Source organism: Dendropsophus ebraccatus, chromosome 14 (assembly GCF_027789765.1).
Source record: "Dendropsophus ebraccatus isolate aDenEbr1 chromosome 14, aDenEbr1.pat, whole genome shotgun sequence".
Lineage (NCBI taxonomy): Eukaryota > Metazoa > Chordata > Amphibia > Anura > Hylidae > Dendropsophus > Dendropsophus ebraccatus.
The window spans coordinates 61,793,234-61,853,511 of record NC_091467.1 but is presented as its reverse complement, the minus strand read 5'-3'; the positions used below and the strand labels follow the sequence as shown (position 1 = coordinate 61,853,511).

The window sequence follows — 60,278 nt, the reverse complement described above, 5'->3', positions numbered from 1 at the left end:
TGGCGGGGCTATGTTAAGGGGAGTGGAGATTGAACTAGGTAATACTGGAGGGATAATAGGAATCACAGGTGGAGAAGGAGTTACTACTGTCGGGGTGGAAATCTGCATGGATGTTTTTATTTCATCCTTCATCATCTTCCTAATTTCATCCAGAAATGAAGATCTGTCCTCCTTAACAATGTCTCCAATGCATGTGGAACAAATGTTCTTTTTATATGAAGATGATAGGCAGTTGTTACAAGTAACACATCTCCTTGTAGGGGCCGCTTTTGATTTCTCCTTCGATTCCTTATCCTTATCTTTATCCTAAAAGGAATAAGGATATTAATACACTAAGGGCAACACCCAGTGCAAAATATAAGGAGTAGGAGAGGGTGTGATACAATAGTACAGAATCCCCCTAAAGAGTAGTCAAAGATATATATATATATATATATATAATATGAGCACTTACCGCATGGGACACCTTGGGAGACTTATCAGGTGCAGCAGCGGCTGCTGAGGAGGAAGAGGACTCCATCCTGACTGATCAGACTCATCAGATCGGACGACCCGCTACTCTTATGTACCTTGTCCCAGCGGTTTGAATTTCGCGCTTCCGGAGTACTACTTCCGGGTGTGACATCAGTACGTCCCCACGTAACGTGAGGACGTCACTGTGACCCGCCGCCCCACTTCCGGTGTGACCGCGTGACCGGAAGAGCGTCAGAAACGCCAGGCCGCACCGGAAGTAGGCCCTGAACTCGCCTCAAGGCAAGCCCGTAGTTACTTACCTGGCGGCGGGTCAATCTTGAGTCTGCCTGCACCTGGAGAGCCGACCACGGAGGGCGGGACCCCTGCAGACTCCGCACACCAGGACGGCCAGATGACTGGACCATCCCGCTACCCCGGATCCGAAGATCCACAGCTGCTCCCGGGAGGAAGGAGGACGAACCTCGATCGACCCAGCTGAGGGGTAATGCTTGTCTTCTTGCTTCATGGGGGCTTCTCATCTTTCCGACGGATCCCCCACCTCTCGTGCCTGCCCTGTTAGGGACAGGAAAAAGCACTGGTGATTGTGGGAAGGGGAGGGGCTTTTTCCTGTCCCTAGGGGGTAGAGTTAACTCCTGTGGTGCCGTCGTGAAGATGAGGAAAGTTATGTTTGAGTAGAATACCCCTTTAATGGAACTGAACTGCAAAACGCACACCCAAACTGAGGGTAAGAGGGGCAATGTTTTTCTAAGCCTGCATAACTCCCTTTAAGGGTCTGGAGGGAGGAGTAATCTCACAGCACAGCCCGTCACATACCATACAGCCAATAGGATAGTTACTGTTGCCCAGAGCAACCGATCACAACTCCGGTTACCCTCTGCTAGGGCCCGTTCACACTATGGTTTCAGCGCCAAATCCCGCCTGCTATCCCTGTCAATGGGAGGTCTAGTGCGCCTCTCCGCTGTAATAATTCACATGTCAATTCTTTGAGCTGAGGCACGCGAGACCTCCCATTAAAAGAGAGAGCAGGCGGGGGTTCCAAGTGGAATTTCTGCGCTGATTCAGTAGTGTGAACGGGCCCTAAACCTGTAAAGTCAAAGCCGCATTGTGATTGGTTGCTGTGCTTGGCTTCTCAGGTTTAGCCAGTGTTGATTGTAGAGGTCAGAGGTCATCAGTGAAGCTGCCCCTTATGGTGTCATCCACTCGGTGTCATCTGGCCTTTTCTGTCCTCCATCCTCCATTTTCTTCTCAGCAGTCATCAGAGCACTCCTCCACTTGGACACCTCCATGATACATGCACATACACATTCACAGGCTCTCCATGTCCAGGTCACAGATTTTGGGCCAAGCAGTGTTATATATGATCCCAGAATTGTTCCCATCTGAATCAATCAATGTTTATGCAGTAGCCCCCTGGGAACAATCCTCATCATGGCCCACACCAAGATAGACAATCCTCTGTGAGCTACAGGGGGTGCTTGGCAGATGTGGGATGTACACTCATTTGAGCGTGCATGCGCGTGCCTACAGACTGTAATACCAGTCACCACCATGAGGGGCTGTCACACACTCACTGATGTTATGACTTCTCAAAGTTGGATTGAGCAGTACTGGTCAAAGGGGCATGATCGGAGCATTTTGTGGTGGGACTTGTGTTTGTGCACAGGAACTCTTTTACTATAATGTTCAGGGACTGTTATTTTCATCTCATGTACTGTATCCCTGAAGTCATGTGTTACTCACTCCAAGCTGCAATTCTCCACTCTGACCAGCAGATGTCCCACTTGTCCACAGTACATAGAAACATAGAAGCTTGTCGGCAGAAATAGACCACTGGGTCCACTTATAGCCCTATTTCACGGAACGATTATCGTTCATAGACTCGCTCCAACGACCGCTCGTTAACCAGCACGTAATGATTTTTTTAAGCGAACGATAACACATAATACGTGTGGGAACGTGAACGATATCTGTAGTGTAACGATTTTTTTGCGGTCGTTACATCGTTACATGGTCGTTTAAAACGTGGGAAAATGTAGGTAGATTTTTTATTCAACGAAAAGATTAGCGAATTATTGTTGAAAGACCAACGATTTTTTTTCGACATGTTGAAAAAAAATAGTGAACGACTCAACGACGATTTCGCTGTTATCGTTCGCTCGTTTACAACTATTCCACAGAACGAATATCGTTAACGAGCGTTTGAACGATTTTATGAACGATAATCGTTCGAAAAAGTTCAGTGGAATAGTCTGCCCTGTTAGTATTTCCAGTACAATGTGTAACATAATACTCAGCTTAGACTGTATAAATGATGGGCTATTACAGGCAAGCAACCAGCACTCTCATCAGTCCGGGGTCTGGCATGAAACCACTATGAGAGAAAAACAACTCCTAGAGTTATGTCCCAGCCAGGCACATCAAGGGTTAACTTAAGCATTATAATGAGTGATGGAAGTGGTTATAACGTGCAGAACAGAGGACAACAGGAATTTAGGACTCAGGCGAACAATTTGTAGAACCTGCGTGGGTACATGACAATGGGTGGCTACAGAACGGGAACAGTTTGGGGAGTGTGGGGGATTATGGGGGGCTGTGGTGTTGAGCACAGGACTGTTATACAGCTATAATGTACAGAGACATGTACACTGTTGTAATGTACAGGGACTGTTATACTGATACAGCACAGGGACAGGGGGGCTGTGGTGCTGAGCACAGGACTTTTATACTGATATAATGTACCTGAACTGATATATACTGTACAGACTGATATAATGTAGAGAATGTTATAATGTACAGTTATTCTGATAAAATACACATGGACTGTTACATTGTACAGACATTCGTACTGATATATAATTTACAGTTATACCGATAGAACAGACACTGTTTTATTGATATAATACAAAGGGACTGTTGTATTAAAGTAATGTACAGAGTCTGTTATACTGACAGGCTATGTTTCCACTTCAGGAACATATTAAGCAAAGGTGGTCATCTTTAAATAGACAGCCCCTTATAATGCTCGTAATTAATATTAGTGCGTCTATTTAACAAGATGACCCCATTTGTCCAACATGTTCCCGAAGTGGAAACATAGTCCTGTACAGAGACTGTAACGTAAGCGTCAGGGAGCAGCACGCTGTTATAATCTACAGGGACCGTTGGGGTACTATTACACAGAATGATAATCGGCCGAAACGGCCCTATCCGGCCGATTATCGTTCTGTATAATAAACACAACGATCAGCCGCTGTTCATTGATTATAGGTTCTGACCTATAATTGTCGGCCACCGACCGCGCACCACTACGAGTAATAGCTCCTCTTACCCCTCTTCTCCCTGGGTCCCGCGTGCTGCAGCTTCAGAGCGGCCTGTCATAGCTGACAGGCCGCTCAGCCAATCACAGGCCGGGACCGCCGCGGCCAATGATTGGCTGAGCGGCCAGTTAAGACATTGTCCCAAGATGGGGTCAACACGAATGTGGTGAGTATAATGCACCACACTTCCAGGGAACATGGGGAAGGGGGCCATTCACATACATAACACACATTACAAAGTTTTATAACTTTGTAATGTGTGTTATTTTGTGAATAAATGTTTAGAGCCGCACTACTCCTTTAAAGGGGTTATCCAGTGCTACAAAAACATGGCCACTTTCTTTCAGAGACAACACAACTCTTGTCTCCAGTTCAGGTGCGGTTTACAATTAAGCTCCATTCACTTCAATAAAACTGAGCTGCAAAACCTGCACCCAAACTGGAGACGAGAGTCTCTGGAAGAAAGTGGCCATGTTTTTGTAGCACTGGATAACCCCTTTAACCTGCTTTCTTGGCCTCTCACAGCTAACCAACTCTCCCACACACAAGGGTTGGTCTTCCCTGGATCTGATCTTCTCCCGAAACTGTTTAATTTCTAACTTTACAGATGAGTTATCTGACCACAACATTCTCTCTCTCTCAATCACTAACATCCGTCCCTCTCCTGACACTTGTTCCTCATACATATACAGAAATTTGTGTGGCATCAACACTCACCAACTCATAGACTCCCTACAATCCTCACTGTCCCCAATCTCATCTCTCTCCCCACACACACACAGACGCCAGCAGCCCTGGCACACTCAGACAACTTCCTTTCTTCGGAGGACTCAAGGACTGCTCAACATCTGCAGAGGAAATCTAGAACCTCAGCAGATTTCCTAAACTATAAATTAGTTCTCAAAACCTGTTACTCTGCCCTTCACCACACCAAACAAGCCCACTTCACCTCCCTCATCTCCTCACTGTACAACAATCCACAACGCCTCACAACAATCTTTTTAAGCCCAAAGTTTAGAAACCCATCACTGACCTCTGTGCTGAAAACCTGGCCTCCTACTAATACCTATTAATCTAAAATTGACACTATGGGCTCTGACATCAGCTCCTAGCCCCAAAGTCCCACAGATCACATTCTCTAAACTCCTGGAACATTTGGTCTCTTCTTGCCTAACTCGCTATCTCTCTTCTTCACCCCCTACAGTCCGGCTTCCGTCCCCTTCACTCCACTGAAACCACTCTCACCAAGGTGTCAAAAGACCTCTCTCTGACCAACCAAAAGCAGACATCTCACTATCGGTCTGCGCAACAGGAGTGCACGGCAGCAGACCGCCACTATCTATGGGCTGCCCAGATGATCCAGTGATCACCCGGGCAGGCCCCCCCCCTTACCTGCTCGCTGTCTGTGCATGTAATAGCGCCAGCAGTGAGTGGGTAGCGAGGCTCAAGCTTGGTCCTCTGAATTGCCCCATGTAATAGGGACTTTACTGTTGCCCATATCCATTCTCAACTTGACTATTGTAACTCCCAACTAAACGTACTTTCTTTCTCTAAACTCTCTTGTCTCCAGTCTATCCTGAACGCAGCAGCCAGACTCATCCTCCTCTCCCTTGTGCCAGTCACTGCACTGGTTGCCTATTAAATCCAAAATCCAGTTCAAACTCCTCACCCATAAAGCTCTCCACAATTGTGCCCCTCCATACATCTCCTCCTACCACCCTACCCGTGCTCTACGTTCTGCTAATGATCTTACACTAACATCTTCCATAATCAGAACCTTTCACTCCCGCCTTCAAGACTTCTCTCGTGCTGCACCAGTTCCCTGGATGCTTTACCCAAAGACCTCAGACTCATTTCCAACACTTGCAGTTTTAAGTGTGCCCTAGACCCATCTCTTGACACTAAACAAATAGGGGTCTTTTTTATATATTTGTGGTCTCTGGTATATAGGGGTCCTCTACTGTAGATTGTGTATCTTCTCATATATTTGGGGTCCCCTCCTGTATATTTGAGGTCTCTGGTATATAGGGATCTCCTCTGTATATTCAGGGTCTTCTCTTGTACATTTGGGGTCTCCTCCTGTATATTTGGGGTTTCCTGCATTATCGGGATCTCCCCCTGTATGTGGGGGGTCTACGGTATATAGGGATCTCCTCCTGTATATTCAGAATCTCTTCCTGTATATTCGGGATCTCCTCATGTATATTCAGGGTCCCCTCCTCTATATATGGGGTTCCTCCTGTATATGCGGGGACTCCTCCTGTATATTTTTCTTCTGTATATTCAGGATCAAAACAAAAATTTTGCTTGTCTATTTTTCATTGCTCCTGTTAACCAGAATCCTGCTATACACTGACGAGGGGCAAATACCCCGAAACAGCTGTCTGTGGATGGATGCCTGGCTTTGGTATTTTCCTTATGTCGCAATACTCGCAACAGACTTTGACACAAAAGGGGCCGCCCTGGTATTTCCCTATCTGTGTCCCGATACTTGCAGCCAAGTGGGACTTAAGGGGCTATGTAGCAGGGTGCTTTGGTCATCTCCCCACTGGGAGGCACCCCTTAGCAACAGGTTTCCTTCACTGGAGGGATATCTGGCTATTTTCGTGTTTTGAGACTCACAACTGAGGCTCCATGGACCCCTTTTTTGTATATTCGGGATCACCTCCTGCATATTTAGGGTCTCCAGTATAGTTGGTGTCCCCTTCTGTATATTTATTTTCTACTGTATGTTCAGCATCACCTCTTGTATATTCGGGGTCTCCGGTATAGTTGGTGCCCCCTCTTGTATGTGGGGGTCTCCTACTGTATATTTAGAGTCTCTGGTGTAGTTGGGGTCTACTCCTGTATATTCGGGCTCTTTGCTACATGGGGGGGGGGGTCTCCTCCTGTATAGTTGGAGTCTCAGGTAAATGTGAGCAATTCCCCCACTCTTTATTTTCTACTGTATATTTAGCATCACCTCTTGTATATTCGGGGTCTTCGGGGCACTCCGCTTCTTCTTCTTGTTTTATCTGTGGATGACCTGCGCCTGTTTCACCTGGAATTTTTTCTTGGAATGGAGGAATTGATCTCACATTTACCCTGGCGTGGGTGTCCTAGGAAGGCTGCAGGCTTCTGTCCATCTCACCCATCTAGGTTTCTGAAGAGTTGTGCTTTATATCATGCACACCACCACCTGGTGAGAGTTTTTGTACCAAAGAGTCTACACCATAGAGCGCTGTTCACATTCTCTTTTAGCTTCTGGTATATCTGGGGCTCCCGTTGTGTATATTTGGGGTCTCTGGTATACAGAGGTCTTCTCTTGTACATTCATGGTGTCCTGTACATGGGAGCTCCCCTTCTATATATTTGGGATCTCTGGTATATAGGGGGTCCTCCTGTACACGGGGGCATCTCTGGTGTATGTGGGTCCCCTCCTGTATATGGGGGCTCCTTTCCTGTATATTTGGGTGTCTCTGGTGTATGTGGGTCCCCTCCTGTATATGGGGGCTCCTTTCCTGTATATTTGGGCGTGTCTGCTGTGTGTGGGTCCCCTCCTGTATATGGGGGCTCCTTTCCTGTATATTTGGGTGTCTCTGGTGTATGTGGGTCCCCTCCTGTATATGGGGGCTCCTTTCCTGTATATTTGGGCGTGTCTGCTGTGTGTGGGTCCCCTCCTGTATATGGGGGCTCCTTTCCTGTATATTTGGGTGTCTCTGGTGTATGTGGGTCCCCTCCTGTATATGGGGGCTCCTTTCCTGTATATTTGGGTGTCTCGTGTATATGGGGGCTCTTTTCTTGTATATTTGGGTGTCTCTGGTTTATGTGGGTCCCCTTCTGTATATGGGGGCTCCTTTCCTGTATATTTGGGTGTCTCTGGTGTATGTGGGTCCCCTCCTGTATATGGGGGCTCCGTTCCTGTATATTTGGGTGTCTCGTGTATATGGGGGCTCTTTTCTTGTATATTTGGGTGTCTCTGGTTTATGTGGGTCCCCTTCTGTATATGGGGGCTCCTTTCCTGTATATTTGGGTGTCCCTGGTGTAAGTGGGGGCTCCTTTCCTGTATATTTGGGTGTCTCTGGTGTACGTGGGGGCTCCTTTCCTGTATATTTGGGTGTCTCTGGTTTATGTGGGTCCCCTTCTGTATATGGGGGCTCCTTTCCTGTATATTTGGGTGTCCCTGGTGTAAGTGGGGGCTCCTTTCCTGTATATTTGGGTGTCTCTGGTGTATATGGGGGCTCCTTTCCTGTATATTTGGGTATCTCTGGTGTCTGTGGGTCCCCTCCTGTATATGGGGGCTCCTTTCCTGTATATTTGGGCATCTCTGGTGTCTGTGGGTCCCCTCCTGTATATGGGGGCTCCTTTCCTGTATATTTGGGCATCTCTGGTGTCTGTGGGTCCCCTCCTGTATATGGGGGCTCCTTTCCTGTATATTTGGGTGTCTCTGGTGTATGTGGGTCCCCTCCTGTATATGGGGGCTCCTTTCCTGTATATTTGGGCGTGTCTGCTGTGTGTGGGTCCCCTCCTGTATATGGGGGCTCCTTTCCTGTATATTTGGGTGTCTCTGGTGTATGTGGGTCCCCTCCTGTATATGGGGGCTCCTTTCCTGTATATTTGGGTGTCTCGTGTATATGGGGGCTCTTTTCTTGTATATTTGGGTGTCTCTGGTTTATGTGGGTCCCCTTCTGTATATGGGGGCTCCTTTCCTGTATATTTGTGTGTCTCTGGTGTATGTGGGTCCCCTCCTGTATATGGGGGCTCCTTTCCTGTATATTTGGGTGTCTCGTGTATATGGGGGCTCTTTTCTTGTATATTTGGGTGTCTCTGGTTTATGTGGGTCCCCTTCTGTATATGGGGGCTCCTTTCCTGTATATTTGGGTGTCCCTGGTGTAAGTGGGGGCTCCTTTCCTGTATATTTGGGTGTCTCTGGTGTACGTGGGGGCTCCTTTCCTGTATATTTGGGTGTCTCTGGTTTATGTGGGTCCCCTTCTGTATATGGGGGCTCCTTTCCTGTATATTTGGGTGTCCCTGGTGTAAGTGGGGGCTCCTTTCCTGTATATTTGGGTGTCCCTGGTGTAAGTGGGGGCTCCTTTCCTGTATATTTGGGTGTCCCTGGTGTATATGGGGGCTCCTTTCCTGTATATTTGGGTATCTCTGGTGTCTGTGGGTCCCCTCCTGTATATGGGGGCTCCTTTCCTGTATATTTGGGCATCTCTGGTGTCTGTGGGTCCCCTCCTGTATATGGGGGCTCCTTTCCTGTATATTTGGGCATCTCTGGTGTCTGTGGGTCCCCTCCTGTATATGGGGGCTCCTTTCCTGTATATTTGGGCATCTCTGGTGTCTGTGGGTCCCCTCCTGTATATGGGGGCTCCTTTCCTGTATATTTGGGCGTGTCTGCTGTGTGTGGGTCCCCTTCTGTATATGGGGGCTCCTTTCCTTTACGAGTGGGGGTCTCCTCCTGTACATTCGGGGTCCCCCTTGGCTATTACAGTGTGGCGCTGCAGTTCCTTAGACGCCGCCAGCAGGTGGAGCCCGCCGCCGCCTCCTCCTCGCCGTCACGTGACCCCGGCCTGGCTCTTCCAGTCGAGGGAGAGGGTAAGATGGCGGCCGCGGTGGATCCGAAGCCCGGCGCCGCCACCTGTGACTGAGTACACGGCGTCCTCCGGCCCGGGCACCGCCTCCCATCTCCGGGACGTCTCCGCCAACAGCGGCCGCTCCCCAGCTCTCCCCGCCCGTCCTCCGCACAGCGTCCCGGCTCCAGAGGCCTCAGCATGAGGGGGCGGCGGGGCAGGCCGCCCAAGACCCCCACACTGCCACCCGCCGACCCCTCCCCGGGCCCCACGGCCGGGCTCCGCTCCAGGCTCCGGGGCGTTAGCAGCCGGGGCCGATGGGCGCTGCATGGAGACACCATCGGTTCGTCCCCTCCCCGGGGGCGCAGGAGGAAGGCCGGGCCGGGCGGCAGGGGCAGGAGAGGCCGAGGAGGAGGCCGAGGAGGCCGTACCCCCAGCAAGGTGGTCTACGACGACCACGAGAGCGACGACAATGAGGACGAGCCGGACGAACGACGCGGCGACGACGACGTAGAGGAGCCTGAGGACATGGACGACGACGACTACCGCCACGACATGGACGAAGAGATCGACGATGACGACGACGCCAGTTACTGCACGGACAGCAGCTTCAGGAGCCACAGCACGTACAGCAGCAGCACCCCGGGTGAGCGCCCCCTAGCGGCCGGGACACTCAGCGGGGAGGGGGAGAGAGAGCAGCGCCCCCAGCGGCCGGGAGCGGGACTGCAGCCCGACAATTACATAGTAACACCTCTGGGGAGAAGACAAGGAGTAGTATAACCCCCCGAGGATAATAATGTAATATCGTAACCCTCCCCCAGCATCATACCTGTGCCCTTACCACAGGATAATAATGTTATATCATATCCCTCCCCCAGGATAATACCTGTGCCCTTACCACAGGATAATAATGTAATATCCCTCCCCCAGCATCATACCTGTGCCCTTACCGCAGGATTATAATGTTATATCATAACCCTCCCACAGCATCATACCTGTGCCCTTACCGCAGGATAATAATGTTATATCCTAACCCTCCCCCAGGATAATACCTGTGCCCTTACCAAAGGATTATAATGTTATATCATATCCCTCCCCCAGCATCATACCTGTGCCCTTACCAAAGGATTATAATGTTATATCATAACCCTCCCACAGCATCATACCCGTGCCCCTACCACAGGATAATAATGTAATATCATAACCCTCCCCCAGCATCATACCCGTGCCCTTATCACAGGATAATAATGTTATATCATATCCCTCCCCCAGGATAATACCGGTGACCTTACCACAGGATAATAATGTAATATCATAACCCTCCCCCAGCATCATACCTGTGCCCTTACCACAGGATTATAATGTTATATCCTAACCCCCCCCCCTGCATCATACCTGTGCCCTTACCGCAGGATTATAATGTTATATCATATCCCTCCCCCAGGATAATACCGGTGACCTTACCACAGGATAATAATGTAATATCATAACCCTCCCCCAGCATCATACCTGTGCCCCTACCACAGGATTATGATGTTATATCCTACCCCCCCCCCCCCTGCATCATACCTGTGCCCTTACCGCAGGATTATAATGTTATATCATATCCCTCCCCCAGGATAATACCTGTGCCCTTACCACAGGATAATAATGTTATATCATAACCCTCCCCCAGCATCATACCCGTGCCCCTACCACAGGATAATAATGTTATATCATAACCCTCCCACAGCATCATACCCGTGCCCCTACCACAGGATAATAATGTTATATCATAATACTCCCCCAGGATAATACCGGTGCCCTTACCACAGGATAATAATGTTATATCATAATACTCCCCCAGGATAATACCGGTGCCCTTACCACAGGATAATAATGTTATATCATAACCCTCCCACAGGATAATACCTGTGCCCTTAGCGCAGGAATATAATTTTATATCCCTCCCCCATGATAATACCCGTGCCCTTACCGCGCAGGGTTATAATATTATCCCTTCCACAGGATCGTACCCGTGCCCTTACTGCAGGATTATAATGTTAGATTAGAGACCCCTCCCCCAAAGGATAATAACGTTACAACATCTCTCTTGCTCCCTCAAGGGTTATAATGTTATATTATTACTCACCCACCCCTCAAGGGGAACATAATCGAAATGCCCCCCCCCCCATCCCCGAAGGTAATAATAAGCTTATAACCTAACACCCCCCGGGAGATAATATATCATAACAATCCCCAAGGGATTATAATCTTAAATTACCCCTGCTACCCCTCCCCCTTTCCTGGGAGAGAATAAATATAATAATCATTAGAGATGAGCGAACCAGTTTCGGGTTTGAGTCGATCCGAACCCGAACAATTGGCATTTGATTAGCGGGGGCTGCTGAACTTTTATAAAGCTCTAAGGTTGTCTGGAAAACATGGATACAGCCAATGACTATATCCATGATTTCCACATAGCCTTAGGGCTTTATCCAAGTTCAGCAGCCACCGCTAATCAAATGCCGAACGTTCGGGTTCGGATGGACTCCAGCATGCTCCAGGTTCGCTCATCTCTAATAATCATATATCATAATCATCACATATCAACTTATATGACCCCCACCCCCCTCTCCTACATGATATATCAGAACCATCCCCAGAGGATGATAATTATGATCATAGCCTTCTCCCCTCCTGGGTGTCTTGTTTATTTTTGTTGTTTTTTTTGTTTTATTTTTCATCTTCTTCCTCCTTGACTTACTCTTCTTTGTTTTTAACTCCTTATTCTTATTTTTCTTACCTCTTCCTACCTATCCTCTCTGGTGTCTCCTCTCATAATCTCTATTCTGATTCTATTTTCTGCTGCCTCCTAATGCGCATTCACCCTCCTCATGCGCGTTCACACCCCCCTGCCCTCCCCATGAGCTTTCATCCTCCCTATCCGCCTTCAGCCTCCTGGCCCGAGTTCATCCTACCTTTGCCTCCCCTTCGGCATTCATCCTCTCTATCCACATTCACTCTCCCCTGCCTCCCCATCCGTGTTTACCCTCCCCTGCCTCCCCTATCAGTATTTATCCTCCCTGTTTGCGTTTACCCTCCCTCTTTTTTCCTGGTCTTCTCTTTCTTGCTTCCTCTTCATCTACTTCTTCCTCCCTGTCTTTCCTTCCTCGTCCTCTTATTAATCCCTGGTCTTCCTGGGTCACTGGCTTGGGGGAGCTCTATAACTGCAAAAAGTCTGCAGATCGGCAGAACTGTTAAAAAGAAAATATTGAGCTCTTTTTGTGACTTTTGTTTTTATTTCTCCACAGGAAGGAGGAAACCTCGTGTTCACCGCCCGCGCTCTCCAATCTTTGAGGAGAAGGATGTCCCTCCGCTGGAGTTTCCTAAGTCCTCAGAGGACTTGCTGCTGCCGAGTGAGCACTTGCTGAATGTCATTGCCATCTACGAGGTGCTAAGGACCTTTGGTACGGTGCTGCGACTTTCTCCTTTCCGCTTCGAGGACTTCTGTGCAGCACTGGTGAGTCAGGAGCAGTGCACCTTAATGGCCGAAACGCACATCGCTCTCCTGAAAGCCATCCTGCGGGAGGAGGACACCTCTAATACCACCTTTGGACCAGCGGACCTAAAGGACAGCGTCAACTCCACCTTGTACTTTATAGATGGGATGACGTGGCCAGAGGTGCTGCGCGTCTACTGTGAGAGCGACAAGGAATACCACCATGTGCTTCCCTACCAGGAGATCGACGATTATCCTTATGGACCCATTGAGAGCAAGGTTCAGGTGCTGCTCTTCCTGGTGGATCAGTTTCTAACCACAAACATGGCCCGTGAGGAGTTAATGGCAGAAGGGGTGATCCAGTACGATGACCACTGTCGCGTGTGCCATAAACTGGGTGACTTGCTCTGCTGCGAGACGTGTTCTGCAGTCTACCACTTGGAGTGCGTAAAGCCGCCTCTGGAGGAGGTCCCTGAGGACGAGTGGCAGTGCGAAGTGTGTGTGGCGCACAAGGTGTCAGGCGTCAGTGACTGCATCGCTGAAATTCAAAAAAATAAACCCTACATACGGCACGAGCCGATTGGATATGACCGACATCGCAGGAAGTACTGGTTTCTCAACAGGCGGGTCATTATGTGAGTGTCAGACTGCTTTCTCTTGGGAAGTTGCAGAACTTCTATTAACGTTAGGATCGTCCAACGTGGTTGCCTACACATAAGGGCTGATGCTTCTCTCACAGCAAATCGTTATTTTCCAGTCCAGATGATGATCCAAACTGGTGCCCATGTGACAGCATACTACAGCTCCTGCAGGGTGGACTGGACGTTGCGGTTTTCTGTGTCTGGACGCTTGCTGTGAGTCCCCTAGAGATGCGCAGAAGACATTGATGTCCCCTCTTTCCTGCATTAGCTGTAGAGAAAGGCTCTCACATGGGCACACGGTGGGACCAGCTCATGGTATGACTTCTGTTATCCCCTGTGAATTACAAAAATTGCTTTCTGCTGTTTCCATCCACCTCTGGCAGCTGCAGGCAGGGCCCTCGAGATCCGTGACCCAGAGCAGGATGTGGCCAAATGTCCTGCATAGGGGTACTACTGGGCGGGTGATAGAACAGTCTGATCATCAGGGTTCCCAGTGATCTCAAGAATGGTGATCCATCCAGAGTGTCCCATGTGAATAGAGCGGTAATGTATTGGTGTGACTAGTGCTCCATTTACTTCTCTACACAGAGTTGTTACCGCTGCTGTCACTGTGTGGGAGGGGGTATTCTGTGGGGGTGGGAGGGCACTACCGCTCCAGTTACTGCTCTATGCGGGGGTGCTACCACTCCACTGCTCCACAAGAGTGGGGGTCCTGTACATGGATGATAGATGCTTTTAGTAGCCAATACACTTTAGCCTCTTTTTTTATACTCTTATGTGTCATCTATCTGCAGAGAGGAAGACACAGATAATGAGAAGAAAATTTGGTACTACAGCTCCCGGCCGCAGCTGGAAGAGTTACTGGACGTCCTGGACAAGACGCACTATGAGACCGACCTGTGCAAGACCCTGGAGGACCTGCGGGAGGAGATCTACCGGCACATGGACATTACAGAGGAGCTGACCAACAAAGCCAAGGGAAACAACCGCTCCTACCTGTCTGTGGTCAATGGTGAGGGATCACTCCATATAGGACGCTGGGCGGATAGAGATCTGTGATAGCTGGGGTCCACTGACCAGTAGTGTAGGAGCTACAGTCTTTTATGAGAGCTGGTGTTTGTGAATCTATGGTGTGAATTATTTTTTTCTATTTAGAGGAAATCATGGAGCGCCTTAAAGCTAAACGGGATGAAGCAGAGCCGAACAAGCTGACAGCAGAGGGAGAGAAGTCACAAAGCCTAGCCGAAGGGGAGAACAAGGAATCCAGCTCCACCATCAAACCAGAGGACAGCGGGTCTGGAGAGGGGGCAGAGAAGGGCCGGTCTGGAGGTAAGTGTGTGATAGTGGGGGTCTGCATCACTGCCGCATCTCTAAATACAGTAGAGGCATTAAAGGTTTTGTGTCACTCTTATTGCAGTGAACAACGAGGCTGAGAAAAGAAGCACAGAGGACTCTCTGGCCACTGGTGACTCCAAACCCTCTGATGCCCCGGCTAAGGAATCAGAGAAGCCTGTGGCAGAGGACAGCAGTAGGGTCACAGATGACAGGACCCCACAGTCGGCAGCTCCTGCCACCTTAGGTACTTGATGATGTCTTGGTTCTTACAACATTCGCTGTTTTTTTGCCATCGCTATTCTTGTGTTGTGCGTCTTTATTCTGCTTCATAACAGACAATAAGTCAGTTAGAGTTCTGTCATAGTGTTTGGTGGTTTATACTAGGCATGGGGAACCTGCAGCCTGTCGGAAATTGTAGTTTTGCAGCAGCTTACAGGTGCAGCTTCCCCGTCCCTGGTATAAAATAATGCTGCACACTGAGCTATTTTATCTGTGACTGGAGCTGTAGTGATACATGAGATGACTGTGAGCCAAACACTTGTACAGCTGACAGCTATCTCTTCCGATCCTTTTGTATATGTGCACGTTCAGCTTAGCGAGCGGAGGGTTTGGCCTAATATTTTGGGGTCTTTAGAATGCAGATGTGAAACCGTCCCTACGGGCATTCTTCAGCTGAGATGTCAGTGTGTCTCATAGTTTTCCTGAATTGACAGAATCATCAGAAGAGGTCGGTTCCATTGCCCCCTCTGCTTCACAGTCAGAAGACAGCACTGCACCCGAACAGCAGGAAGACAGCACCAGTAAAGACCCTTTGCAGCCCACCACGAGGCCAGAAGAGACCAGTAAGTGTGTGCACCACCGTAGTATGAACCTGCCTGCTATCGGTTGTATAAAGCTACATGTTCGCTCTTTTCTTACTAGGTTTTGGAGATGGGAAGTTGGAGAAGTGCTCGCTGGATACAGTGGATCTTCCAGGGAAGACCCCCTCTAGGATGGTGACGCGGTTGCGGAACCCCGACAGCAAGTTAAGTCTGCTGAAGAGTCACCAGTTCAGTGCCGCAGTCCAGGAAGCAAATAAGATTTATAAGGAAGGCAGAGAGGTTTGTGTTCTGCATCGGCCATCTATGGATCAGCTGCACTCGGTGGGACACCTAACATGTGGCCCTTTCTGTCCACCTTCTGCTTTGTGGTGTCTGTACCCTGCCAGCCTTGTATATGTGGTGATGGAATCTAATCAGGGAGGTTTGGCACCTCCTTGTGCTCCATTTTCTTGTGTTCAGGACTTTTAGTTAGGAATCAATACTCAGTAATCTAATTTTTTTCTACTTTTTAAGGTGTCCCTGAGTCTGAGTGCTGTGATAAGTCACAAACCTCTTAGAAGATGGGTGCTTTTAGTTACAAGATACCTAGCTGAGTGCTATCTGCTCTATTGCATGGACCCTACCACTTTGATTCACGGGTGGGGTCTAGTGCCAGACCATCTTGTTTACTTTTATTAACTTGTTTTTATTCTGTTCGTACAGGTCTTGGTGGTTAATTCTCAAGGTGAGATCTCCCGGCTGAGCACCAGGAAGGACTTGGTCATGAGGGGCGCCTTGATCAATTACTTTAAGCTCGGGCAGGAGGGCAAGTATCGGCTGTACCACAACCAGTACTCCACCAACTCATATGCCCTGAACAAACACCAGCATCGAGAGGACCACGACAAGAGGCGGCATCTCTCTCATAAGTTTTGCGTGTCCCCCACGGGGGAGTTCCGGTGGAATGGCTCTGTGCATGGGTCTAAGGTTCTGACTATATCTACGCTGAGGCTTACCATCGTCCAGCTGGAGAACAACATCCCCGCACCCTTCCTCCACCCCAACTGGGCCTCACATAGGTAAGCGGCCTCCTTCTGGGAACAGTTTTCTGCTTGCTGTAAAACTACAGATTGGTTCATGGCCATTTCTCTGCCACAGGTCAAACTGGATCAAAGCGGTTCAGATGTGCAGCAAGCCACGGGAGTTTGCACTAGCGCTAGCAATACTGGAGTGTGCCATCAAACCTGTCGTGGTGCTGCCGATATGGAAGGATTGTCTGGGTCACACAAGGTATGACAGGTGTCTGGCTGCCTTGTATAACACTAGAGAGGTGTTCCTATAGGACACGTCATGAGCACGTAGCTGGTTGCAGTGGTCAATGTTGTCACTCTGAACTTGCTTTCAGGTTGCGGCGGATGACCTCCATGGAGAGAGAAGAAAAAGACAAAGTGAAAAAGAAGGAGAGGAAGCAGGAGGAAGAGGAGAGCATGCAGCAGGCCACCTGGGTCAAGTACACATTCCCCATAAAACATCAGGTATACCCGTCAGACTGCTCTTCCTCTGGTGCTCTGTGATCTTATGTCATCCCAGTGACGTAACCACCTGCTTGTTCCCAGGTATGGAAGCAGAAAGGGGAGGAGTACCGTGTGACTGGATATGGAGGGTGGTGCTGGACCAGTAAAACGCATGTTCATCGCTTCATGCCACGATTTCCCGGAAACACAAATGTCAACTACAGGAAAACATTGGGTGAGTGGCCACCTGCTGCCATTTGGTTGAGCTTTACGTTATACCTGGTTAATGTAGTGACAGTCAAATATTCTTCATCTCTGTGCAGCAGATAAAGCAGAAAGTGAAGTGGAAACTAGTAACAAGGAAGAAAAGGAAGAGCAGAAACCAGTTCCTGAAAGAGACAAGACAGTGAAGAAGGAGGAAGATGACAAGGACCAAATTAAAGATCTGAATAAGATGATGAATATGGAAGATGATGAGGATTCCTTCTCTACAGAGAAAGGTAAGGTCTATAGTGTGTGGATGGGGTTCTCTCTTAGGGTCCTATTAGATTAAGCAAATTTTTTTTTTTTTCTCTGAACAACCTGACATAATTCACCATAATACACAGAATGATAGACGTTCGTTACGATCGCTCATATACCCTAGTATACAAACTATCATAATAACGATTGACGTGTAAATACACCGGAAGATTTGCTAATGATCAGCAATGATTTTATGGTTGGCTAAAAAGATGCCATAAACGTCATATGAATGTTTGATCGTTGCTTGCATACACAAGGAAAGATTATCTCTTAAATGCAAACGATCTAACCATTTTTTGTACGATCATTTTTCTGTGTAAAAGGGCTTTAATTCACTTTTACTTTCTCAAACTGATTAGCTAAAGCAAGTGAGGTTTGTTGTGATCACCAGCAGCTCGAGGTCCCACCATCCCAAAGCGGCAAGAATAAGCCCTTAAGACTCTATATACAGTGTAACGGAGCTGGAGTTCGCAATGGAATTATTGAGTAATTCAGAATCTGTATAGGGTTGCTGAAAGCAGTATTATCCCTTAGAACATTTGTTCCAGTCTGTGTCCACCCTTCCGTCTATGTTGCTAGACACCCGAACCACAAGATCGCACAGTAGCTTCTTATGTTTGGTGTCCTGACTTTCTGCACACATTGATCCTTCTGTTTTATATCCCCAGGGCCTGAAGACCTCGAACCCGTGAAAGACGAGCCCATGGAGGTGGAAGCCAAAGATGAGGGACCTTATCCAGATGCAGATTTAATCAATGTCAGCCTGGGCTTTCAGAAGAGAACTTGGTATAAGAAGAAGGTGAAGCCTTCCCGGCTGGATGTTTTACTGGAGCGTAGAGAGAGGCAATTTACTTACGAAGAAAAGCAGCGACTCGAGAGACTAAAACAAGGTGCCTCACAGCAGCACAGAGGTTTACCTGACAGCAGTAAGTCTGGGAGTGACAGCGAGATAGCTGCTGATATCATAGCTGTGGCCCGGAAACTAAACATGGACGGTGCTGATGATGTCATCACAGGAAATACTGATAAGAAAGAGGACATGAAGTCCAGCAGCTCGGGTCCTGAGGAGGACCTCAGCGTCCAGACCACCAACACAGACACTGCACAGAGGAAATGTAGCATTACAGATAGTAAAGGTTTATCCTCTGAGAGCAGTGACAGGTCTGTAGAGACTAAAGAGGAGACCCCCAATAGTGCAGACGCGCTGCAGGACACCAGTTGTGATAGCCGAGCAGAGGAGAAGCCAGATGAATCTGCTCCGGAGTTACCCAGTGCAAAACTGCTGAATGATAAATCTGTGCTCCCAAAAGATCAAGAGGAAGGGTCTGATCCTGCAACAGAGGGTGGAAACATGGCTGACCAAGGCAGCAACATCCAAGAGGATTGTACAAAGCAATCTACCAATGGGGACCAAAAGGAGATCCCCTCCAATAACTGCACAGACAGGAAGAAGGCAGAAGTCCTCGCACCCCAAGTCAACGGTAAGGACGTGTTTCTTAAGAAAGGCCACAACCTGTGTGACGACCGAACAGAGCCGAAGGTGAACAACGTCACAAAGTCAGTGTGTGAACATGGAGCTAAACTGAAAGAGACTGTAGTCAGACCATTCATGAATGGAGACGTCAACATGGAGGAAGAGGAGGATAAGAACAGGTGCTCAGCGCTTCATGATAAAGTTCCCCAGATGGCTGCAGAGGAAGGAGCAGCCCAGAACTGCTTGGAGCAGAAAAAACTGGAAGCTTCTGGTGAGTCTCCATCACTGTGTAGCAGGACAGACTCCCCTGCTGGAGCAGAGGAGCCTCAGAAGAGTGCCTCCTCCCCGGTGTCCTCTGCCGAGGAGTCCAGCCTCAGTAATGATTCCATAGAGCAGAATGGTTTACCCCGGGACACCATGAATGGAGACACTAAAAATCAAACGGTTGTCACAGAAGTTACCACTACAACGACCACTGTATCTACATCCAGGACGGTTGTTGCTGTTTGCGGTGATTCCTCTGCACAGACTGTGTCCTCCTCGGAGAAAACATCACTGTCAAGTTCCACAACCACCACAGTGACCAAAATTACTGCACAAAATCCAAGTGAAGACGGTACGGTGTCAATCACTAAGCAAAACAAAACTGTGGTGACTGCGACTGTATCCGGCTCCATGACCACCCCGTCCGGTACGGTCTCATCATTGATGACTGTTAGCAAAGAGTACTCCACCAAGGACCGCGTGCGGCTCATGAAGTTCTCCAAAACTAAGAAGTCCCGATCAGGAACAGCTCTCCCATCATACAGGAAATTCGTCACCAAAAGCAACAAGAAGAGCATCTTTGTCCTGCCGAACGACGACCTGAAGAAGCTGTCGAGGAGAGGAGGAATACGGGAGGTGCCGTTCTTTAGTTATAACGCCAAAGCCGTGCATGATATTTGGCCTTATCCTTCACCACGTCCCACGTTTGGAATAACTTGGAGGTATGTAAGTTATCTGCTGACACCGCATTAAAGGCATTGGCACAAATTGGGAAGTGTCATGGGGACACGTGAGGCACGTGTCTGTGAATGATTTATAACCCTGACTGCATCTCTTACAGATATCGTCTGCAAACTGTCAAATCTTTGGCGGGTGTGAGTCTGATGCTGCGTCTCCTGTGGGCGAGTATACGGTGGGATGACATGGCCGCCAAACCCCCACCTGGTGGGGGGATAACCCGCACAGGTATCCTGCTCTCTGCTCCCTCACATGAATATAATGCACAGTCACATTGCTTTTTATGATTAAATGACGAGCTGTGTATTTCATAGAGTCCTCCGAAACAGAGATAATCACCACCGAAATCATTAAGAGGAGGGATGTCGGCCCCTACGGAATCCGCTCAGAGTATTGCATTAGGAAAATCATCTGCCCCATTGGTGTTCCTGAGGCACCGAAAGGTAAGAAGCTGACCCGGAGAGCTGTCCTGGTGATTTATCTGTCTGTGTGGAGGCATAAGGTGATGCTTCTCTGTTACAGAAACACCAACACCTCAGAGGAAGGGGCTCCGATCAAGCGCACTGCGCCCCAAGAGACCAGAGACACCTAAACAGACGGGTCCTATTATTCTGGAGACCTGGGTGGCGGAGGATGAGCTGGAACTGTGGGAGATCAAGTGTTTCTCTGAAAGGTAAGTGTTACCTGGCCCTGTTGCTCCTTCATAGCACAACAAGAGCGGTCAGGCCTGTTCATCTACCGCCTTAGTGATATTCGATGCATACAAGCCTTACTATAGCCCCTATTGGCTCCCTCCAGGGTGGAGAAGGAGAAGAACCAGTCTGGAGATAGTAAAGGTACCGACCTGAAGAAGGGAGAAGATGTTAAATCTCAGGTGGATGCACAGCTGAAACAGCGTCTGACGGCCCAGCAGGTAGGTGAATCGCATCCATGAATGGAGTAGCCTGACTTCTATTAGTGCGCTCGCCCTATACAATCCATCATAACCTAGATCGATCTCTCCTTACAGAAACGGTTGGAACAGCAGAAGCAGTTACCGATGACGGGCAGCACAGCCACCACCAGTGCCACCCTGACTACTCTCACCACCCCGCACAAAGTGGTGATGGGTTCCTTAACCGGCTCTGTAACCCCGGGGACAAAAGTGATGCTGGCCACTAAGGTCGGGTCTCCAGCCACTGTATCGTTCCAGCAGAATAAGAACTTCCACCAGACCTTTGCTACGTGGGTCAAGCAAGGCCAGACAACCACCGGTAACTGCAGAGCGGTCCCCAGCACTTGATATTGGGGGTGTACATGAAGTGGTAGCACAGAGGAAGACCACATAGTTTATTAGGCGTATCAGGGCTTTAGGTCCTTGTGGCCCTCATCATCCTGACAACACAACGTTGTGTTTTGTAGCCTCCAACACAGATGTGTCGTCTGCCACATCTATCACCACCGCAGGCCAAACCTTCCAGATAAGTGGAAGTCCGGTGTCTGTGGCCGGGAAGGTCCTCACTAAGCTGCCTCTTCCAGCCAATAGCAAGATATTAGCAGTGAACGTCCCTTCTTCACAGGGAGGTAGGGCAAAGGAAGCCTCCGCTACCGCCTTGTCTCCCGCCATGAGTCTGTGTGGTTTTAATGTCTTTCTCTGTCCACTTAGGTGTTGTCCAGGTGCAACAGAAGGTGTTGGGTATTATACCATCCACCACAGGGGGGCAGCAGACCTTCACCACGTTCCAGCCGCGGGCGGCGACAGTCTCCATCCGGCCCAATAACATGGGAACCACTGGTACCACCACCACCTCCCACCAGGTGCGTCCGGCTTTCATAACTGTGTGAATAGAGCCTTGTGTGTTTCATAAGATCACAGCCATCACATTACTGACCGGCTGCTCCTTTGTCCACGTGTAGGTGATCACTGCCGGAACTCAGATCCGCCCAGCTATGACTGTGATCAGGACACCATCTGTGCAGCAAAAGTCCATTATGCGGACCCCACTTATGGTGCAGCAGGGCGTCCTACAGTCTGGTAAGTGTCTGTGGTGTTGTAGATTGTGCTCTGATCACCAGGACTGTGCAGGATTGTATCATTTCTCGTGCGTCTTATTGGGGGACACAGACACCGTGGGTATAGGCTGCTGCCACTAGGAGGCTGACACTAAGAAAAAAACAAAACAAGTCGGCCCCTCCCAGCAGGCTATACCCGCCCACTGGCACTGAGCTAATTCAGTTTAGCTTAGTGTCAGTAGGAGGCAGACGCAGGTCTGGTTACTCCAGACCAGTTTCTGCTTGTTTAATTTTGAGATGTTTAATCCTTTTCCTCTACAGGTCAGGGGCACGGTGGGTCACTAAAGACTCGCCCTGATCCCCCCTTATGCAACCAGGGCACAGACCCTAACTGGAAAGGGGCTGTTTACCCTAGGTTGCCACCGGCCGGACACAGCGCCCAGGACACAGACTAGCCCTGCTGTCTGTTTGTTCCTCTATGCGGACTTGCTCCGCCAGCCCCTGCCCGCCCAGCCTTCCAAAGTTGCGCGCGGCAGCGCGGCATAGTGCCGGCAGAAGACTCATGGGACAGGTCAGTTCTACATCAGGGGTAAGTAAAGCTCCCCTGCTCTCCTTCCCTTCTGGGGTCCCCCGGTTTCCCTTCCGCGGTCTGTCCGGGCCCTAGTCCCCGTTCCCCCCCTTCCCAGGCACCTCCAGCTCCGTTCCCTGCACCTTTTCCCTTCCCCGCTGCGTTCCGGACCTCCTGCCGTCTCCGCATGCGGGGGGGTCGGGAACTGGGATGCTGCTTTAGGTGCCGGTTGGGGGCCTCCCCCCCCCTTCTCTCTCTCCATCTTGGCCGCGACTTCCGGGTCCGGCCGTAACTTCCGGTCCTCGCGGCCTCTCCTTCCCGCGCGCGCGCGCGCCGCCTCTTCTTCTCTGGTCCGTTTGAATTTCCCGCGCGCGGTCTTTCTCCCGCGCGGGCCGACGTCTGACGTCACTCCGCACGTGACGCGTCACTACGCTCGTGACGCGGTCTCCTGGTCAGCCCGTTCGGTGCGGCAGCCTGCGCAGCTCCATAGTCGTCAGGAGTCTTCAGTCCCGTGACTACAACCCCCAGTCTGCTCTTCCTGGCCAGTCTTCTGCTGTCCATCCTGCCTCTGCAGCCGTCCTGTGCCCTGCCGGACCTCTGCCTTTTTTTCACAGATTGATGCCTGGTAAGGTCTCTATGGGATTTTATGCCAGGTTTTTTTCTGTCTTTCTAGTTTTCTCATGGTGTGTATTCTGTCATTCTGCAGGTGTCTGGTTTCTTCTCAGCTCCAGCATTTATCTACCTGTAGGATTACACTAGCTGGCTGTGTTTTTTCTTACTAATATATGTATATATATATTTAGTTTTTTTCATTATGTCTGACTCAAGATCTGAATCCACACGCCGCCAGCATCCTCCTCCTTCCTCTGTTACCTACTATTTCTGTACGTCTTGTAACACTAAATCTGCTTCCGGCCACTCTCAGCCTATCTGCGCTGCTTGTTCCATGCAGTCCTGTTCGTCTATGTCCCCTACTCAGGACCCCCCTCCGGAGTCTGAGGAGTCTGCCCCGGCCTGGGCGCGCTCTCTCTGCCAGTCAGTATCGCAGATGGCTCAGTTGTCTCAGTCTGTGGCGGCCGCCCTTGACCGCCTGTCTGCTTCTTCTTCAGCGCCCGCCCTATCACGCCCGGCAGCCGGTGGCGTACGGCCCGGCAGGAGCCGCTCCCACAAGCGTCCTCGCCGTGCCTCTTCTCGCTCTTCCTCTGGCTCCCCTGGAACTAGTTTGGCCCCTACTCATATCTCCCCTAACAGGCGATCCCATTCGCCTGGAGATCTGTCGGATTCTGAGTCGGTTTCCAACTCGGATCCTGAGGATGTTTCTCCCGCGGCTTCCACTGTGGACAGCCTGGTGGCCGCAGTCCGCGATACCTTCCAGTTGAAGGATTCTCCGGACCCCTCACCTGCTGATGAGGTGTTTTTCCATAGAAGCGGTCACCGTGTCCGCAGCACTTTTCCCAGTCACAAAGAGTTTGATGACCTGTTTTCCAAATTTTGGAAGTCCCCAGACAAGCGTTTCTCAAAGCCTAAACACTTGTCGGTCCTTTACCCTTTCCCCGAGGACCTCGTGTCTCGCTGGTCAGGTCCACCTTCTGTGGATCCTCCGATCTCTCGGTTGACCAAGGTCACGACTCTTCCGCTGGACAATGCGTCGTCCCTTAAGGATTCCACTGACAGACGCACCGAGTCCTTAGCTAAGTCAGCTTTTGAGGCCTCTGGCTCATCTCTCCTTCCCACCCTTGCTTCCACTTGGGTGTCTAAGTCCATTTCAATGTGGGCTAAGCAACTGAAGGACGGCATTACTTCTGGCGTATCGGCTGAGGACTTGGCCGACCTCGCCCAACAGATTCAGGACGCAGCTCAGTACCTCTGCTCGGCTTCTCTGGACGCTGCAGCCTGTTCGGCTTTTGCGTCGGCCAATATTGTAGCTATTCGCCGGTCCTTGTGGCTTCGTGAGTGGCGGGCTGACAACGCTTCCAAGCGGTCTCTCACCAGTCTGCCTTTTGCGGGCTCTCGTCTCTTTGGGAAACGCCTGGATGACATTATTTCTGATGCCACAGGGGGGAAGAGTACCAATCTTCCCCAGCAACGCCCCAAGCGTCAGGATTCCCGTCGCAAACCAGGCTCCTTTCGTTCCTTTCGGTCGCTTCCGTCGACTCGCGCCGGGAAGACTGCGGCTCCTCAGAACAAAAGGTCCGGTTTCTCCAAAAACCGTTCTTCCTGGCAGGCGCGATCTGCCGCTTCCCGCCCCCCCCTTTAAGCCTGGCACCTCCAAGCCCTCCTCCTCCTGAAGGTTTTCCCCCACCCGGATCTCCTCAGGTGGGCGGCCGTCTCCTGTTGTTCCAGGAGGTCTGGCTTGCTCATGTTCAGGACGCCTGGGTGCGAGAACTGATCTCACAGGGCTACAAGATCGAGTTCATTTCCGTTCCCCGCGATCGTTTTTTCCTTTCTCGTCCCCCCAGGTCCCCTGCCCTGGCGGCCGGTTTTTTCCAGGCCATCCCTTCGCTCCTCTCGAAGGGAGTGATTGTTCGCGTTCCTGCTCTTCAACGGTTCCGCGGGTTCTATTCGAACCTATTCGTGGTTCCGAAGAAGGACGGTTCGGTACGTCCGATTCTAGACCTCAAGCGTCTGAATCGTCACGTCCGACTATCTCACTTCCGGATGGAGTCCCTGCGTTCTGTGATCGCATCTCTGGAGCCAGGCGAGTTCCTTTCTTCGGTGGATATTCAGGACGCGTATCTTCACGTGCCGATTTATCGGCAAGGATTTATTATCGTTGTTGGAGGGCCTTCCTCCGGCACTGTGAGGCCTGTTCTGCGCCTCCACTTCCCTTTTCTCTGGCGCAACTCCTGGCCTTCCTCCAGGCAGGTCTGGACGCAGGCTTAGCTCTGAGCTCTCTTAAGGGCCAGGTTTCTGCCCTTTCAGTTTTTTTCCAGAGACCATTGGCGTCAGTTCCTCAAGTCAGGACTTTTCTCCAAGGAGTGGCGCGCATTGCACCTCCTTATCGGCACCCAGTTCCCCCGTGGGATCTGAATCTCGTCCTGGATGCTATGCAGTCTCCTCCGTTTGAGCCCCTCCGGGAGGTGCCTTTGGCCATCTTGTCCTTTAAGGTGGCTTTCCTGGTGGCGGTTACGTCTGTCCGGAGGATTTCGGAATTGGCAGCCCTTTCTTGCCGTCCTCCCCTGCTGGTGTTGCACCAGGACAAGGCGGTACTTAGGCCCGTGGCTTCTTTTCAGCCCAAGGTGGTTTCACCTTTCCACCTCAACGAAGATATTGTTCTTCCTTCTTTCTGTCCGGCCCCCTCTCATCCAAGGGAGCGCTCGCTCCACAAGCTGGATGTGGTTCGCGCCCTGCGCATCTATCTCTCCAGGACGAAGTCTCTTCGACACTCGGACTCACTCTTTGTCATCCCTGAGGGTCCTCGAAAGGGGTCAGCAGCGTCTAAGGCGACCCTGGCCCGCTGGGTCCGCTCCGCCATCGCTCAGGCTTACCGGAGTAAGGGTAAGTCGCCCCCGTTCCGGATTGCAGCTCACTCGACTCGTTCGGTTGGGGCTTCCTGGGCCATTCGTCACGGGGCCTCAGCTCTTCAACTCTGCAAGGCCGCCACGTGGTCCTCACTGCACACCTTTTCTAGGTTTTACCGTGTGGACACGTTTGCATCGGCCGATGCAAGTCTGGGCCGCATGGTCTTGCAGGCAGCAGTGGCTTCTTCCTCTTCTTAGCTCCACTCTGTCTCTTCCCACCCAAGGGACTGCTTTTGGACGTCCCACGGTGTCTGTGTCCCCCAATAAGACGCACGAGAAAGGAGGAGTTTTTACTCACCGTAAACTCTCTTTCTCGTAGTCTTCATTGGGGGACACAGCACCCACCCTCTGTTGTCTGATTAAGGTTGCCTGTTGGCCTGTGTTTTTTCAGATTTTGAGTGTGGACTGTTTTTTTCTTTATGGTTGTTTCGGCTCCTCCTACTGCTTTTTCACTACTGAATTAGCTCAGTGCCAGTGGGCGGGTATAGCCTGCTGGGAGGGGCCGACTTGTTTTGTTTTTTTCTTAGTGTCAGCCTCCTAGTGGCAGCAGCCTATACCCACGGTGTCTGTGTCCCCCAATGAAGACTACGAGAAAGAGAGTTTACGGTGAGTAAAAACTCCTCCTTTATGCGGCATCTTGTGACCACTTTTACTTGTCTTGTAGGTCAGCCTCAGCAGGTGGTGACCCAGATTATAAGGGGGCAGCCAGTCACCACGACTATGCCCTTAGGGACTGCAGTTTCTAGCGGAGGTCTCAAGGTGGGCACACCAGTGCAACATGCTCAGCCACAGGCCACCACCCCTCAGGCTAGTAGACCCCCTCAGCAGGGGCAGGTGAAACTAACTATGGCTCAGCTCACGCAGCTTACCCAGCAGCAGGTAAGGCCCGGAAATGTGTTATGGAGTCTTCAGTTTTCTACTTGGTGCAGGGGGTCATCATCTATCTTTGTTCCTGTAGGGTGGAAACCAGAGCCTCACCGTTGTGGTCCAGGGACAAGGACAGACCACTGGACAGCTGCAGTTAATACCCCAAGGAGTCACTGTAATTCCCACCCCTGGGCAGCAGTTAATGCAAGCCGCAATGCCAAATGGCACTATCCAAAGGTTCCTTTTTACTCCGCTGCCCCCAAGCTCCACCCCGGCCAGCACGGTCGTCACCTCCACTCCTTCCACCTCTACAGCAGGTACGTGCCCAAAGGTTCAGGAACAGGTTAGAGTAGATCACTGTGACGACAGGTTTCCCATCACGCTGTTGCCGTCACTGTGCCTGGGCAACCAGGATCGAAGAGGGCTTAGAGCCCAGAAGTTCCTTCTGTTACCCACCAGCTCCAAGCCTATGGTTCCTATGACATCTGGGGTCTAACATACCCCTTGTGGCCACACTGACTGAACATGTCTGAGGCGGTGTTTCTGGCTTTACACTGTTAGGGTGCCTTCACACGTACCGGATCCACAGGAGGGGGGGGTGTCATGCGATCGGGCGGGCGAGACGCGGACTGCATGTGGCGGGGCTGATAGGGGCGGCGGGGATGCTGGCGGCGGGCAGCAGGGGGTTAAAGCACATACTGGCAGCGAGATGTCAGTCTCGCTGCGAGTTTGTGCTATCGTAGGGATGAATGGGACCGGATCCGCAGCAGATTTCGCTGCGAATTCGTAGCGTAAAAATCCGCTGCAGATCCGGTACGTGTGAAGGCACCCTTACAGTGAGTAGTAGATGAGCGATCAGACGATCTCACTGTGATGCACCCTAGAGGGACTCAATATAAAAGTTCTTAAAAAATTTATTTTGGTCAAAAACCTGTTGGCAGATTTTCTGTTACTAGTAAAAGGTCCTGACCACAGTAGTGGCGCCCATTAGTGGTTCCTGTAAGAATTTACATTACATTAGATGATGGGAGTGTTCAAATTGGGTTCAATGACTGCATTGTTTTCTTCTGCTGTAGTGTCCTCATCATGTGACCAGAAGTCTACAGTCCCGGCCCAGAACAGCCAGTCCATTCCTCCAGCCCAGTCCTCAAGGCCGCAGCTTCAGTCCACAGAGCCGACTCCTCCTGTGTTGCCCCCTGCGACCTCCGATCCAGCCCTGAGCCCCTCCCCGGCTCATCCGCTGCATTCACAGGCATCTCAGCTCACTGATGACGGACAGGCGAGGCAGCAAGTGACTGTGGGGAGCAGTGTTCCCCAGATGGCATCAGAGACTGCACAACAGGCATCGTTTCCAGCACATGCCCCGGTCTCTTCGGATACCACCAGTGCCGCTCACCTCTCTGTACCCCAGGTCTCTGTCCAGATGCCGTCACAGCCCTCAGCACAGCCCCAGATTCTGAGTCGATCTCATGTTCAGACTTTGCCCCCAACTTCAAGCCAGACGCACCCCTCAATCCAAATGACCTTGCCGGCTTCATTCCACATCCAATCACCACCGCTTCAGACTGCCACCCAGCCGAAGCCTCCACAGCACATCCAGCCAGCCAATCAGGTGTCTGTACAGTCTCCACCACGACCACAAGTGCAGATCCAGCCGGCTCAGACCCAGGTTATTACCATGCCCCAGCTCCACCAGCAGGTGCAGGTCCTGTCCCATCTGCCCCCGCAGGTGATGGCTCAGATCCAGCAAGGAGGAATCCCCCAGCAGATCAAGCTGCAGCTTCCCTTCCAGATCCAGCAGGCGGGGACAGGGCAGACGCACCAGATCCAGAACGTGGTGACTGTGCAGGCATCTAGTGTCCAGGAGCATCTGCAGCGGATAAAGCAGATCCAGGATCAGCAGAATAAGAAGAAGCTGCAGGAGGTGAAGCGAGAACAGTCGCTGCAAGGAACCAACCAGAGTGAGATCATCCAGAAGCAGGTGAGGGGGGTGGGGGGGGGTGCACAAATATAGGGGGTGTCTCTAATCTTACGAAATGTTAAGTTAAAGAGGACCTGTCACCCCCTGTGCCGGGTCAGAGCCCGGCCGACCCCCTGCTAGAGCTCCTTATACTCACCTCATTTCCTAAGTCCCGCTTTTTTAGCCGGTCCCGGGACGGAGATATCACCGTGGGAAGCCCGGTGCGCGCTGCTGAGATGAGTCTAACGCCCATAGAGAATGACGGCTCCATTCATTCTCTGAGCGTCGGACCCCTCTCAGCACCGCGCGCGCCGGGCTTCCCACGGTGATATCTCCGTCCCCCGACTGGCTACAGAAACGGGACTTCGGGAACAAGGTGAGTATATTGGTCTCTAGCGGGGGGGTCGGCCGGGCTCTGACCCGGCACAGGGGGTGACAGGTTCCCTTTAAGAGTATGCTGCATTGGTGAAACACTGCATCACCCCAGAAACCATTCACTGTACTGCAAGGGGGTCCATGTTTAGAAAGAGTTTGGGGAGAGTGCTGTGGACTCTTCAGCCGATCAGCTGCTTGTTCTTGTGATGGGGGCCATTGTGGTTGGCTGATCATGCGTGTGTATGAAGTCAAAGATTTCTGTCTGCTACTTTCTTGAAAAAAACAACACAACCCCTGCCCTCAGGTTGTGTGTAGTATCGCAATTTGGCTCCATACAAGTAAATTGAACTGAGCTGCTAAACTGCATCCAAACTGAGGACGAGTGGCGCAGTGTCTGGAAGAAAGCGGTAATTTTTATTCTCCCCCTAACCTAATAACACATCTCTTCCTTTCAGGTGGTGATGAAGCAGAACGCTGTCATTGAGCACTTGAAGCAGAAGAAGTCCATGACGCCGGTGGAGAGGGAGGAAAATCAGAGGTAGCACCTGCCCCATCCTCTTTTAGCTGACGGTCTGGTTGTCAGAGAAGCATAAGGATTACTCTTTTATCTCTAGCAACCAGTCTGTTATTTCTCCAGCCTTGGGCTCAGTATTTGGCAGGTAAGTTGCGAGGAGATGGAATAGTAACCGGCTTCCATCTTTTTTAGGATGATCGTGTGTAACCAGGTGATGAAATACATCCTGGACAAAATCGACAAGGAGGAAAAACAGGCAGCGAAGAAACGCAAGCGAGAGGAGAATGTGGAGCAGAAGAAAAGTCGGCAGAACGCCAGCAAGCTGTCAGCCCTGCTCTTCAAGCACAAGGAGCAACTGAAAGCCGAGATCCTGAAGAAGAGGGCGCTCCTGGACAAAGAGCTGCAGATCGAGGTGCAGGTAGGTCCAGTCCGCTATAGCCTGTCTGTATATGTGGGTGTGTGTATGGTACCTTGGTTTAAGAGTAACTTAGCCATTTTGCAAGAAGAGCTCACAGTTTTTCAAAATTGTAACTTTGTTTAAGAGCATTGCTTTGGTTTAAAAGCTCCCTGTACTGGGTGGGAAGGCATGGTCTGCATAGCGGGGTCTACAGCACTGTACTCTGACAAGGAACCTTCCAAATCATGGTAAATCCACTTCAGGCTGGGGCTTACATCAGGGGACAGGACGGTGGAGGTAATCTCTCCATAGCTGTAACCCCTCTCCCCCTGGACAGAGAGTGCTGCATGTATGTGCCCACATCTGCCCTGCTCATTTCTTCCTGCTCCCTGCAGTCTCTGTCCGCCCTTGTGTTTCCCATCCTCTCCATTACTGTACAGTAACTCATAATATCACATATTCTGCTGTTTCTGAATGTTTTTTTCATTTGTTTTACATGTTATTCAGAATAATCAATCATTATTTTTGGGGTGTGGAACCAATTGTGAGTCATTGAATTGAATTTCAATAATTTATTTTTTTTTTTATGGGAAAATTTTGCTTTGTTTTAAGAGTGAATTGGATTACAAGCACAGTCCCGGAACGAATTATGCTTGTTATCCACTATATATAAATAATGTATGACTGTATATGTGTGTACTGTTTACAGTTTACTGTATATTACTGTACTGTTTACAGGAGGAGCTGAAGAAAGATTTGCACAAAATTAAGAAGGAGAAGGAGAGAGCCCAGGCTGCTGCTGCAGTTGCACCCCCTCCACCGCCTCCGCAGTCACCTCCGATACCATCATCTCCCCCCCCACCACCCCCTGTGCACAGACCGTCACCCACCTGCCCCACCTCTGTCCCCAGCTCCACCTCTTCCCACAAACGGAGAAGAGAGGAGGACAAGGACCATCATCCTTCCAAATCAAAAAAGAAGAAAATTATTTCCGCTACCTCAAAAGACAAGAAAGACAACAAACTCTATTGCATCTGCAAGACGCCCTACGACGAGTCCAAGTGAGTGCCCTGGTGCCTTCATGTGTCGGGGACATACACCATATAGAGACACACAATGGTAGTGCAGGGGGCAGCAGATGGGCGTCAGTCACGCTGGGTATGATGTAGCTCTGTTTTCTTAAAAGGGCAGACCCTAGGGTTTTAGAGTCCTGCAGATTTTCTGTATGGCAGGGATAGGTTTCCTGCAATTCTGTGCCAATTCTGCACCATCATACACACAGATGATACAAGGCTCTCACACAGGTAATGTAAGGGAATACAGGGTCTTCTTGTGTGTCGGTGTTCTCCTCTGGCTATCAAGTTATGGCAAAAATTTGGACAGCTCTCAGGGGGCTGGGAGTTGTAGTCTTGGTACAGCTGGAGAGCCATAGTATAGGGGAACACATGTACACAGTCTGTACGCTGCAGAACGTGAGCTTAGGTCATCTTCTCTGGAATAGGTTCCCTATTTATCCATTCCGGGTCATGTGGTTACAGTGGTAGCCTGTAATGTGTTGGGGTGCAGACCCTTCTGGCTTATTCCTATGTCCCGTATATTACGGAGGCTACAAATGGGGAAGCCTGGTAAAGAAGTGTTTCCCCGCTCGGCAAGATGTATCGATATCTTGCTAAAAGTGGGGAAACTGTTTGAGATTCAAACAGTTTTCCCCGTTCCCGACATGATATTGATACACTCCATTACAGGGCTTCACTGTCCGTAGCCCCAGTAATATACGGGACATAGCCATTATAGATACACGCTGCTGTGCTCAAAGCTATTAGTTGGGATCCATACATAATGGTAGAGCAGAAAATACACAACCTACACAATCCATATGTGGCACTTACAATGTCTTCTCCAATCCTTGTCTTGTTGTTGTGAGCCCAGCTTCCTTTGTGGATAGCCACCACACTTGGATCTGCCCTGTGCAGGTGTAGTTTTTTGCATGATACAATGTCATCACCATGGAGGGCTGGTATAGGGGAGCAGTGCTCACAGATGGCCTCTATACCTTGTACTGTAAGTAAGTAAACCCGCATTTGACATCCTGGACATGCAGTTCCTGGGGTTGCGGGTGACCTGGGGCTGTACGTGGTCGCTGGTCTTTCCTTTTGTGTCATTGTAATTGTGTACATGCAATCTCCTATATACAGGGTCCCCTCCCCCAGGTGCTCAGGTAAGGTAAGTGGGGACATTGTGTGTTCCTGATCATCCTCCTGCCCACCATGATGCTCATTCTCTGACAACCTGTGTCCTGCTCATTTACTGTTGTGGTCCGGTTCATCAGTGTTGTGTGTCGAGCATGGAGTCCACCCGGGGTGGAGGATCTTGTCTCCCCCCTCAGATTTCATTGGTCACTGACTGGCGTCAGTGCAAGTTTTGCTGCTGTGAGGTCTGGTGGAGGATTGATCCTTCCTGTATCCGGTAACGTCTCATCTCCGTGCGCCCTGCCATTGTGTGTCGTGCATGCGTTTGTGCTTTGATCGCCCTCATATACTGGTGTATGGTTCTGTGCAGGGGTGGGGGGGGGGATGTCCATTTCTGAGGTGTAAAGACTAAGGCAAAGCAGACTTCACTGAGAAGACCAGAGGCTAGGACAGGGTAGGGGCAGCCAAGTTACATTGGGTCCCATCACAACATTCATCACCTGATATTATGTGGCCCTTGAGCAATCTGTATTCTTCTTTATATGTATAAATTGATTCAGAGCTCCATTCACTATTCTGCAACTTCAGAGCTGAAATCTCCCCTCATCTACTGTCTGATGACTTTCTTTACTGGCCCTGTACAGTCAAGCTTGCTGTTTCTAGATATTAGCACTAGTAGGGGGCAGTCTGGTCAGTCGGGGTACACTGATCTCAGACCTTGCCTAAGTCTAAAGACCCAATGTTAGGGATAGAAGAGCCGCAGCGATTGTCTCCCCCTCTGCACAGAAACGAGTCATGACGTTCCATCCATCGGCTGATGCCGCCACCTGTGTGGGCAGTGCCCGCGCATCCACCAAGGAAGCTGTCGGCGTGTTAAATGTTGCTGGCGCCGGATGCTTTCTCTGTCATTGACCTTTGTTGGGTGTTTGTGCTGTGAATATATTCTAGGTTCTATATTGGCTGTGAGCTTTGTGCTAATTGGTATCACGGAGAATGTGTTGGCATCACAGAGCTGGAAGCCAAGAAGGTGGATGTGTACATCTGTGATGAGTGTAAACGCTCGCAGGAGAGCAGCGGTCAGGAGTTGTATTGTATCTGCCGGACACCGTATGATGATTCACAGTGAGTCCGGGAATCTTTCTCTACTAATAGAGCGCTGGTTGGATGTATGCGGCAGTCGCTTTACCTTTCCTTACCTCCACTGTCCACATTAACCTGGCAGAGCATGCTGTGTCCCCTCTGGGGAGGGGATTGACTGGTGACCCCCACCCCCCAAGCCACAGGGACCAAATGTGTCACAGCGACTTCTCTCCTTAATGTGCTGCATGTTCTCTGGACTGACAACTGCAGAGCATTGCGACTCCTCTTTTTTTCTCTGCTTTACACCTGGAGAATGATTTGCCTATAACAGTTGGCGGCCCCTGCTGTCTGGTCCTGTGTACTGCAGCTCTGCCTGGGGCTCCTACACGCCACAGCTTTTTGCTTTAGGGTTGTCTGGTTTCAGTAGACGTGAGACTGTACATAGTGCTCATCCATACGCAGATCTGTGTGATGATGGCATCCTCCTTGGGCTCTCCTCACCTTCTACTCTTGTTCTGAATTGTATAGATTTTACATTGGATGTGATCGTTGCCAGAACTGGTTTCACGGACGCTGTGTCGGGATTCTACAGAGCGAGGCAGATTATATAGATGAATATGTGTGTCCTGAGTGCCAGTCCACTGAAGATGCCATGACGGTGCTGACTCCCCTGACTGACAAGGATTACGAGGGTTTAAAGCGAGTTCTCAGGTCATTGCAGGTATGAAAACTGCCAAAAGGAACAGAACTTCAGAGCTTCACTCACTATTCTGCTGGTGAGGTCACTGTGTACATACATTACTTATCCTGTACTGATCCTGAGTTACATCCTGTATTATACTACAGAGCTGCACTCACTATTCTGCTGGTGGGGTCACTGTGTACATACATTACTTATCCTGTACTGATCCTGAGTTACATCCTGTATTATACTACAGAGCTGCACTCACTATTCTGCTGGTGGGGTCACTGCATACTTAGTGCCATACCCTCACAGTTTATTCAAGTGCTGATCCGCTATATCTGTGCTTGCTTAGCAAGCCTACACACGACCCAAATTTCGTTCAATCATGTCCATGAAGCCTGTGCTTTTTAAATGAAAAATAATAGTTGATACTTACCTATTCTCCCCTGGTGTCCTGCAGCTTTTCACCTCTGACCCTTCTGGTCCTGTAACTTCAGTGACAGGCTGCTCAGCCAATCGCTGGCCAAGACAGGACACTACCGCCAGATATTGGCTGAGCAACCTATCACTGAAGAGACCGGGCCAGAAGGGTGAGCAGGGAACATATTTATACACTGTCCTCAGCCGCTGTGGCCAGTTATTTTTAAGCAAGTTTCAACAATAATAATCTCTTCGGCTGATCGTTGTCTTTATTACACGGAGCGATAATCTGCCAAAAAGGCTTGATTCGGCAGATTACTGCTCTGTGTAATAGGGCCCTTACATTACTTTTTGTATTGATCCTAAGTTACTTCATGTATTATACTCCAGAGCTGCACTCACTGTTCAATTGGAGATTGCATCTCCATGTAATAATACAGGTTGGGTAATCCCTTGTCCCTCTTGTCCTGCAGACACACAAGATGGCGTGGCCCTTTTTGGAAGCTGTGGACCCAGAGGACGCTCCTGATTATTATGCGGTGATTAAGGAACCGATGGGTGAGTGATATTACGGTGCATGAGGCGGCCATGTTAATGCTCAGTATTGGGGTCTCCCTCATACCCTGCTCCCGGTCAGGAGATGCATTGCTAGTCCTGGACAAGGCGGGGTATTGTGAAGTAGCAGCGCTGAGCGGGGTCACACTCCGGTGCTTCACATCACAGGGTCTCTGCGGGGAGGATGGAATGTTCCTCAGCAGCAGCAGTCTTAATTAGTGTTTGCTCCTTCGGCCTCATTAAGAGTCTAGGAACCTCCAGAGCTGCAGTCCCCTGGAGTAGATATTTCTCAGATGAGAGTGATGAATTCCTTCACAGCCAGCAAGCAGAGATCCTGACAGTAGTGGTGACTTGCTCAAATTCTGTTAGAAAGTTGTAAAACTTTTCATTTATTCAGATTTTTTTTAATATAAAAGCAGAAAGTTTTGCATCTTTATCTTGTGTTTAAGCCATCTAATTTGTCGCCATGGCAGGGGGGTGGTGCTTGTGTCTTACTTGCTGATTCTTCCCGCAGACCTTGCCACCATGGAGGAGAGAGTCCGCAGCCGATACTACAAGAAGCTGACAGAGTTCATCGCCGACATGACCAAAATCTTCGACAACTGTCGCTACTACAACCCCAGCGAGTCCACGTTCTGCCAGAGTGCTGAGGTCCTCGAATCCTTCTTTGTGCAGAAGCTGAAGGCCTTCAAGGCCAGCAGGTGAGCAAAGGGGTGAGCAGGACCCCCAAGCTGTACACCCACAGCTCTGCAACATATCTGATATAGAAACGGGTGCCTAAGAATTGTAGATAATCCCCATGGTCTTCAATGATACTCGACGCCCGAAACGTCACTGTCAGCTGCATCCAACTTCTTCAGCCGCTGATCAAATGCTGCGTGCTTGGACTCCAATATCATTTTATTTTGTTGCAACTTTTAGTACTGGTTCCATGACTGATGCGTTTTGTATTTTGCACAGGTCCCATAACAACAAGCTGCAGTCGCCCCCGTAGGTGCCGAGGCCACAGACTCTGACCATATGAAGACGCGGGAGAATAGGATTATTTTGTCCAAAGGACAAAAGCGACAGAAGAGGCGGGGGAGGGGCAAGGAACGCGTTTCAGGTCCCTGATTGGTGGAGTAACTGAAGGTGACGCACCTTGGCCTCAGCGATGGAGTGGCGACCGCTCCGTGCATCTTGTCGCATGTTCTTCAATGAAGAAGCCGGTTTACCGTTCAGAGACTTTTTGACGTATTTATTTATTGTTCAGAGACATTTTTTTATTCCTGCTCACTTGTCGACTAATTAATTATTTTTTCTTATGAAAACAAGAAAAAAGTTTCTAAAACGAAAAAAAAAAAAAAAATCTGCGCGGCTGCGGCCGGGCGCGGATTGGACCCCACACGTTACCTTGTCCTGTGTTTTAACACGATTCCTGAAATTAAGAGAAAAAGGAAACAAAACCCTTAAACCTGAAGAAGTCGTTTCTTTCTATGAAAGGAGAGGCTGGAGCGCGCGCACCGTAGAGACTGATGACTGCAGACTGTTTGTGGGGGGTGTGGCAGGGATTGGGGGTCCCCCCGCCATCGGCTCCAGCTGGAATATTCAGTTTTGAGGTTTCTTCTTTGTAAATGTTTGTCAATTTGAATTTTCATTTCTTTTGTATGTAAAACGAAAATTATGTATGTAAATGAGATAATAAATGGGGCGTGATGCCCCCTCCGACCATCACACCGCATTGTGTCACTGCTGTGTGCAAGAGGAGATGGAAAAAGGGGTGGAGTCATGACTGAGATGGTACAGGAGGAGGTGTGGTCAGATGTGAGGGTGGGGCTACATATGACATGTGTATTAGAAGGTGGGGCTAGATCTGGGATGGTGGGGTCAGATATGAGGCTGTGGAAGCTAGATCTGAGATGGTGCATGAGGGGTTGATGCTAGATCTGGTATGGTAGATGAGAAAGTGGGGTCAAATGGGAGGTGGTGTGTGAAGAGGTGGGTTTATATATGGGGGGGAAGGCTAGATCTGGGATGGTGCATGAGGGGTTGGGGCTAGATACAAAATGGGGTCAGATGTGACATGGTGAGTGGGTATTTAGATCTCAGTTTACAGAGTCTGATCCAGCACAGGTAATTGTGAAAAATTAAAAGAAACTATAGTGCTGCTGAGCTGTTGTAGGATGCAGGCAGTGCTGTCCTGTAATACAGACGTGATCACTGGCGATGTCCCAGTTATTTACATTTGGAGAGCACTGCTGCCAGAACCCTGCGATCCTTCTTGCGGTTGAACCTCCTGATGAAGCTCCTGCCGCTTGTCACCAGCCCATCCCCGGCACGTAACCGGCCGCTGATCACACGCTGGACGGCTGGTGGCAATTCCATCCGCCTGTGGTAGATCTGCCCCATTATAATGTAGCGACCACCTGCAGGGGAAAATGGGAATGTGACAAAAGTACTTGTATCATGCTACTGTGTGCTGAGCTGCTGTATATAATACCCATGTGATACTATCTGCTGAGAAGCTGGATCTAATACACTCAACAGCACACAACTACATCCCCCATTATGTAATATTAGAAAGCAGTAGTTGCTCACCCAGCGTGAGGTGCAGGCAGCGGGTGTGGCATAGTGGATTGTCCACGACGAGGATCCGGACCCTGAAGAAGTCACCGTCTGGGGAAACATAGAGACGATTCATCTTGTATAATCCTCTGCTGTTCACCAGGACAGTCAGGAGCCGGATCCCTAAAGTGATTGCATCTACATCATGTATGATCCCGTTCACAGCTGTCGAAGAAGAGAAGATAGGGTTATAATGGTGGGCAACATGTTAATCACACCCCCAGCTGCCATGTTTAGGGTGGGGCTAGGCAGCAGGGGAAAACTGGTTAATGTGCAACAATGGTGGAGTGCCATAAACCCTCGCTGCTGAGCTATGTGGTGAATGCTAAGCTATAGAATACTGTATTCTAACTGCTGAGCTATGGGGTGCTCTAGACCCTTACTGCTGAGCTATAGGATGCTGTAGACCAGGCATGGGGGAACCTTCAGCCCTCCAGCTGTTGCAAAACTACAATTCCCATCTGGCTGCCCAGGACTAGGCATGATGAGAATTGTAGTTTTGCAACAGCTGGAGGGCTGAAGGTTCCCCATGCCTGCTGTAGACCTTCACTGCTGAGCTATGGGGTGATTTATTCTCAATGCTAAGCTATAGGATGCTGTATTCTAACTGCTGAGCTATGGGAAGCTGTCCACCTTTTACTGCGGAGCTATAGGGTGCTGTAGACCCTAGTGAAGGGGGAGAAGCATGTGCCTGGTGGGTGATTACCGAAGTCGCTGTGACAATAGGCCTCCCGCTCTTCCCTCTCTTTTGGACACGCTGTGAAACACGTCCGCTCTTTACCAACAGCTTCTAGATAAAAAAAAACCAGAACGATAAGGCAGGAGGAGTGAGATGTACTGCAGATGAGCCGTTCAGCCTGTGACCAGGACCATCAGGCAGTCAGTTTGGGGGGCTGGAGAATTAGGGAGAGACTATTCGTACCTTTCCTGAAGAGACTGATCTGGTGGAGCAGACTTGCAGGATGCCGATTGGTGATCCAGGCGGCTTTGCTGGAGTTTTGAGTCGCCTCAATGAGTTTCGGGCCCCCAGGCCGGTTGCTCTCATGATCTGGGATCTGATAGGACACTATGCGGTGACTAAGAGGGGACACCAGGATAGAGTCGGGCTGGTTCCTGTCCTGGAGGACCTTGCTGGAACCCCCATACCCACCAGCTGAGGTCTTCCTCAGTCCGGTGTTATTGTCCAGCGCCAGTTTATTCTTCGTCTTCTTGTCGGACAGCGCCGGAGTCCTCTTCACATCTCCTGGCTTTGTAAGATGAGATGCGGTAATGTGTAGTCGGGTGGGAGGTCTCACTGGGGGAGCGCTGCCGGGAAGATCCAATGCCTGTCTAGAGGGGTCTGGTGAGGTACTGTCCAAAACATCTGCGGAAAAGAAAAAATACTGTACAGCAAACACATAACCAGGTTATCACATCGGTCACAGCCAGAGCTGCATCTTAAACCAAGTATCAGATTATTGAATCGCTGACCTCTCTACAGATGTGCAGAACATCGCTCTGTCCTCACTACCTCCTGGCAAGCACATAGTGATACATCCTGCAGATTATTACATCAATGACCTCTACAGATCTGCAGAACATAGCTCTGTCCTCACTACCTCCTTGAAAGTACATAGTGATACATCCTGCAGATTATTACATCACTGACCTCTACAGATCTGTAAAATATTCCTCTGTCCTCTCTATCTCCTGGCAAGTACATAGTGGTATATCCTGTAGATTATTTCACCAGTGACCTCTCTACAGATCTGCAGAACATCGCTCTGTCCTCTCTACCCTGACAGGTACATAGTGATGCTGCTACAGGGTGTCAGGCAGCTCTGGTTTGCTGGCATTTGTAGTCTCACAGCCATGACGCCTTCCACTGCCCCACCGTGCATGCATGTCTGATGTAGGTATCGCTCACCTTTCTGTGCAGCGGTGATGGTAATGATGAGGAGGATGAGAGTGCGTCCAGCCCCAGATAGCATTCTAGTAGAGATGAGCTTCAGAGCTGTGCTCCCCTGCTTCTCGCTGCCTCTGCCAGCCTCATGCTAATGAGGGGCGTCCATGGGGGGAAGCGTGAAGGAGGCAGCAGAGCCGACACAACGGAACAATCCCTGGCGTCCTTTAATGACCCACAAGCCATTCAGCTAGGCCTCTGGGAAACAGCCTGGACATTCACATGTTAATGGGGTCGCTGTAGATTATTCCAGAAGGACGGACTCTCCCCCGCTTCTCATCCGCCATCTGATCATCCAGCAGTTCCATCAGATCTGAAAAATACCATAAGGGATCTGGTTATACTGAGCTGTTGAAAAAGCAGCGTATCTGATGATCGGCAGACCTGATGTTAGTACAGACTGGCGAATGGTTGTTATTGTCTTAGTTTACCACATATCGTCCCTGGGCGCTGCACAATGGTTCCTGATATAGAAATCATAAGATAATTGTGAACCTGCCTGCATATCCTGGTTATAAGGGGCCACAGGTGCACCGGCAGCTGAGCCCACAACAGTGACTCCTACAGGGTACAGTGTGCACCTACTGTGCAGCTCTGCTGCCATCTAGAGGACAAAGGAGAGAACTGCAGAAGAAAAATTAGTTTCCCCTTAGTCCCATTGGCAGCACAACGCATGAGGTATTCCCTTACGTCCCATTGGCATCACAACATATGGGGTAAATTCGCCCCTGCGAGCCCCTGGGACGAAGGAATATTTAATGAAAAAATAACAATTAAATTTTAATCCCCTCCTCCATGAGGTATAAATAGGCTCCACCCCCCCCTAGACCTCAGTCTTTTTTTACTTCGTTGCTGTTAGCCCTAGGGGACTTTGTCCCTCCTCCGTTTTTATGCTTTGTTAACCTGTTGCATTCAGGTTTTCCCTCCAGGTAATGATTGCTGGGATGCCGCTGGAGCCGGTGTCCAGGTAGTATCCTGATATTTGCTTCTGCAGGTCTTAGCTTTTAAGTTTTTCTTACCTAGTGCTTCTTGGAACGCACTCTGCGTGTCACCCGAGCCGCTGGCTTTTCTTCCAGTCGCGTTCGACTGTGGAACGCATCGGCGCTGCGTGCGTCTCAGCACTTCGGCGTCATGTCACTTCCGGGGGCCGGCAGCGGCGCACTCTCTGCATGCCGGATTAGCTGTATGTTCAAGGCAGAAGGTAAGCTGTTGCTACCTCTAGGTCTGGCTGTCTTCCTCTGGAAGGATTTTCTGTGGCTCATTTGGATCTAATAGAAAACATCTGAGTGCAAAGTGCTGTGATCTCTCTTCTATATACTTAAAAGTAAGTGTTGCTGCCACCTAGTGTCTCTTTCCGATATCACTCTAGCCAGGCTAGTGGTTTATATGTATTGTAATACATTGATTATTTGCAGATGTCTGAAATGGAGACCAGTCCTGCTGCTGGCAAAAGACCTTCTAAGGAAGCACTTCATGTACCGAGTGTGAGACTCCACTACCTGACGGCTATGGATACCGTAGGAGGATCATTTTTTCCAGATAAGATTCATCCTTTCTTTCATAAAAATATTTATGAATGCCTAAAAATATTTATAATGCCTAAGTACGCTGTCCTTCATGCAGACCTAAACCTATGAGGAGCCTGATGTTCAGGATGTAGTTGTATGGGTCAAGGACTATGTGCAAAAGACTTTAGCGGCTAATGAGAATCGCCGCCCGTGTCCTAAGTTAAAGACCAAATGGAGTATTTCTCTCTCTACTCCCAGCCTTTGAGTATATTACTTTATGGCTGTAGGATTATGGTCATTTTCAGTTTTACTGTGATTGATGAAGTTAACTCATCATCTTCTTCTGAAACCTCTTCTACTTCTGAAGATGAGAAAGAATTATTCAGGGGGTATTTCACAGCTGATAGAATTCACAAGCTCTGCTAAGCTGTGCAAGCTGAAATACACCCTGAGGAAATAGAAGAGGATAGGATTGGTCCTCCTCAAAAAAGCCTAGGGCTTTTTCTGTGGGTAAGACTTCATTGTCTATGTTACAGGCGGAATGGAAGGAACCGGAAAAGGCTCCGGGTTTGAGCAAGAGGTTTAAGACCTTATATGTTCTCAAGGAAGAACAATGTAAGGACTGGATTGAGCCTCCAAAGGTGGACCCGGCCATAGCCAAACTGTCAAAAGGTACTGTGCTGCCTGCGGAGGACGGATCCAATCTTAAGGATCCGATGGATAGAAGGGTGGAGGTAGCCCTCAAGAGATCATATACGGCAGCGGCAGCCCAAGGGGCAGTCTCCATTTCTTCTTTTGAGGTTTCTAGAAGCCTAAGAAGATGGCTGACCAAGGTCCAGGAAAATTGGAAGGTAGAGCTAGCAGGGACAAGGTCCTTCGCTCCTTAAAAAAGGTCATTATGGCCATTGACTTCCTCTGCGATGCTGCATCTCAGGGAACCAGGTTAGCGTAAAAAAAAAACTAGTACGCTCTCAACCGCTGCCGAAGGGCGCTATGGTTAAAACCCTGGGTTGGAGATGCTAACTCCAAAATTCAGCTCTGTAATATGGAGTTCCAGCCAGGTAGGCTGTTTGGCTCTGAGCTGGATAAATTAATGGAGGAATTGTCTGACAAGGAGGGGAAGTCCCTACCATTGTCCTATAAGAGCGGTGATTCCTTTCGCAGAGCAAAATCTCCTCAGCGAGGCAAAGGGAGATACCAGTACAGAGGTCGAGGAAGAAACTATTCCAGAAGAGGTTCCGGGAAGCAGCAGAATAAGGACACCAACAAGAAACCAGACTTCTGACGCAGAAGCTGTCCAGTGGGAACACGTCTGAGTTTGTTTCTCCCTGCCTGGGAAGAATTAAGAAAAGATCACTGGGTGTTGAATATTATTCAAAATGGTTATGTCCTTCATTTATCATCTCTTCCTCCTCCAAGATTTCTTCTGTCAAGAAATCTTAAGCCAGAAAGACACTTAGTCCTAGAGACAGAAATTCTTCGCCTCCTTTCCATTGAGGCTCTAGAGGATGTTCCTCTATCTGAGATCGGTCAGGGAGTTTACTCCCCAGTGTTACTAGTGCTGAAGCCATCCGGAAATTGGAGGCTTATTATAGATTTGCGATATCTCAACAGATGCATCGTAAAGAAGACTTTCCACATGGAGAACATAAGATCGGTAAAATCTATCCTCCAGGAGGGAGATTTTATGGTCACCATAGATCTACCGGATGCATATCTTCATGTACCGATTCTGAAGGCTCACAGGAGAGCCTTCGCCATCCAAATCCAGGGGAAGGTAAGACACTTACAATTCAAAGTCCTTCCATCCGGAATACCTCCGCACCCTTTGTTTTCACAAAGGTAGTGTCACCATGATGGTTCGCTTCCGTTTACAGGGGATAAAGTTATCCCTTACCTGGATGATTGGTTGATTATGACTCAGACTCAGGATCTTCTGAGAGTTCAGTTGAACTATGTCCAGGACATACTTCAACAATTAGGTTGGCTTATCAACATAGAGAAATCAGACTTAATTCCTAATTCCTCCTCGTCAGGTATCCATAAGAACATAAATGCGCTTTTTAGGGCTCCTTGCCTCAGCTGTGGACGCGGTGCCATGGGCGTTATGGCACATGAGATTTCTTCAGAGAGAAGCACTAACAGTATGGAACCGAGGACTGAAGGACTTGGATGCGATGCATGTTCTATCGACTCAAACAAGACATTCTCTAATGTGGTGGAGACAAGTCAAACATGGAGTTTATTTTCAGAACCACACTGGATAACCATCACGACGGATGCTTCAGGAACAGGTTGGGGAGCTCATCTGACAGTCATCACGACTGCAGGATCTTGGAGTCAACAGGAATCCGCTCTGCCCTCCAACGTGAGGGAGCTTAGAGTGATTTACCTAGCTCTTCTTCATTTTTCTCCTCCTATTTTACAGAATCCGGATGAACAACATGACCTGTGTGGCGTACCTAAACAGGGAGGTACCAGATCCCCTTCTCTCCTCAGGGAAGTAGAGAAGATTTTTCTGTTGGGCAGAAACCAGAATAACCAGACTCTCTGCGATTCATATCAGGGGTGTCGACAATATATTGGCGGATTGACTGAGTCGAGGCCTGACATTACCGGGGGAATGGTCTCTCTCAAGGAGAGTGTTCATTCAGTTAACCCAGAGGTGGGGGCTTCCTCAGAGAGACCTCATGGCATCAGCAAGCAATGCCAAACTGAGGAATTTCTGTTCCCTTTACAGGGCAGACAATCCCACGGTAGTGGACTCAATGACAATACCATGGACATACCAGCTGGCGTATATCTTTCCTCCCATAGCCATGATTCCCAGAGTTTGATGAAGATCAGTTGTCAGTGATAATAATAACTTCCTTCTGGCCGAAGAGGGCATGGTTCACCCTGCCCATGAATATGAGCAGAGGGGAATTTTGGAGATTACCTCTGCATCCGGATCTAATATTCCAGGGTCAACATCTGTGCAGGAATCTTTCCAGCCTCAGCTTGACAGCTCGGAGACTGAGAGGACCGTATTGGACTCTAGTTTTTCTGAGAAGGTATAGTATACCCTTTCTCACGCTCGTAGTTGCACTACAAATAAATCTTATGCACGGATTTGGAAGATTTTCAAGATTGGTGTGTAAGCAGGAGTATTGATGGACTTAAACCGTCTACTCCACAGTCATTGGAGTTTTTACAGGAAGGCTTCTATAAAGGATTAAAACCTAGTTCCATCAAGGTGCAGATAGCAGCCCTCTCTGCACACCTAAACTCACGTTTCTTTCAGATCTTGGAGGTAAAGAATTTTGTTAAGGCTAGACTAGGCCTAACCTGGTAAAGCAGGTAGACCCATGGGACTTATCCTTTGTGTTGAGACGCCTGTGTCTTCCTCCCTTTAAGCCTTGGGAGGAAGTAGACTTCAAGTTAACATTGAAAGTTTCTCTTTTACTAGCCATTACCTCTGCTAAGAGAGTTGGAGAACTTCAAGCCCTTGGCTCCGCACCTCCATACGTGACTTTTTCCCAAGACAAAGTTATCCTTAGGTTCCTTCCAGGATTCCTGCCTATGGTGGCTTCATTTGCCAACATCAACCAGCCAATAGTATTGCCTGTATTTTCTCCTACTGGATCATCTAAAGAAGACTTGGATCTTTCTTTATTGGACGTATCCAGAGCTATCAAGATCTATCTACATAGAGTAGGTGATTTTCGTAAAGACGAGAATTTCTTTATCCCTTTCGCAGGAAAGAACAAGGGGAGAAAGGCTTCAAAACCTTTAATATCCAGATGGATCTGTGACTCCATTGCCTTATGTTACTCTTCTGCTGATCTGGATCCACCAGAATTTACCAGGGCTCACTCTACTAGAGCTGTGGCCTCCACTTGGGCAGAGCGTGCCGCTGTGCCACTTGAGGACATATGCCAGGCAGCTACCTGGTCGTCTTTGACAACCTTTGTGAGATATTTCAGGCTGGATACTTCTTTCTTGTCAAGAACAACCTTTGCAAGATCTGTTCTTAATGCGGACGTAATAAATAACCCGCCCATTGGGGATAATGCTTGCTAATTCCCCATATGTTGTGATGCCAATGGGACGTAAGGGAAGCTAAAATTATTATGTTAATTTGTTTTCCCTAAGACCCATTGGCATCACAAGACTCCCTCCCTGTGTTTTATGTTTCTTTATAATTAGACTGAGGTCTAGGGGGGGGTGGAGCCTATTTATACCTCATGGAGGAGGGGATTAAAATTTAATTGTTATTTTTTCATTAAATATTCCTTCGTCCCAGGGGCTCGCAGGGGCGAATTTACCCCATATGTTGTGATGCCAATGGGTCTTAGGGAAAACAAATTAACATAATAATTTTAGCTTATCGCCCCTATTAGCGCACGGGACAAGGGAATATTTTAATGACACAACAAAAAAATTTGCATAACTTCTCCCCAGAAGGTATGTAGAGGCACCAGCCTCATAGCACAGTAAGTAAATTATAAAGTAACTAGTAGGGCGGAAGGAAGCCTTGTACTGCCAATGGGAATAAGGGAAAACATTAACATACTAAATGTTAACTTCTCTAACATCTCATTGGTAGTGATGACAGAACAGTAAAATGTTTGAGTTCGAGTCGAACTTCGAACAGTGGTGGTGTTCAGTTCAAGGTTCGATTCGAACTCGAACCTTATTAAAGTCAATGGGTAAAGATGTTCTGGGCTATTTATATACCTATACAGGTGAGGAAAAACTGGAATTACCATCCAGAAGAGTAAACTGGATTCATGGAACAACTTAGTGGAGAAAATTTGGCTCTAAGAACGACAGAAAAAAAAAACATTAAGAAGGTAAAATACCTAATTGCTTTTAATGGTTAATAAATGAGGACAGCTTGCAAGCTGTGGCGTAGCTATAAAAGGTGCAATGGTAGCAGGACACAGCACAGTCAGTGAGCAGAAAATAGCATTCAGAACGCATCCCAGTGAGTTTTATATGGGATGGTCATGTGATTTTAGCAGCCGATGAGGCCCCTACACCTTCAAACACTTCTATGGCTCGCAGAAAGGCGCTCGAACTTCATCTTCAACTCGAACGAACGGTAAAATGTTCTGTTTGAGTTTGAGAAAATCAAGTTGTTCGACTCAATGCTATTCAACGCTACTCATTGGCAGAACAATGCAAGAGGAGTTAGCAAGTAGTACCCCCACAGGAAGGGCACTCCTGTAGGTAATGAAGTCCTTGACTTCTTGTATTATAGGATTCTTCCATTAAGAAATGCTTAGAGTGCTGCCAGTTGTACCTTAAAGAAGTCCGGCCATGTGAAATATTATGCTCAGCCAATCGCGGCTGAGCAGCTGATGGCGCGCTGGAGGGGGGTCAACATGAGGGAGGGCTGGAGCGGTAATTCAGTGATTATAATGCACCACATTTGTAATTTGTATTATTTAGGGACTAAATGTGTAGCACCGCACTACCCCTTTAACCCCCTCACATTGGACGGAAGGCTTCTTTCTGCAGACGTCCATATAACTGATACAGTTCTGTCTGAAAGCTGGGCTCTCCAACCGGTATCTGAGGTGTTCGTTATTATGACGAACATCTCAATTCCTCCAGCATCTACACTAGAAGATTATCACTTAAATTAGAACAATTTAATGATTTTTTGCACGATAATCGGTCTGTGTAAAAGGACAACTCTTATACCCTGAAGTCTTTAGACCACCATCATAGCAAAGACCACCCTTGTAAATACAAAGGGCGCTGAACTTATTCCAAAGGGAAGGACCTGGGATTGAAGATGTCTTAGATAATTTTTTATATGTACAGTGATTCTGAGGAATTGTCTGTCAGAGGGCAAAATTGGGACGTGAAAGTATGTTTCCTGCAGGTCTTGTGAAGCCATCTAATATTTTCTTCGTAGAATAGATCATCTCTTTCTAGAATCGTCTGTATTACTGGGCCTAGAGTGCGCATTTACAAAGTAACTTAAATGACCTCCCAGGCATTAGTCCCAGGCGTAAGAAGTTAGCTTTCTTGGCAGCATCTATGGTCTGCTTATTAGCCCCTCTTCTAGTATTACTAGCACCTTTTCTTTAACCCTTATAGCGACTTCTTCCTCTCTCAGGGGATCTACCCCTATGAAAGGACCTCAGAAATCTAGAGGTTTGTGGCAAGGATTTCCCTTTTGTGACCGACAGATGCTCCGTTATTCTATCTTATTCAGGGCCAAAGAGTCTTCCAGGCAGAAACTCTAGGTTACAGAGATGAAACTTAGATAGATTATCCCAAGTCCAAGGTCCCAGCCAGAGAGCCCTGCGCCACACTGTAGACAGGGCCATGGCTCCGGATGACAGTCTAGTCTGCTGAGAAGAAGCATTGCAGAGAAAAACAATTGCTAGATTGATATGCTTGAAGGAATCAAGGATCTTGTACCTGTTTACTCCAACTTCAAGATCATCTTGCATCTAGCAAGCCTTTTTCTGAGGCTCCTAGAGACCTCATATTAAAAGACAGCTACAGCACTCTGGGCTACCTAGAATCCTTAAGATTGGCCTAATCCTCAGCTGGTAAAATGGACAGTGCGCTTGGACAGTTTGGCGATTGTAGTATTGACTTTAGGCAGAAAAAGCCATTCCTTAGCCTGATCCTCCTTATAAGTATAAAGGGCCTTACATTTCTTGCTCAACATTGGAGCCTTATTAGGCCTCTTTCATTCTGTCTGTGGCATAAGTTTTTCACTTTTCCCCGCAGTGAAAGCCCTAGGCCCTCTTGAAGTGGAGACAACATTGTCACTCTCCTGGGGTGGATTTCTGCTAGTACAGCCTTGAGAAGTTTATGAATTCTATCCATGGGGAATTAATTACCCTTTAGAGACTTCGCCCTCCTCATCAGAAGATGATGAAGAGGCTCATGATGATGTCACTTCATCAACTATTTTATACAAACCCCTACAGATAAAAGACAGAAGCCAATTAATACCCATATATAACTCATAACCTTATGGGAAATTACCATACTAACACACTCTGAGTGAGAAATAGAGGAATAGAGGACCTCTCCTCGCTTTTTGCTTGTTTGTAATGACGGGATATCTTTGCCCTGGACAGAGACTTTTTCCCAAAGTCTTTGACCGATATGACGACATCTCTAATGGTGGGTTCCTCATTATCTTTAGCATGACATGACTGGCATAGTACTGGAAGAAAAATAGATGGTGAAGAGATGCAAACAGAAAACTGGAGAAACAAAAATAATTTTCTGTAGAACTAATCTAACCATAGAAGATACAGATCTCCTGGCAGCTACTACAGCCAAGGCAGTTGAGAGCTCAGAGTACTAAGACCTACTGCATTTTGAAAGGAGAAATGGCACCAAAACCCCGGGGGAATCCGCCCCTACAACGCAGCTTATAAAATATCACCACTGTGATGACAATAATATAAAAAAAATTAGACCTAAGAGAATCCTCAGTAAAGGAGTGCTGTGAGAGCTTATACTTACCTCCAGCCGAGAACAAATTATTGGACAATCAGGGGACTGGAAGTGCGCGAAACGCCAGGGATGCGCCAAAATGGCGTCACCCTTGAAAGAAGACGGACTGCACAAAGTGGTAGTATCAGTAAGCAGGCTGCACGCCAACCCCAGGAGCTTACACCGGACACAGGTAACAACAGCTGGAAGCATGAACAGCGAGCCCCCAGAGAGACCCACTAAAAGCCAATCCTCCGTTATTTAGTCATCCACAGCGGCAGACTCTGGATCCAAGCAGAACCCCTGAAGAGTAGAAAACAACAGATTAACTAGAGGAGGGAGAATAATAACCTCTGCAGGCTAGAGGACGAATAAAAAACTCACTGTGCTATGGGGATGGCGCCTTTGTATACAGTGGTACCTCGGTTCTCAAACTGCTTTGAACTCAAACTGTATTTTCAATAAAAGTTTGCTTTGGTTCTCAAACCCTTGCTCGGTTCTCAAACTTTTTGGGCCCCTAGTCTTGAAGTACTCGGTATCTGAATGTTTTTGCGAGCGTGGATGGTGGGTTGTACCTGGTAAATTTAGCACTGGTGAGGCTTCACATACAGTACAGTACTGTATAATACTGCTGGAGCGCATATACAGTACAGTAGTAGTACGGTCAGTGCACCACCATCTCCCGTACTTTACAGTGCTGGGATGGGGGGAACTCTATACAGTAAAGGATGATGAGTGAGGAGTTAGTGACTGCTGTACTATAATTGCTGGTTTTGTTGAATGTTTCTTGTGTATAATGTACTGTACAGTATAGTGCTGCTCTGTAATGTCCTGTACAGTGTACTAGTGCTGTTCTGTGCTGTAGAGATTAAACTGGGAACTTATCAATGTAATATATGGGCACTGTGGGTTATTATTGGTGGGTGCTGGAACCAATTAAACACATTTAGGGTACAAACACACACAGCAGATACGCAGCAGATTTGATACTGTGTTCAGTTATTTAGATCTAATCTGCTGCGTATGGCAGCAGTAAATACGCAGCGTATAAGCCGTGTGTGTTTGTACCCTTACATTATTTCCTATGGGAAGACACTGCTCGGTTCTCAAACTGCTTTCCGGAACATATTAAGTTCGAGAACCGAGGTACCGCTGTATTTCCTGTGGAGGAGTTATGCAAACTTTTTATTGTATGATTAAAATATTTCCTCGTCCTGCAGACTAATACTGTGGTAATACCCCATGCGTTGTTCTGCCAGTCGAACATTAGGGTGTCATTGTGGAAGCAAATGGGATAACAATATAAGGGACCAGCCGGTGAGAGGATAACACTATAAGGGTCCGACTGGTAAGGGGATAACACTCTAAGGGTCTTGCTGGTGAGGGGATAACACTATAAGGGACCGGCCAGTGTGGGGATAACACTATAAGGGACCGGCCAGTGTGGGGATAACACTATAAGGGACCGGCCAGTGTGGGCATAACACTATAAGGGACCGGCCAGTGTGGGGGTAACACTATAAGGGACCGGCCAGTGTGGGGATAACACTAGAAGGGACCGGCCAGTGTGGGGGCATCACTATAAGGGACCGGACAGTGGTGGAGTAACACTATAAGGGACCGGCCAATGTGGGGGCATCACTATAAGGAACCGGTCAGTGTGGGGATAACGCTATAAGAGACCGGCCAGTGTGGGGATAACACTATAAGGGACCGGCCAGTGTGGGGATAACGCTATAAGGGACCGGCCAGTGTGGGGGCATCACTATAAGGGACCGGCTGTCACGGCCGCGGCGGCGTCCCGTGTTCCGGGCCACCGCCGCGACCTCCTCCTTCCCCATGCAGCAGCCGGTGTCCATAGGCAGGGACCCGGCGCTGCTGTTACTTCGGCCCCGGGGGGCGCCTCACCTCTCCACGCTCCTGTCCATCGCTGTGCCGGCCGGCGCGCGCGTCCCCGCCTCCTAGGGCGCGCGCGCGCCGGCTGTCTCAGATTTAAAGGGGCAGTGTGCTCCTAATTGGTCATGCACACAATCACTCCCTATAAATTCCAGCCCTGCCCCACTGCAGGTGTTGGAGCCTCTACATGCTTCCCATAGCGTTTGGCCCAGCCCCCTGTTGTTCCTGATTCCTATCCGCTACCTGGTCCCAAGTCCTTGTTCCTGATTGCTATCCGCTACCTGGTCCCTAGTCCTTGTTCCTGGTTCCTGCTCCCCTGTCACTCCATTGCTCCTGTGTTCAGCCTGTCACCTGCGGTTACGCCTACAGACCTCTGCCAGTACCATCTCCTGCCTACTGTTCCTGCCACGCCTCGCCTGCCGTCACCAGCAACCAAGCCAGGGGTAGCGACCTGGGGGTCGCCTGCCGCAGCAAGTTCATCCCGCCTTGCGGCGGGCTCTGGTGAAAACCAGCGGCCCCTTAGACTCCGCTCCCTGGTGAGGTTAGTGCCATCGCTGGTGACGGTCCAGTGGATCCACTACTCCAGGCGTTACACCGGCCAGTGTGGGGATAACGCTATAAGGGACCGGCCAGTGTGGGGGCATCACTATAAGGGACCGGCCAGTGTGGGGGCATCACTATAAGGGACCGGCCAGTGTGGGGGCATCACTATAAGGGACCGGCCAGTGTGGGGATAACGCTATAAGGGACCGGCCAGTGTGGGGGCATCACTATAAGGGACCGGCCAGTGTGGGGACATCACTATAAGGGACCGGCCAGTGTGGGGATAACACTATAAGGGACCGGCCAGTGTGGGGGCATCACTATAAGGGACCGGACAGTGGTGGGGTAACACTATAAGGGACCGGCCAGTGTGGGGGCATCACTATAAGGGACCGGACAATGGTGGGGATAACACTATAAGGGACCTGCCAGTGTGGGGGCATCACTATAAGGGACCGGCCAGTGTGGGGATAACGCTATAAGGGACCGGCCAGTGTGGGGACATCACTATAAGGGACCGGCCAGTGTGGGGACATCACTATATGGGACCGGCCAGTGTGGGGATAACGCTATAAGGGACCGGCCAGTGTGGGGACATCACTATAAGGGACCGGCCAGTGTGGGGGCATCACTATAAGGGACCGGCCAGTGTGGGGGCATCACTATAAGGGACCGGCCAGTGTGGGGATAACGCTATAAGGGACCGGCCAGTGTGGGGGCATCACTATAAGGGACCGGCCAGTGTGGGGACATCACTATAAGGGACCGGCCAGTGTGGGGATAACACTATAAGGGACCGGCCAGTGTGGGGGCATCACTATAAGGGACCGGACAGTGGTGGGGTAACACTATAAGGGACCGGCCAGTGTGGGGGCATCACTATAAGGGACCGGCCAGTGTGGGGATAACGCTATAAGGGACCGGCCAGTGTGGGGACATCACTATAAGGGACCGGCCAGTGTGGGGACATCACTATATGGGACCGGCCAGTGTGGGGGCATCACTATAAGGGACCGGCCAGTGTGGGGGCATCACTATAAGGGACCGGACAGTGGTGGGGTAACACTATAAGGGACCGGCCAGTGTGGGGGCATCACTATAAGGGACCGGACAGTGGTGGGGATAACACTATAAGGGACCGGCCAGTGTGGGGGCATCACTATAAGGGACCGGCCAGTGTGGGGATAACACTATAAGGGACCGGCCAGTGTGGGGGCATCACTATAAGGGACCGGACAGTGTGGGGTAACACTATAAGGGACCGGCCAGTGTGGGGATAACACTATAAGGGACCGGCCAGTGTGGGGGCATCACTATAAGGGACCGGACAGTGGTGGGGTAACACTATAAGGGACCGGCCAATGTGGGGGTAACACTATAAGGGACCGGCCAGAGTGGGGATAACGCTATAAGGGATCGGCCAGTGTGGGGGCATCACTATAAGGGACCGGCCAGTGTGGGGGCATCACTATAAGGGACCGGCCAGTGTGGGGGCATCACTATAAGGGACCTTCCTGTGAGGGGATAACACTTTAAGGGACCAGCCGGTCAGGAGATAACACTGTGAGGAAATGGCTGGTGAGGGGTTAACAGTACAGAGCACCAGCTGGTGGGGGGATAGTACTATAAGGGACCGGCCGGTAAATAAGACTATGTAACAGGCCAGGGAGGGGTTAATAGTAGAGGAACAGGCGGTGAGGGGATAATCCTATGACAGCCCAGCAGGTGAGGGGGCAGCTCCATGTCTGGGCAGAGGTCACGGTCAGGGCGCTCCAGTTCGGAGTCTTCCACTGTGAGGGACGGCCGGGGGTCAGATGTCTTTCCTCAGATGATTTCCCGCCACTTTATGTTATGATCCAAAACGAGATACTAGAGCGACCCAGATGGGACTCGAACCCACAATCCCCAGCTCCGGAGGCTGATGCCTTATCCATTAGGCCACTGGGTCACCACAAGTCTGCCAGCCGCACACACGTGCCTTACGTCTGACGACAGCGCCTGGAGATAGACGCTCCTCCCCCTGGCAGATGCAGCCAATCGTAGGAAAGGAGCGCTGAGCGGAGACTGCGGGGAGGAAGGAGCCATCTTGTGAACAGTCTCCTGTCACCTCGCTGTGAGGGTTTACAGTGTCATGTATATCGCGATACAATGCGGATGTAATACCGACCCTGCGCCTGACATGTGATATAACACGGTATAATTCAGACTCTGCAGCTGTGATCCCGCGAGCTGACGATCAGGCTCATATAATACACAGCTCTATACGTTACATAAACTCCTGTAATCTCTAGCGCCCCCTGGTGTTGTCCTGAGGGGTGGGCTGTCACTCGCTTCCCAGGCAGAAGGAGGGTCACGAGCCGCAATTCGCACCGGTCCACACGGGGTTAATCTCGCGGGACTGGAGCCGGCTTCTTTTGAACCGACCAATGAGAGCGCTGCTGTTCCATAAACTGACCAATCAGCGCGCGGCCCCGCGGACATTTAAACCGCGGCTGCCGATAGTCTGAGACATTCAGCAGCGTGGAGCAGAGGTGAGAGCACGTGGCGGGGCGGCTTCAGCTGTCATAGGGACCGCAGCTAACGGCCGGGGTCAGGTGTGCTGGGACTTGTGGTTCCGTTTTCTGTAACGGGTTTGTTAATACTGTGGCTCCTCAATCTGAGAGATCTGCCGGTGGCTTCAGGGGCCTATGGGGCTGGAGGTGTGCTGGGACTTGTGGTGCTGATGTAGGGATGTGCTGATCTCCTACTGTGATTGGGTATAGGGGCGTGCTGGGACTTGTGGTGCTGATCTCCTACTGTGACTGGGTCTAGGGGCGTGCTGGGACTTGTGGTGCTGATCTCCTGTCAGCCTCAGCTGTCTGCTTTTTGGATAGGACTGAGGACTTCAGGGGCTGCTGCTTGCCTCCTGTTAGTAATGGGGGCTTCTCCCAGGAGGTTATTGTATTGGGGGTCTGCCCCTTGTGGAGTCTGTTAGGGAGGTGTCCTTTCTCTGGGTTATGTATTGGAGTGACATGTCTCAGGCTCTGCCCCTTGTGGCTGATGTATTCAGGGTGGCAATGATATATTGGGGTGTTGTCTGATCTCTGGGGGTGATGTATTCAGGGTGGTAGTGATGTTGGGCTGCTGTCTGATCTCTGGGGGTGGTGTATTTAGGGTGTCAGTGATGTTGGGGTGATATATTCTGGGTGTCAGTGATATATATTGGGGTGCTCTGTCTGATCTCTGGGGGTGGTGTATTCAGGTTGTCGGTGATGTTGGGCTGCTGTCTGATCTCTGGGGGTGGTGTATTTAGGGTGTCAGTGATGGGGTGCTGTCTGATCTCTGGGGGTGGTGTATTCAGGGTGGTAGTGATGTTGGGCTGCTGTCTGATCTCTGGGGGTGGTGTATTCAGGGTGTCAGTGATGTTGGGGTGATGTATTCTGGGTGTCAGTGATATATATTGGGGTGCTCTGTCTGATCTCTGGGGGTGATGTTGGGGTGCTGTTTGATCTCTGGGGGTGATGTATTCTGGGTGGCTGTGATATATTGGGAGGGCGGTCTTGTGTCGGTTCGGGGGTCTGAGTTTTTCACTGTAGTTTTGGCTGTGGAGGTGGCGTATGTTCACGGGGTTAGGTGTGATACTTAATCAGCCCCCTTTGGGGGGGCTTCTGCTGCGCCTGTACCAGTGGATTACCTAAACTGGGGCCCCCGCACATGGTGTCTCGCAGCCTCTTTGTTACGGGTAAGGGAGGGGTCTGTCGCTATCTCCACCCCAGTAGCCGGCCAGGAGGGGAAACTTGTAAACGCAGGACGGTGTCATATCCTCCCCTTCCTCATCACTTTGTCAGTTCACATCCTGGCCGGTTCTTTGCCTCATTCTACAGCTGAGGGTTTGTTACAGGGTGTCAGTGGCAGGTTTTCCTAGACTGTACAGTGCATGTCTTCCTGCCATCAGTGTATCTGGGGACTGACGGCAAGCTGGGGCCTAGGAGCTTAGTCTGGTGTTACATGGGAATGCTGGGAGTTGAGATCAGATGGCACACCAGTGTACGGTAGAAAGCCGTGAAAGACTTCTATAGCTAAAATGTTGTGCACCTGGTATGATATTAATACTGCTTTTTGCTTGCTAAGAGTTGTAGTCACCTGTCTTTCCTCCTGACAGGTGCACATATTCCTGGTCTCCATTAACCCCTTGCTGTAAATATGTCTAACAACGAGAATGCTGCCACTGACCGCCTCAAGTGCTTCAAGAACAAGGGCCGAGATACCACGGTAAGTGACGCTGCCAGGAGTGGGGATTACTGTGGGGGTACAAGCTGCAAGTGTGGTGGTCGGCACCATCTGCAGTTGTGGGGGGTCCACTATGCAGGCCTGACTCTTCTTCCCTTCCCAGGAGATGAGGCGTAGAAGGGTGGAGGTGAACGTTGAGCTCCGTAAGGCCAAGAAAGATGATCAGCTGCTGAAGAGAAGGAATGTCAGCTCCTTCCCCGATGAGCCCACATCCCCTCTGCAGGAGAAGAACCAGAACGGCCAGACATCTTCTCAGTGGAGTGTGGAGGAGATCGTCCGTGGAGTGTCCAGCCCCAGCATTGAACTCCAGCTGCAGGCAACTCAAGCTGCACGGTAAGTCCCTGGCCACCTGACCTCTTGGCGTATATGGTGGCAACGTGGACCGGAGATCTATGGTCTGCAGTGTCAGATAAAGGGGAACTATCAACAGGTTAGTCAAATCTAAGCTGCTCATAGCCCTTCTATTGCGCATGGGTTATTGAGGAAGGTATGTCTGTTACCTTCCTTCCCATGCTGTTAGCGGTGTAACCCTCAGCTCAGAGCACTTAGGAGCCCCATCATGCCAGCCGACCCGCTCCCTGTAAGCAATGAAGTAGGCCGGCTCGTGCTTCAGGGCAGTGCTCCAAGGATTACACTTAACGCCTTGGGAACAGCACAGAAGAGATACCTTCCGTGTGCAGTAGGGGCATATCAGCAGTTTAGGTTCATCTAAACTATTTCCCATTTTAAGGAGAACTTTAAAGACTGGAGGTCTTAAGTTACAAATCTGTATAACCAACAGTTTGTGAGAATTTTAGCCAATCTGTCAATACCTGGCCCGGACTTGAGGCAGGTGCTGAGTATTGGCTAGAAGGATACCTTTGTCTTAGATCTCGGAAGGGCATGCTGCACAATTTCATCTTCCACTGTAATCAAGAGTTGGTGTCATGGTAGAACACTTGTGCCTCACACTGGCACACCAACACTCCCTTCTCCCCTTCCTGAATGAATATTCTATGCTGGGTGGCCTCCAAGCTGTCTAGAGCCATGAACATTGTCCTGACGGTCTGCACACACAGGCCACGCAGCTTCCTATGCAGACTCCGTAGACCTGAGGAAGTGGCATGCGGAGTCCAGACTGGGCTTTGGCTTCAGCCCCTTGGTGCATGTCTGCTGGTTACAGTGGGAGCAATGTTGGCATGCCTAAAGCCAGTGGCCACAGTTGGGACACTTGGTGAATGTGCGCTGCTCTCCCAATCCATGGCACCTGCTAACAGCAGTCGCTCAAACATGGAGGCTGGTGCATGTGTACAGGCAGCTGCCTGGCACTGACATCTTCAAAAATGGAGGAAGGAGTGGTAATGCATGCCAGAGTGTGGGACAAGTTCTTCACCTTGACTCCTGACTCTTATTACAGTATAAGGGTATGTTCACACTAAGTAAATAGCCTGTCTTTGGGAGAGCTCGCACGCCTCTGCTCTCAGAATGGACATGTCTATACTGTGAGCGGCAGGCAAGATTCCACACCAGATCTTTCCACCATGGAATTCCATCTGACTTACTCGGTGTGAACATACCCTTACACTGTAGTGTAAGTTCTCTGCAAATATTGCTCCCACTGTATACCAGAAGATGTGTCCCAAGGGGCTGAAGCCAATGCCCTTTCTGAAGGGAACATACCCTAAGAGATGACTGTGCAACAGCCCCTTCCCTGAGAGTTAAACAAAGGCACCCTTCTAACAAGTAAACTATCACTTAGGGTATAAACCCACACACCGTATAAGCAGCGTATTTACTGCTGCGATACGCAGCAAACACGCAGCAAACACGCAGCAAATACGCAGCAGATTATATCTAAATAACTGAACACAGCATCAAATCTGTACCAACAAATCTGCTGCGTATTTGCTGCGTATTTGTTGCGTATCTGCTGTGTATACGGTGTGTGGGTTTGTACCCTTAATCGACACTGTAAGCACCTTGGATTGGGTCCAGGTGCTGACAGATTCCCTTCCAGTACTTATTAGCTGCTCTGTCCTGCAGAAGGTGTCAGACACCTTCAGCAAATCCCATAGAAATCACTTCCTGCTCTGTACAGTTCCCATTATGGACAGAGGTGGCAGCAGGGAGCATTCAGACTGGAATATAGCACTTCAGTACTTATCAGCTGCTGTATGTCCTGGAGGAAGACTGGAGTTTTTTTTAAAAAGAAGTAAATTACAGATCTGTAACATTCTTGCACAAGTTGATTTAAAAGGAAAAATTCAACTGGAGTACCCTTTAACCTCTCAGATGTAGTGTTTATGTGCCCATTGCTGGGTGTTGTAGTATCGGCACAGGTTGAATGTCTGACCTATGGTCTTGTCTTGCTCTTGGCAGGAAGCTTCTGTCCAGAGAGAGGGAGCCTCCCATTGACCGTATCATCCAGGCTGGCCTTATTCCCAGGCTGGTGGCCTTCCTAAACCACTCTGACTGTAGCCCTATCCAGTTTGAAGCTTCGTGGGCTCTGACAAACATTGCGTCTGGTAACTCTGACCAGACCAAAGCCGTGGTGGATGGTGGAGCGGTCCCAGCCTTTATCTCCCTGCTGGCTTCTCCTCATCCTCACATCAGTGAGCAGGCAGTATGGGCCCTGGGAAACATTGCAGGTAAGGCTTGGATCATACTGCTGCAGCACCTCCACAGGTGAGGTAGCTATGCCTTCCCACCACTGCCTCAGTACTATCAGTGACTTGTTCGTCTTCCTCCAGGTGATGGTTCTGCCTACAGAGACCTAGTGATAAAACATGGCGCTGTGGAGCCCCTGTTGGCGCTGCTGGCTGTCCCTGACTTCCATGCCTTGCCGGTAAGCCCTGATATTTACAGCACTGCAGCAGACAATGTCTGCCCTGCCCCTGTGTCTGAATGCCTTTCCTCTCCTAGACTGGTTACCTGCGTAATGTCACCTGGACCCTGTCCAACCTGTGCCGCAATAAGAACCCTGCTCCCCCACTGGAAGCGGTGCAGCAGATCCTTCCCACACTGGTCAGGCTTCTGGACCATGATGACCGTGAGGTCCTGGCCGACACTTGCTGGGCCATCTCCTACCTCACAGATGGTGCCAATGACCGTATAGATGTGGTGGTGAACACTGGGCTGGTCAGCAGGGTGGTCCATCTGCTGGGGTGCAAAGAGCTGACCATAGTGGTAAGTGGGGGCATTACTGGAGGGTGCAGTGTAAGGCATGCTGGGAGTTGTAGCAGATATTACAGACATCTTATGTTTTGCAGACTCCTTGCCTCCGGACTGTAGGGAATATAGTGACTGGCACAGATGAGCAGACGCAGGTCGTCTTGCAGTCGGGTGCACTGTCCGTCTTCCCTGAGCTCCTCACCCACCCGAAGAATAACATTCAGAAGGAGGCCGCCTGGACCCTGTCCAACATCACTGCAGGCCGCCAGGACCAGATCCAGGAAGTGATCAACCATGGGCTCATCCCCTACCTCATAGATATCCTCCGGAAGGTGAGAGCAGCTCTGGATCCTGGCCAGTACACACGGGTCTCCTTACTACAACACTCATGTTTCTCGCTCTTCTGGTGCAGGGAGACTACAAGACTCAAAAGGAAGCAGTGTGGGCAGTCACAAACTACACCAGTGGAGGCACCATGGACCAGATCATCTACCTGGTGCAGTCTGGAGTGATCGAGCCACTGTGCAACCTGCTGTCTGCCAAGGATAGTAAGACTGTGCTGGTCATCATGGACGCCTTCACAAACATCTTCTCGGTGAGTGAGGACATGCAGTCTGGTACTGGATCCTGTAACCCCACACACCTGATGCTGGTGAATAATCTTATAACCACCCCTCTTTGTTGTGTATACCCTGCAGGCTGCTGAGAAGCTCGGGGAGACGGAGAAGCTGTGCCTCATGGTGGAGGAGTGTGGTGGTCTTGACCGCATCGAGGCTCTCCAGACGCATGAAAATGAGCAGGTGTATAAGGCGTCTGCCACAATTATTGAGAAATACTTTGCTTCAGAGGTGAGTGCTTCTTAAAGAGACAGAATTATAGGGGTCCACAATGCATAGTTCAAGGTGACTTCAGTTTAACCCCCTTCTTTCCTTGCAGGAGGATGAGGAAGAAGAGTTGGCCCCTGAAGCCACTGCAGACGGCTACAACTTCCAGGTCCCCAGCGGCACCCACACCACCTTCAATTTCTAAGCACTTTATGGTCCAGTCTTCTGTCTGTACATACTGTGAATCTTGTGCGTCCTGTAAATAGTTTTATTTCTATCTGCTCGTCTGTCCCTCTTTATCTGTTCTTCCTGCAGACCCCGCCCCCTCACACTACGACCAAGGCGTTTACGCTGCAATGTCTCTTGGCTCCTTGACTATTTTATGACCTCTTTGGCCCTCATGCTGCCAGTGAATTGGTATTGGGTGGCATTGAGGGCTACTGGTTCTCATTAACCCTTAACAGTCCTTCCTCCAGGAGGTGATGGTTAATGAGTGGTCCTGCTTACTGGGACCTTGACCCTGGGGGGGTAGCTCTCTGGGGTCAACACTTAGAGTTTACAATGTGACTTAAAAAGTCGTTAATTAAACGTGAATAATAAAACATTTTGTAAAGAAGATTGTCTGAGAAGTTACTGGTGGGAGGGGGCAACAACTTGTGTGGTGGCAGAGACCTCACTATAGTCTACAGGTTATCTGTGTACATGCATATCCTGTACTGATCCTGAGTTACATGGTCTTCTACAGAGATGAACCAACTATTCTGGTGTGAAGTCACACTGTACTTAACTTAATCTGTGTAAAGGCATCCCCTTATTTAGGACACCTCCTTACTCAGGATATCTGAG

At 49.7% G+C, this 60,278-nt stretch overlaps 3 protein-coding genes and 1 non-coding gene across 21 annotated transcripts; 2 read left to right on the top strand and 2 right to left on the bottom strand.

Moving 5' to 3' along the window:
- Positions 1–9,337: 9,337 nt before the first annotated feature.
- On the top strand, positions 9,338–36,951 carry BPTF (bromodomain PHD finger transcription factor). 7 transcript variants are annotated; one of them, XM_069951577.1, is made up of 32 exons: positions 9,338–9,989; positions 12,637–13,459; positions 14,260–14,477; positions 14,621–14,794; positions 14,883–15,044; positions 15,514–15,642; positions 15,722–15,825; positions 16,324–16,679; positions 16,759–16,890; positions 17,006–17,135; positions 17,217–17,349; positions 17,438–17,614; positions 18,308–20,099; positions 20,219–20,343; positions 20,430–20,558; positions 20,638–20,788; positions 20,914–21,028; positions 21,125–21,368; positions 21,517–21,678; positions 21,761–21,912; positions 22,012–22,129; positions 26,861–27,075; positions 27,155–27,380; positions 28,140–29,044; positions 29,854–29,936; positions 30,105–30,330; positions 31,048–31,370; positions 33,447–33,620; positions 34,107–34,299; positions 35,157–35,241; positions 35,753–35,939; positions 36,199–36,951. In XM_069951577.1, exons 1-32 carry the CDS (start codon positions 9,545–9,547, stop codon positions 36,230–36,232), a joined length of 8,622 nt encoding a protein of 2,873 aa, XP_069807678.1. In that variant the 5' UTR covers positions 9,338–9,544; the 3' UTR covers positions 36,233–36,951. The 7 variants fall into 7 exon arrangements, with proteins under 7 accessions (XP_069807678.1, XP_069807677.1, XP_069807676.1 ...); XM_069951576.1 differs by having other exon boundaries at positions 15,722–15,900; positions 17,441–17,614; XM_069951575.1 differs by having other exon boundaries at positions 15,722–15,900.
- On the bottom strand, positions 36,480–53,535 carry C14H17orf58 (chromosome 14 C17orf58 homolog). 5 transcript variants are annotated; one of them, XM_069951592.1, is made up of 8 exons: positions 53,357–53,535; positions 48,781–49,053; positions 46,012–46,094; positions 39,749–40,097; positions 38,765–39,205; positions 38,549–38,632; positions 37,816–38,007; positions 36,480–37,643 (listed from the first exon to the last, which is right to left on the bottom strand). In XM_069951592.1, exons 4-8 carry the CDS (start codon positions 39,810–39,812, stop codon positions 37,453–37,455), a joined length of 972 nt encoding a protein of 323 aa, XP_069807693.1. In that variant the 5' UTR covers positions 39,813–40,097; positions 46,012–46,094; positions 48,781–49,053; positions 53,357–53,535; the 3' UTR covers positions 36,480–37,452. The 5 variants fall into 5 exon arrangements, with proteins under 5 accessions (XP_069807693.1, XP_069807692.1, XP_069807696.1 ...); XM_069951591.1 differs by lacking the exon at positions 46,012–46,094; XM_069951595.1 differs by lacking the exon at positions 46,012–46,094 and having other exon boundaries at positions 38,549–38,629.
- On the bottom strand, positions 53,065–53,137 carry TRNAR-CCG (transfer RNA arginine (anticodon CCG)). Its single transcript has one exon. It is a non-coding gene; the product is annotated as a tRNA-Arg (tRNA).
- KPNA2 (karyopherin subunit alpha 2) lies at positions 53,236–60,048 on the top strand. Of its 8 annotated transcripts, none has more exons than XM_069951587.1 (10): positions 53,236–53,302; positions 55,331–55,440; positions 55,562–55,791; positions 57,817–58,085; positions 58,188–58,282; positions 58,360–58,623; positions 58,707–58,940; positions 59,021–59,203; positions 59,307–59,456; positions 59,545–60,048. In XM_069951587.1, the coding sequence occupies exons 2-10, from the start codon at positions 55,372–55,374 to the stop codon at positions 59,635–59,637; spliced, it is 1,587 nt and encodes a 528-aa protein (XP_069807688.1). In that variant the 5' UTR covers positions 53,236–53,302; positions 55,331–55,371; the 3' UTR covers positions 59,638–60,048. The 8 variants fall into 8 exon arrangements, with proteins under 8 accessions (XP_069807688.1, XP_069807684.1, XP_069807687.1 ...); XM_069951583.1 differs by having other exon boundaries at positions 53,295–53,383; XM_069951586.1 differs by lacking the exon at positions 53,236–53,302 and adding an exon at positions 53,462–53,720.
- The last annotated feature ends 230 nt before the right edge of the window (positions 60,049–60,278 follow it).

Coding starts and splice junctions, on each gene's coding strand:
- KPNA2 (XM_069951587.1), top strand. CDS start 55,372: ATGTCTAACAACGAGAATGCTGCCACTGACCGCCTCAAGTGCTTCAAG. Junction 58,086..58,187: donor GGCCCTGGGAAACATTGCAG/GTAAGGCTTGGA, acceptor GTCTTCCTCCAG/GTGATGGTTCTGCCTACAGA. Junction 59,457..59,544: donor AGAAATACTTTGCTTCAGAG/GTGAGTGCTTCT, acceptor CTTTCCTTGCAG/GAGGATGAGGAAGAAGAGTT.
- BPTF (XM_069951575.1), top strand. CDS start 9,545: ATGAGGGGGCGGCGGGGCAGGCCGCCCAAGACCCCCACACTGCCACCC. Junction 15,045..15,513: donor GGCAGCTCCTGCCACCTTAG/GTACTTGATGAT, acceptor CTGAATTGACAG/AATCATCAGAAGAGGTCGGT. Junction 17,350..17,437: donor CAACTACAGGAAAACATTGG/GTGAGTGGCCAC, acceptor ATCTCTGTGCAG/CAGATAAAGCAGAAAGTGAA.
- C14H17orf58 (XM_069951592.1), bottom strand. CDS start 39,812: ATGCTATCTGGGGCTGGACGCACTCTCATCCTCCTCATCATTACCATC. Junction 38,633..38,764: donor GATCAGTCTCTTCAGGAAAG/GTACGAATAGTC, acceptor TTTTTTATCTAG/AAGCTGTTGGTAAAGAGCGG. Junction 38,008..38,548: donor CTATTGTCACAGCGACTTCG/GTAATCACCCAC, acceptor CTTCTTCGACAG/CTGTGAACGGGATCATACAT.